At 43.1% G+C, this 72,089-nt stretch overlaps 1 protein-coding gene across 1 annotated transcript; it reads left to right on the top strand.

Annotated features, from left to right (window-relative positions):
* Window positions 1–38,287: 38,287 nt before the first annotated feature.
* On the top strand, window positions 38,288–71,311 carry LOC126419442 (UDP-glycosyltransferase UGT5-like). The gene is made up of 4 exons (XM_050086630.1): window positions 38,288–38,431; window positions 49,959–50,181; window positions 58,079–58,298; window positions 71,008–71,311. Exons 1-4 carry the CDS (start codon window positions 38,288–38,290, stop codon window positions 71,309–71,311), a joined length of 891 nt encoding a protein of 296 aa, XP_049942587.1.
* Window positions 71,312–72,089: the final 778 nt, after the last annotated feature.

Raw genomic sequence — 72,089 nt, 5'->3', positions numbered from 1 at the left:
ATTGTAACACTCATCATCTGAAATTATTTCAAAGACATAACGTTAAATATGAAGAACACGCAATTCTAACAAGAGCTCTGTCACTGTTTTGACCAATCAAACATGGCGGCCCACCGGCTTCAAACAGACGTACAGCAGACGGCCATAGTGCGATCTCCCCTCCTTATACCTCCATGCCCACCACTGCTGGCGGCCCACCTCCAAGTGTGCAACGCTACGCGCTGTTCACATCCAACTGCCCAAAACTAAAATAGCAAATTTTCCAGTAATTCAGATCAGCCACAGACTGCACACAGCACAGTCAGTTATTTTCATACAGAGCGCTACATGGCGTTACCAACATAAAAACCTAAACAGCCTACTTACAAGTTCATTTTTATGTTTCATTATTACTTTCTGCAAGCACATGAATAACCTAAAATTCCATTACTATAATTATATATTATACTAATAAGATACAATGTATTACGTATTACAATGCGAAATTTGTTCTGCAGTCGGCATCACATTGCAAGGCACAACAAGCTGCTGTTGACACCTCCGTAGCCGAGTTCGGTTAACAGACGGGGTACGGTGAGCCTCCAATCGGTGCCAGAGGTCACACGTGTAGTGAAGTTCTCCGCCTTCAGACCGGTGTAACAGTCGTAATATTTTGAACATCTCTCAGAAAATCAGCAGTGTTTACACTTACGTACAAAATAAAATCATACGCAAAATAGGAATTATAATCGAAACATTCCAGCTTCATTGCTTTTTTCTGAGTGTCGTCCTTCACTTTGTCTAACGCAATGCAGCAACACTTTTGAGCCACTCTGTAAAAATACTGGAAACGTTCGGGACACAGGTTCAGTTCTTTCAATACATCGAATGTGCTGTATTTATTCATTTTTCTTCAGCCTCACGGAAGTACCCAACATCTTCGCCGCTGCTCGATATTTGCAAGTTACGAAAGTTCCAGGGCATCAACACCTTCGTCTGATGATGACGACATATTCTGACCCACTCCTAGCACGACCGTCCCGCGTCTTTCTCACACGGCCACTTCGGAGTGAATTGTTCACGTCCTGTCCGGGCCACGTCGCTGACGCACCGCAGTCGGACGTCTGCACCGCTCCGTTTTTGCGTCAATGGGGCCCTAAGGAAGTGAGCAGCGGCGCAGATTTACTGTGAGTAAGCAGTCGAGAAATGAATTTGCTCGTTAGGCACAATACACATTTGGAAAAGAGAATCTCGATCTGACAGGTTTCGAACGTAGTAGCACTGAGAGGATCGGACACTGCCCATTTACAGCATCAGTTTGTTTCAAATTCCGTATATGCAAAATTGTGTAACGCTTTGAAATGTTTACGAATGTTAGAGAAATTTCCGGACAGGATAAACTACTTAACAAATAGCGGAGAGATCACAAAAATAAAAAAAAAATAAAAAAAAATCGTTTAAGTTCAGCTGCAGTTATTTGAATTTAAGCAATATTTATGGGAACTTGACTTAGATATAATATTGTTGCAGGAGGTCCTCACAGAAACCACTGACAACATACACGAATCTGTAACTATAATGAATACAGGAAGCGAAGCGTGTATAGCTGTTCTTTTCTTTTTTTAATGCACAAAATTAATGGCGAAAGCCATTTTACCTTCAGAAAGTGGTATTGCGATAGATTTCAGAGACGTTCCAAAAATTAATTTTTATGCACTCTTCTGAATCAATAGTAAATGTGCTAGGAGGAACTATTTCCTAAGTAAGATCACAGTTTTTTTCGACAACTATCACTTCCTGAAAGTACTAAGTCGACATTTCAACTGTGATTTGGATAATAACGAACAGGTTTCCAATTAAGGTTACTGCGATGAAGTGAACACATTGGTGTGACGTCTCCAGTTTACGGGCACTTGGCGTAAAATAATCCATCAGTTGGAAGCATTTTACTATGTTTCAGGACACAGGATGTAACTTACGTACAAGCGAAGGCATTATACACAGTAGTACACCCAGAATTTCAGCCTCCGTCCTTTTCTCACCTCGCAGCATATATACCAGTAAGCTATCGAACACGTCAATGCATTTGCTGAATACGTATGGGAATTGCATACATATCCTAAATGCTTCGCCCCCCCCCCCTCTTCTCATCCTCCCTCTCTCTCCGTACATCTCCTCCTCCTTCCCCCTCTCTAAGTCCATTTCCGTCTGAATGTTCAGGAGAGTATCGTCTAAAAATTAGAATTAAATCCGGCGAGATCTACACGAGATTTTTGGTAACAAAGTTTGGCGTTTATATATTAGATATATATTTATGTATCTAATATATTTCAAAAATATATAGCCATTGTTCGTCCGAATATTAGAGTATCGTGCAAAACGGTGAAGAACTTTTCGACATTTTTGGTAGCTACGCCTCCCCTTATATATCCTATGAATGTCAAGACGTTCATTAGAGTGTCGTGTAAAAATCTATAGTAAATCAGTGTAACGGTAACGACTTTGATTATTAATCAAAACACCCTTGGTCTCGGGTTGGAGCCCCGCCACTGCTCAAATTTCGAATATAAGAATATCAGTAATGGCGGCCGCAGACTTCCGGCATAATAAGAAAGCCCATTTCACCAATGTCCATGTCAAACAGGGCGAAGGAGTGGATAGAGGTTCTAGGCACTCTCCTGCCATTGGGCAGGGAAACTAACCATAAATGCGGAAGAATCAGCCATGATCAACGGTATAAGGATGGAGAAGGCAGTGGAAACCACTGCATTAGAGACACATAATATGTATCCACAGGACACATGACCTGTAACTTCACAAAATGTCTTGATGATCCTCTACATTGGCAAAAGATTCCCGACTAGACTCCCATTCTGGTCTCTGGGAGGGTACTGCCAAGTGAAAATGACCATGAGAAAAATACTGAATAACTAATGAAAGAGTAACAATCTTCGAGTCGAGACGTGGAATCTCAGAAGTTTGAACGTGTTATGGAAGCTAGAAAATCAGAAAAGGGCAATGTAAAGGCTCAGTCTAAATATAGTGAGAGTCAGTGAAGCGCAATAGAAAGGAGACAAGTAAATTTGTAAATTTGGGGTAAGATCTTAAGGGACCAAACTGCTTAGATCATCGGTCCCTAAGCTTATAAACTACTTAATCTAACTTAAACAAACTTACGCTATGGACAATACACACACCCATGCCAGAAGGAGGACTCACCTCCGACGGGGGGAACTGCGTGGACCGTGCAAGACCCCTTAGACCGCGCAGCTTTCAATATCAGCAAAATATGGTATAACAGGAATAGGATTCGTCATGAATAGGAAGTATGTTACTGCGAACAGTTCAGAGATAGGATTGTTTTCATCAGAATCGACATCAAACCAACACCGATAATGATGCCTAAATATACATCCCGACGTCACAAGCCGAAGATTAAGAGATAAAAAGAGGATATTGAATGAATAATGAATTCGTAAAGGGAGATGGAAGTCCAATCGTCATGGCGGACTGGAAAGCAGTTCGAACAGATATAGACTTAGACCACAAATTAGTAGTGATGAAGAATTTGTGTGAATTCCTGATGGACCAAACTGCTGAGGTCATCGGTCCCTAGACTTACACATCACTTAAACTAACTTATGCTAAGAGCAACACACACACACACACACACACACACACACACACACACACACACACACACACACACACACGCCCGATGGAGGACTCTAACCTCCGGCGGGAGGGGCCGAGCAATCCGTGACATGGCGCCCTAAGCCGCGCGGCCACCCCGCGCGGCAGTAGTGATGAAGAGCAGGTTGAAGTATAAGCGATTAGTCAGGAAGAATCAGAATACAAATAAGTGGGATACTGAAGTGCTAAAGGAGGAAGTCCTCTAAGGCTATAGATACTGCTTTAAGGAATAACTCAGAATGCAGTTCAGCTGAAGAGGAAAGGACATCTCTAAAAAGGGCAGTCTCAGCAATTGGAAAGAAAAACATGCGTACAAAGAAAGTAACTGCGTAGAAACCATGGGTAACAGAATAAATACTTCCGTTCATCAATGAAGGAAGGAAGAACAAATACTTCCAGGGAAATTCAGGAATACAGAAATACAAGTCGCTTAGGAATGAAATAAATAGGAAGTGCGGGGGAGCTAAGGCGAAATAGCTGCATGAAAAATGTGAAGAAATGGAAAAAGAAATGAATGTAGGAAGGATTGGCTCAGCATATAGGAAAATGAAAACAACCTTCGGTGAAATTAAAAGCAAGCGTGGTAAATTTAAGTTCCTTTGTTACATTCAGCGGAGAGAGCGGATAGGTGGCAAGAGTACATTGAAGGTCTGTATGAGGGGGAAGACTTGACTGTGGTGAAAGAATAAGAAACATAAGTCGATGTAGAACAGATAGGGGCCAGAGTAGAATCAGAATTTAAAAGAGCTTTGGAAGCCTTAAGATCATATAAGTGAGAATGGATAGATAACATTCAATGATGATATTCAAAATCATTGGGAGAAGTGGCAACAAAACGACCATTCACGTTTGTGAGTAGAATGTATGAATCTGACGAAATACCAGCTGACTTTCGGAAAAATATCATCCACACAATTCTGAAGAGTGCAAGAGCTTAACAGCCGAAGCATGTAAACTGCTGACATGAATAATATACAGAAGAATGGAAAAGGAAATTGAGACTGTGACAGATGACGATCAGTTTGCACCAGAGAGGCAATTCTGATGTTGCGGCTGGTAATGAAAGCATCACTATAGAAAAATCAAGATATGTTCATGGGATCTGTCGACCTGGAAACTGGAGCAAGACGTTCGAAATTCTGAGAAAAATAGGATTAAGCCAGAGTGTGAAAAGGGTACAATAGCGAAGAGGGAATAATAAGAGTGTAAGACCAAGAACGAAGTGCTCGGCATCGGAGGTTCGAGTCCTCCCTCGGGCATGGGTGTTTGTGTTGTCCTTAGCGTAAGTTAGTTTAAGTTAGATTAAGTAGTACGTAAGCTTAGGGGCCGATGACCTCAGCAGTTTAGTCCCATAAGACCTTACCACAAATTTCCAGAAAATTTCCAGAAGTGCTCGGATTAAAAAAGAGGATGTAGTCTTTCGCTCCCGTTGTTCAATCTATACATCGAAGAGGCAATGATGGAAATAAATGAAAGGTTTAAGAGTGGAATTAAAATTTAAGGTGCAAGGATATCAGTAATACGATTCGCTGACGACATTGCTATTCTCAGTGAAAGTGAAGACGATTTACTGGATCTTCTGAGCAGAATGAACAGTGTAATGAGTACATAATATTGATTGAGAGCAAATCGAAGGAGGACGGAAGTGATGAGAAGTAGTAAAAACGAGAACAGCGAGAAACTTAACATCAGGACTGATGGTAGCGAAGTAGATGAAGTAAAGGAATTCTCCTATCTAAGCAGCAAAATAATCCATGACGGCTGGAGAAAGGAGGACATAAAAAGCAGACTAGCACTGGCAAAAACAGCATTCCTGGCCAAGGTCTTAATTTGTGGAAGAAATTTCTGAGAATGTACTTTTGGAGTACGGCACTGTGTGGTGCTGAAACATTGACTGGGAGAAAACCATAACGGAAGGGAATGAAAGCATTTGAGATGTGCTGCTACAAACAAATGTTGCAAATTAGTTCGACTGATAAGGTAAGGAATGAGGAGGTTCTGCGCCGAATCGGAGAGGAAGGGAGTGTATGGAAAACACTGACAACAAGATGGAACAGTACGATAGGTACGATAGGGCATCTGTTAAGACAGCAGGGAATAACTTTCATGGTACTGAAGGGAGCTGTAGAAACTCTAGACGCTGACAGAGACTGGAATACTCGTAGATCCAGCAAATAACTGAAGACGTAGGTTGCAAGTGCTACTTTGAGATGAAGACACGGGTGTTAAGGCATCAGGGAATAACTTCCCTGGTACTTGAGGGAACTCTTAAGATTGAAAACTGTTGGGAAAGACAGAGATTTGAATACGTCCAAAAAATAATTAAAGACGTAAGGTGAAAGTGGTCTTTGAGGTGAAGAGTTTGACACAGGAAAGGAATTTGCGGCGGGTGGCGTCAAACCAGTCAGAAAACAGATAAAATATAAAAAAGAGAAGAGTTTATGGTGACAACTTGGCGAAAACTGATAAATCAAAAGTGCATCCACTCTCTGGAAATATGGTGTGGGGCTAGCACTTTTCTTTGACACTCTGGTAGTTACGGTTTCCCTACTATCAACTCTACCTCACATGCCTGTACATTAGTCTGTATCGCTCTGGCTAGACAAATCGTGCTGCTTTCTGTTATACAGTCTTGCAGTTCTGCTAAAGACCTGATAGCATAAGCTTCTCTTTGTTCTGCCTGTCATAATACTGTTTGAGTTTGTATTTGGACCCAATTTTTTACAATTTGCGATTTTATCGGATATGGTTGAATGGTTCAACATTACTATTATGCATTCATGCTCACTGTCGGTAATTGAATGGATACATGTAGTTTTGCTCTATCTGAACAAGCTATAAGATTGCCATGTGATAGAATAAGGCTATGTTTCCTTCGATCAGAGTTACTACGTGGTGTAGTTCTGCGGGAAATTCTTTTTGTGATTGGCGTAAACCTGCTAGGTATTGAGGTCGACATAAAAGTGAGGAATTTATATGTGCGTACATGGCATGGTGAACTGCTTCTTGCAGCGTTTCTTCTTGTAACCTCGCCTCATTCAAACTATTTGCTGATCATGCAGCAGTCGCCTATGCTGCCGGCCGCTGTGGCCGAGCGGTTCTAAGCGCTTCAGTCTGGAATCGCACTGCTGTTACGGTCGCAGGTTCGAATCCTGCCTAGGGCATCGATGTGTGTGATGTTCTTAGGTTAGTTAGGTTTAAGTAGTTCTAAGTCTAGAGGACTGATGACATCAGATGTTAAGTCCCATAGTGCTTAGAGCCATTTCGGCTATGCTCATTCTCCCGTCTACTGCACTGAATCGGGCCTGAATTCTGTCCATATTGTTGTTGATCGTCTGCGCTATGCGTTTCATCAGTTCTCTTCTCACTATTAACTATTAGGCACATTCTGTTCCATGTTTGTCAACTGCGTAGTATGACATTCTGTTATTCTTCTAGCGGTATCCGCTGTTTCCCGCGTTTGTTCCAGTGCGTTATTTAATTTCTTATACCTTAACTGTCTTCGTGCTGAACACGGTTTTCAGATACTTCCCTCCTGTATCCAACCATCCTCTTTTCTTCCTGACTAAGTTTGTCGGTACTGTTTATGTCAAGTGGTTTATCTGTGCTTTCATTTTCTCCCCTCCCCCGGGCACGTTGCTATATTTGCTGTAATTTAGCCTGTTGCTTACTAAAGTAATAAAACTAAGATAAGCTCTACTGTTGTACGAAACATGTTCAACAATAATGTTTATCTATACACGTAACAAATGAAAATGGGTAAAAACATTATAAGTAATATATGTAGTATGTCCTACACATGAAAAAAGAAGTGCAGTAATAAAAAGCAGAAAAAATACACAAGAGAAACATAAAGGAGACAGATTTTTTTAATTGTTAGATGGTAATGTTCTGGTACAAACTACTGGATCACGTGCTAATCCGAACAAATCACTGGAATCTTTTAGTTAATAATTTTTTCCTCCATGACATTTACATAATATTTTTGTAATACCTTTCTTAGTTTGACGTTGCACGAAGCTAAACAACCGATATATACTAACCATCAACTTCAACAATACTATATACGGGCAAATGATCAATTTACTACGATATGTCAGTGGTACCATGACAAATAATATTTCCTTTTTAATTTTACATTCATAATTTTCCATTTGTTACGGTAAACTTTCTTCCACTAAATAATTACGGTTAACTTTTAATCGGACTGCGTTTGTGTTTATTAACTTAAAAATCTTTAAGAGTTATACGATTATTATTTTCTTTTTCTTTTGATCTAATTAAAGTAATATTATTCTAATTTTTTTCTTGGAAATATGATTTGAATTTTAACTACTAGAACATAGTTACTTTACAGATAAGTCTAACTACTGAATAAGTAGATCAGAATGTTACGTTTAAAGCTCTAGGGCACATTGATTTTTTTACTGTCGCTTCAAGTTAGCACATTCAGAAATAGTCTCGTTTTGCAAATAATGTTGGAATAAGTTTTAATAGACGCTGCAGATCCGGAAGATCTTAAATTTCCCTCAGTGGTTAATTAAGATCAAAATGAAGGTACCCTGACACTGTATTGTATTAACAGTAAGAATTCAACAGCTAACGTTGAACGTGGCTGTTTATTGCACACCTTATTACATACATGATTTATTATGATCCAGGAAATGTGTTGTCGTGGTATTAAGTCCAAAGACTGGTTTCATGCAGCTCTCCATACCACTCTACCCTGTGCAAGTCTCTTCATCTCCACATAACTACTGCAATCTCAGCCTTCAGAATCTGGTCAGCGTATTAATCTCTTGGTCTCCCTCTACGATTTTTACCCTCCACGCTTCCCTTCAGTACTAAATTAGTGATCCCTTGATACCTTAGAAAATGTCCTTCCAACCGATTCCTTCTTCTAGTCAAGTGCCACAAATTCCTCTTCTCCCCAATTCTATTGAGTACCTCCACATTATTAAATTGATCTACCCATCTAAACTTCAGCATTCGTCCGTAGCACCACATTTCAAAAACATTTTTCTCGTCATGTCTAAACTGTTTATCGTCCACGTTTCACTTCCATATATGGCTACTCTCCAGACAAATACTTTCAGAGGAACTTCATGAGCCTTAAATGTATACTCGATGTTAACAAATTTCTCTTCTTCTAATATGCTTTCCTTGCCATTGCCAGTTTATGTATTATGTCCACTCTACTTCGACCACAATCAGCTATTTTCCTCCCCCATAGCAAAACTCACCTACTACTTAAAGTTTCTCATTTCCTAATCTAATTACATTAGCCTCACCTAGGTTAAAGGGACTGCATTCCGTTACCCTCATTTTGCTTTTGTTGATGTTCATCTCATATCCTCCTATGAAGACACTGTTCATTCCGCTCAGCTGTTCTTCCAAGTCATTGGCTGTCGCTGAAGAATTACTGTGTCATCGGCGAACCTCAAGGTTTTTGTTTCTTCTCGCTGGATTTTAATTCCTACTCCAAATTTTTCTTTTGTTTCCTTTACTGCTTGTTCGCAATACAGCTTGAATAACATCGGGTATAGGCTACAATCCTGTCTCACTCCATTCTCAAGCATTGCGTCTCTTTCGTGCCTCTCGACTCTTATAACTGACATCTGGTTTCTGTACAAATTGTAAATAGCCTTTCGCTCCTTGTATTTTACTCCTGCCACCTTCAGAATATGAAAGAGAGTATTCCAGTCAACAATATCAAAACTCTGAACTCTGAAACTCCCAATAGCCTCCGATTCTCTCAGTTTATCTAGGTCCCATCTCCCTAAATTCCTGAATTTTAGCAGTTTTTCAGTTTAAATCTCCAGTTATAACCAATAAATTGTGGTCATGGTCCACCTCTAACCCCGGAAATGTCTTACAATTTAAGACCTTGCTCCTAAATCTCTGTCTAACTGTTATATAATCAGTCTAAAACCTGCCGGTGTCTCCAAGTCTCTTCCAGTATACAACCTTCTGTCATGGTTCTTAAACCAGGTGTTAGGGTGGATTAAGTTATGCACTGTGCAAAATTCTACCAGGCGGCTCCCTCTTTCATTCCTTATCCCCAGTCCATATTCACCCACTACTTTTCCTTCTCTTCCTTTTCCTTCTATCGAATTCCAGTCCCCCACGAGTATTAAATTTTCGTCTCCCTTAACTATCTGAATAATTTCTTTTATTTCATCATAAATACCACGCATTTCAACTTAAAAAATGCCCAAACAGTTAGGTAATTCGCGGCCGAGAAGCAACAATAACATCAGGTAAAATCACACAAAGGAACATGGGAGGATGCTCCAACCGACGTCTTGCCTCGCAAATTAACGAAACGTTATATATACTGAAATACATTAAACACTTCAAGGAAAGTAATTTATGAAAGAAACGAGAAAGGTGATATTAAAACTGACTAAATGCTGAGGGATACGTAGGCTTCGAAGAAGCACCACTCAGAAGATTTTAACCGTCACTTTCTTGATTTAGTCAAGGAATTGGTTCCACAAATTATACTGAGAGGATATAAGAAATGATCAAAGTGAAGAAATTAATTTTCATTCGTCCCAAGTCTCCTACAGCGGCGGCGGTGGTGGCTGTGAGTTCAGTCAGACGTATTGTCCACGACGTAAGTGTGCCCACGAGTGTCTCCATGAGACTATGCCGGCGGTGCTTTCGTTCACAGGTTTGCGCGAACTCCTTTACCTGAGCCCAGTGATCTCTGTTCAGTCTGGTCGTAGAACTCCAGCTGTCTGGAGGTGCCCGCCAAAGGTGCTAGCATTTCGTTTATTGCATAAATACAACATGGCTGCCACGAAATGTTCGAGAAAGTAAAGTAAAAATACTCTTCGATTCCACTCCCACATCAGACTGTTCACCGTGTATTACGTAAAAGTTCAATGCCAAAAATATGTAAAAAATTCTTTATCATGTGCAACTGTTGGAATTTTTTGTCAGATTAGAACATGGTGGATTACGCAGAGGGCAAAATCTGCAGGCACGTCTGAGTTGTAGATTCTGAGACTAGACACTACAGTAAGGTTCGAAAGTCCTTCCACTCCCTCTTTTTTTTTTCATGATGCACTTTTACATTCCATACGTCTTTTCTGTCTTTTCAGATGACGGACCCAAGTACCTACAGTGTGGAAGAACGTGTTCTGGCTAGTGCACGGGCTCATGAAAGTTCACACTCCGGGAAAACCAGAAGAGATATGTAACGGGATTTTGCAGCACGATTTCATAAAGAAGCTCCACCAAAGCGAATGATACTACGATGGCAACAGAAACTCTTCAGAAATGGATCCATTTTGGATGGAAAGAGGACAGGTCGACCAACAACACGACAACAAACATGTGTAGCAGTGGCGTATTCTGTTACAAGATCTCCCATAAAATCGCTGCGGAAAAGCTTTACTGAACTTGGAATTCCAAAACCGACTATGCTGATACACGTGAAAAAGATCTGTAACTTAAATATTTTACACCAAATTCGTAAACGAGTTGAGTGAAGCGGACTTACGGCGAGGACATGAAGCTTGCTCAACATTACTCGATGTGTTTGTTGTGCTGTCGCAGCGGGGTAAAATTTCCTTTTCAGACGAATGTGCGTTTATCGATGTTATCGGAGTAGGGGCATTTTCTCTGGAGCAAGCAACGGCCACTATGTACCTCATAGGGCCATATTTCTTTGGTGGTGCTGTGAATCAACATTCTTACTTGCAAAGCTTGCGTCAATGATTTATTCCAGAGCTTCGGAGTCAGCGAATTCTTTGAGGCAGTTGGCTTCAACAATATGGAGCTCTTGCCCACTATGCTCTCCATCTTCGACAATTCTTGGATGAAGTTTTACCCCAGAAGTGGATAGGGAGAGGATCAGTGCATCTGCCAGCCCTCATCGAGTGGCCTCCGAGGAGTCCTAATCTGACATCATGCGATAACCCCCTGTGTGAAGTAATTAAGCATCATGTCGCGAAACAACGATACCAGACGATTGACGAATTGAAGCAAGCTATTAGGGAGACATTCAAGGAAATCACACTGCCCACGCTTCGTAAAATTTCACACAGGACCTACTGCTGCATCTGTTTGTCCCGTGACAGTGATGGTGCATATACTGATGTTCTGGATCACTAAACAAGATGGATTGTAAGGTACCTACATTTGACATATGTTATGAAATGTTCGAAATAAAGAAATATGTAAATAACTAAATACACAACTTGACCAAAAAAGAGGGACTGACAGGACTTTCGAACCACACTATACATCCAAGTAATATCCTGAGCCTAAGATATCCCATTTGACCAGCAGTCACTGTAAACGTCACATTGTAGGGACCTTTCGAACTCACCCACATTGTACTGCAGTATGGGAGCCATTGTAAAGTTTTTTCTCCCTTCCCTCCAAGGTGGGGTGATTGCAGCGTTGGGAGAGGGGAGGGACAATTGAGGAATTCGGTTCCCACAGGTGAACACATGGTCGTCGTCTGGCCCGCCATACATGGTTTTGCATGGTGTAACAGTTTTGACCACATATATAAGTCCTTTGGATGTTGGTCTTTTGCTGGATTGAGGCCTCTCTCTTTCTGCCTACTGTGAGGGCGCTGCTCCTACTATTGTTTCCCTTGTATGTTTTGGATGACTTGATTTCCTGCAGCTTTTCCTTCTCTCTAGATACTTTCCATTATCTGCTCTACATTGTTGTTCTGAGCAATGGTTGGAGCCGGACAACAAATGTTTCCTTCATGGAGAGCCAAACCCCTGATCTTTCCGCTCCACGGTGGTGTACCTGTAACAACTGAGGTGCATCAGATGCCTCAGACGTTGCCCGCTAACGATTGTTTCGCTTTAACAGGACTCTCTCACATCAGGAAGTAGAGCACCTTGAATCTGAAATATATTTGTACAAGTTTGTACACATCACGTGATACAGGCAGCTAAGCCAAAAACTCCGATCACAGTGACATACAACATTCCACTGCCGCACCACGCTGTGATCGCTGAATCATACATAGAGGTTACAGTTACGAAAGACTGAAGGCGGTCGTCGGTCCCCAGCAACAGAAGAAGTAAGATCGCTGGCCAAAAGCTCTAAAGAAAAAAAGAAATGACTACCGTCGACGTCTTAGAAAACGGAATATATCTTGTCACACGGATCCAGGGGTGAAAAGATGGTTCTTGAAATGAAGACTCAAACACAGGAGCCGGTACGCACCTTTACAACTCTTGCAACGTTTCTATTACTGCTCATAGTTGAATGTAACTGAGCTGACAGCGCTTACGGCAGTCGCTGAATGTGCAAGCTGGTGTATAATTTGTCCAGGATCGCTGTATGATATGCCAAAATATTGATTGAGATTGGTGGCTTGGATAGGCAAGGTAGCAGAGACCAACAACACGTACTATTCAGTAATGTCTGGAATCCTGACCACCATGCGGTGATAGTTGCTGTTCAGATATAACTTACTTCAAACATCTCCCCTGCATGATAATTCTTATCTTCTGCGTGACAATACTCATCTTTTCCAAAACATAGGCGTCGTCTACATGTACATTTGCATGACCACTCTGCAAGAGGTTGGCAGAGGGTTTACAGAACCACTTTCAGACTGTTCTTTTACTATTCTGTTATAGAATAGCACAAGCTAAAATGAACTCCCATATCTTTCCGTGGGAGCTCTTATTTCTCTTATTTTATTACGACTGTCATTTATCTCTATGTAGCTGGAAATAATCAAAGTAATTTCGCTTTCATGGGAAAGAGTTGGTGGTTTTAATGAAAAAATATCGCTGCATCGAAAGCCGCTTTTGTTTTAATGATTGTCACTGCAAATCGTCTATCATTTTCGTGACATTCTCTCCTACTTCCCATGATATAAAACGAGTTGATCTTCTTTGATGTTTTTCGAAGCCCTTAGTAAATCCTGTCTGATACGGATCCCATGGCGCAGTGGTTAGACACTGGACTCGCATTCGGGAGGACGACGGTTCAATCCCGCGTCCGGCCATCCTGATTTAGGTTTTCCGTGATTTCCCTAAATCGCTCCAGACAAATGCCGTGATGGTTCCTTTCAAAGGGCACGGTCGACTTCCTTCCCCGTCCTTCCCTAATCCGATAAGACCGATGACCTCGCTGTCTGGTCTCCTCCCCCAAACCAACCAACCAACGGATCCCATACCGCACATCAGTAGTGCGTAGTATAGACAGTCTCTTTAGCAGATCTGTTACATCTTCGAAGTGTTCTGCCAATAAAACGTGGGTTTTGCTTTACTTTCTGTTCTCTATGTTATGTTTCCCATGTAAGTAGTTCGTAATTGAGCCACCAGATATTTAGTTGAATCTATAGCGTTAAGTTTGCGTGCTTTAACGTGTAACCTAAATTTAATGGATTTTTTTTTTTTAATTCAGCGTCAATTGGCACTTTTCGCCCCACAAAGATATCTTATCTGGTCATTTTACAATTTGTTTTTACTTTTTGGTGATCCTACTAGACGGTAAGCAGCAACATAATACGTATAATATATAAGACGGGTGCTCAAATTGTCTCCTAAATCGTTTATATTGATTAGGAACAGCAGAGGGCCTGTAATAGTTCCTTGGGAAATCCAAGATACCACTTCTGTTTCACTGGATGACTTTCCATCGGTTAACCTTTCTGACAGGAAATCACGAATCCAGTCGTACAACTGAGACGATTCTCCATGGGCACGCAATTTGATTAGAAGCTAGTTGTGAATGACTCAGAATTAAAGATTTGTTTGGACAACGGTATTCAATCACTCTCGCATAGATGCGACACTGAATTTTCCTTTAAGTTAAACTTTCGGTGCATACATTATACTACAGGTAAATAAATGATTTATCCAGGAGAGCTGTATAATAGTGATTGAAAGCACACACTGTCAAATTATTTGTCATACCATTTAGGACTATGAATGACGCAAACGTTTGATAGTTTGATGTGTCAAGGCACCATGTCACGTATTCTGCAGTAACCTCAGGAAAACTGTTCACAAGTTGAACGCAGTTACCCAGCCGATGCTACACACGAACACAAATTACCTGCCAAAGTGGAGTGTTAGTATCTGAATGTGAGGGTTGGATTATTCAAGCGCTCTGCCTGCTTCGCTGGAACTAAAACATCGTTTATCACAGCGATGAGTGTCGCAGGTCGACGAAGCAGCTGAGATATTTTAGGATGAAAAGATATACGAATGACAAGTGAAGTACGTCTGTGGGTAGAGAGAGCTCCTCTGGCTACCACGTACACTCAAAAAAGGCGCCATCGTCTTACGAAATACATACAGGGTGTCCAAAAACTTCCACTGCCATTTCAAAAAATCGTAACTTCGAAACTATTAGAGACAGAGCGTCGTGGTTTGTTGTAAATTATTTAGCAGCACTGTAAGTTCTCTTCTGCTGTTCCAGAATTTTAGTGTACGTCCACTCGTTGCTCGTGGAACACCACGACGATATTATAGTTCTGTCCATGATTTGCGCTCGAAGAGTAGCAGTGTCATTTATTGGTGTTGTGTACAGGCGATACTTGACATAAATCCACAAAAAGAAATCTAATGGCCTGACATCGGGAGAGACGCATCTCCCAGTATATATGGCCCGCACGTTCAAACTCCAAAGTGGAGGCGCAGAATTATGCTGGAAGATGAACGGACAGCTGCAGCTCTTCGATCTGTGGTAGCGGCAACAGCTCGAGAATGTCAGGTTAACATTTCCCGTTATTGATAATTTTTATTTTGGCTGGAGTCAATGTCAGAGAAAATTTTTTGAATGATGCTGCCGCTGTTTGACTGTAATAACTTTTATTTTATTGTTATACGATCCAGATGCCGGTCTTGCGCCATTTTTAAGTAGAAAAATTTATTTATATGTCAAAATACATCAAACTGGTATGAAATACAACACCTTGTCGAAAAGACATATCTGGTCATTTCTTCGACAAGGGTTGTATATCATACCAGTCTGATGTCTTTTGACATATAAATTAATATACTTGAAAATGGCCTAAGGTCGAAATCTGGATTGTATAACAATGAAATAAAAGTTATTACAGTCAAATAGCGGCAGCATCATTCACAAAATTTCCCATTACGGTCTTCTCTAAGAAAAAATGTGGGCCTATCACCCGACCGTTCATTAGGTTACGCAAAACATTAAGCGTAGAGCTATTACGGATGTGTTCGCATGTGTTGTGTGGCGCTTCGATGCCTCAGATCCTAATGTTGAGTCGGTTCACATGTACAGATATGTGGAACGTTGCTTCATCCGAAAATAGGTACTTTTTCATGTAGTTATTGTCAGTATATATGGAGGTTAGCATGGGACACGCGACTGTATACGGAAGAGGACAATAGTTTTGCTGCAATGCTAGGACCATTTGCACTTTTTACGCAAGAGGTCGAACTGCTTATGTCGCACTTTATGATCAGTTGATCTAGCTTCCCGAAATTCGAGGGAAGCACGACAGATTGGCTTTGGGGACTGCGTTGAACGTTGAAACAAAGCTTGCGCTCTATCAAGTGACTGAGACACAGGGGGACATCCACTTCGAGGAAGATCTTTAACACTGACCCTCTATTTGAAGTTTTTGAAACACCTCATTATTCTTGCTCTTGTCGAATCGTCCTGCCGGCTACAGTTGCTCAGTACTGTTGTCACAGATTTGTATTCTGTATACCAGATGACACATCGCGACTACTCCTGGCTTGTCATCATGTTGATGCACTCCGAGTCAAATTTACAACTGAGTACAAAGGAAAAATCCCTGAGAGCTGCAAAATTTTTTATAACAAAACACGATTTTCTGGCTCTTTTAGCTTTCAAGTATTGAGTTTTTGAAATGAAGGTGGGACTTTAAGGGCACCCTGCATATCGCTTAGCTGTGTTTGACTTGATTCATAAGATAGCAATTTAAGATTTCCGAATTCTGAGCAAACGCTACTGACAGCTGTAGATATATTGGAAAATACGCTGGAAGAACAACGAGGCACGTCATCTTGTGCTGCCAGATAAGCAGCCTTACTTTCATGATGAGACAGCGAAATATAACGATCTGCAGGACGCTGCCAGATAAGTAGTCTTTTCATGATGAGACAACACCGTAGCCCACGCCACTTTCCGGCTGCTGATATAAATACTCAGGCCGACCATGTCGAAGCAATAGTCTTCCTACTGAACTCTCTGTGGGCCGCGGTATCATTCATCTACAAGGTGAGCTTCCGTTGCTATATATTATCAGACGTAGTGCACACCCTATCGGATAAAGGCCTCCCTCGACATTTCCTTACACCCATCAACGTAGATTCAGCACATTTTCGAGTGTCAGCTACCTACGTCATCTTTGCTGTCGGTTTGTTTCTCCTGGAATCCAGTTAAATACCGGGTAGTTATAGTTAAAGTGCAGCTATTCACTGAGGTCCACTGTGGGCTGTAATTATCGTATGGCAGTGAAACTCGGTAGATATTCTGACGCTGAAAAAAATCAGTTCTAATTTTGGCCACCAGGTATAAATCTGGCTCTGACAATGCAAGAATGACATATAGAAATCTTTCCGTAAGTAATGGATTAGGAACGGGACGTGTGCCGAAAAGGCCAAACAAGTGAGAAAGGTATAAGGTTGATTTTATTTGTAATGGCCCCTTACACAGTTTATTGAATATGACTACTGGAGACGCGGGCGAGATGCTGTACGTCGCCAGATTTACACCTGGTGGTCAAAATTTGAACTTCTAGCGTAAATCGGTTCCATATTAACGCATTAGTAGCATATCCACCAAGTTTCGCTTCCGTACGATAATTACAACTCACACTGGACACCTGTGAGTAGCTGCACTGTAATTATAACTACCCAGTACTTCCCTATTAAGTGCACCATTGACTCCTATGGCTGCATATCCCTCACTGTATTACCATTACAATCCAAATTACATCTTGCACCTGTTCGAACGTATGCTTGCGAGAGTGGAAGCTGTCATCAAGGCTAATGGTGGGTCAACACCAGATTGAATTCCAGCATTACCGATGGAGTGCGCTATGAACTTTTAAGTCATTTTCAGCCAGGTGTGCAGATAATTTTTATCACATAGTGTATTTCAGACGACTTTAATAATTATTCCTGGCTGCTTGTTTAAATGTATGCAAGTTATCTATAGCACACGACAAAATTAAGACCTTTAATGGCTACCTTTTCAATTAAATATTGATTTCGTGAGACGCTGTACGGAGACGAGCGAAGTGTAGCGCACAAGCTGACTAGTGTGACATCGCAATTTAGTTGCAGGACCCGTATATATCGTTGGCCCCATGGTACATGCAGTTGTGAGTTGTCGTGGTTGGTTGATTGGTTTGATGGTTGGTTGATTGATTGATTGGGGGAGGGGACCAAACAGTGAGGACTTGGGTCCCATCGAGTCAGGGAAAGATGGGAAAGGAAGTTGGTCGTGCCCTTTCCAAGCAGCCATCGTGAAATTTACCTGAAGCGATTTAGAGAAATCATGGAAAATCTAAATGAGGATATCTGGACGTGGTTGGAACCGTTGTCCTCCAGAATACATGTTCATTGTGCTAACCACTGCGCCACCTCGCTCTGTAGTTGCAGTGGTGCGTGTGAGGACGTGTTTCAGTGGTTCTGCAGGCTGTGAAACGGGTAACGTGAAGGAGCAACGAATTTGCATCAAATTCTGTTTCAAGTAGAAGAATACTACAGTTGAAACCCATCCCATATTCACGATGTTTGTAACAGGTTTGGGCTGTCGTACCATACATTTCAACGGATTCTAGTCCATTAACTGAACACGAAACGAATTGCAGCGAACTTTTTCCCTAGCCTTCCCAGCATTCACCAACGAAACTTCAGGATTCAGAAGTGTACTGAGTTGTAACAAAGAGTTTGAGAGTGTTCAAAATTTTTATCCAGAGGCATAACGGGTGATGAATCTTGAGTCTACGGTTACGACCCTGAAATGAAGCAGCAAGCATCACGATGGAGTATGCTATCTTCACTAAGGCTGAAAAAAGCTCCACAAGTTTGTAGCAACATGAAGTCAATGCTCATCAAATTGTTTCGGGGAATAGTGCTTAACGAGTTAGTTCCACCACGTCAGACTGTCAATGGGTAATTCTACTGTGAAGTTTTGAGGCGACCGAGGGAAAATGACCGGTGCAAACGGCCAGAATTGTGGAAAAAGAAAGCCTGGCTGTTGCACCAAGACAACAGCGCTCACCTTGCTCGTTGTGAAGAAATTCCTGGACAAAAACCACTTGGCAACTGTCCCCCACCCTGCCTGCTCGCCAGACCTAGCCCGGTGCGACTTCTACCTGCTCCTGAACTTAAAATTTGCGTTGAAAGGGTGACGTTTTCACTCGACTGAAGACTTGAACCACAACGGGTCCTGAACACCCTTCTTCCAGCGGACTTCCAGGAGTGCTTCCAAAAATAATGAAAACGCTGATAGCGCTGCGTACATTCCCAAGGTGACTACTTTGAAGGTGACGGAGAACATTAGGACGAAAGTACGGCTTTCTGATTTTTACAACGAAATTCTCGGATATTTTGGCTAGCATCTCGTATTCTCTTACATTATTTAAAACAGTCTGACAGTACTCAGGCAGTTTGCCAATTCCATACGTGTAATAACCAACTAGTTCAGATTTAAAAGCAAAATCTGAAGTGGATTTTCTCTCGGAATGGTGTTTTGTTATGGTTATAAGCGATTTGTTAACGGACTTGTCACTGAGAAAGGCTAACATTTGGGGGTACAAGATCAGAGGAATAAATGTGATGACGTCTTTGCAAACAAAATCCTGAATAGCTTCAATTATAACCAGTAACAGGAGTGCTAGTGATGCAAGACTCGCAGAAGAGCTTCTGTTAAGTTTGGAAGGTAGGAGACGAGGTACTGGCAGAAGTAAAGCTGTGAGGACGGGGCGTGAGTCGTGCTTCGGTAGCTCAGATGGTAGAGCACTTGCCCACGAAAGGCAAAGGTCCCGAGTTCGAGTCTCGGTCCGGCACACAGTTTTAATCTGCCAGGAAGTTTCATATCAGCGCACACTCCGCTGCAGAGTGAAAATCTCATTCTGGAAACATCCCTCAGGCTGTGGCTAAGCCATGTTTCCGCTATATCCTTTCTTTCAGGAGTGCTAGTTCTGCAAGGTTCGCAGAAGAGCTTCTGTTAAGTTTGGAAGGTAGGAGACGAGGTACTGGCAGAAGTAAAGCTGTGAGGACGGGCCGTGAGTCGTGCTTGGGTAGCTCAGTTGGTAGAGCACTTGCCCGCGTAAGGCAAATGTCCCGAGTTCGAGTCTCGGTCCGGCACACAGTTTTAATCTGCCGGGAAGTTTCAGTAACCCTCTCATCCCCGATCCTTTACAGAAACGAACTCTCGTGTTTAAGACAGGTACAGACGACTGGTGGCTTTACAAACGAGTGAATGTGTTAGATATTTGACGTTAAGCATGTAAAACCTTTATGGTTGAAAACGCAACAACAAATGCTTGGTAAGTGTTACACTGCTTTCCTTTCATTACTGTGTGTAGCTGTAGGGAGAAAAAGACTAGAAAAGGATTGAAATAATATTTAAAGTTCACTGGATCGCGCTAAAAGCTCTCACTAAAAAACACTGTATGAGCATAGTCTGGGCAGTATTTCTGCTCAGATTTCAGAAAACCTTGTTTTTCACTCATCTCAATCTTTATGACGTCGTATCTCCTGAAATACTGTCGCACAGTGATATAATTTTGCAGGAACAGGCGGTAGTTTATGTTGATACAGTCAGCAAAGTCTGCTGAGAATGGAGTTGGTTATAAGGAAATAATAAATTAAAACGTAATGCCTAATACGTTAGTTTTACTGCATGAACAGCCGAAACGGTAAGAAATATACTTTTCCTTTCATTATCTTATGGGGCCGTCAGTGAGAAAAAGTTTCGAAAAGGTTTGAAATTACATGTAAAGTTTGCCGAATTCGCTAAGTTTTTTTCTCAGACTAAATATAGTCTTGGTAATTTGTAGGCCGTGAGTCACACTGCCTCGAGGCACATACACAGTTTCAAACTCCTATTTTTTATTTATTGTGTTGCGTCTGTATTATAAGATTAATGAGTTGATTATGACAGCATTTTAAATTTTTCAATGCGACCAATATGAAATACTGAAAATACAGTTTTTGTTGCCCCCGAGAAACAGGCAACCTGCAACAAGTATATGGTGGTAGTTCAGGAATATCGATATCAGCAGCGTGCTGAAGGACGTCGACACAGAGTGTTTCGTGCTTTTTCTTACAATACTGCCTAAAGATAGCCAATGCGTGTCTGCAACGAACCACCGCTGAGGAGCAGTTCGAAGTATACAATACGCTGTGTCAAATTTAAGTTATTATCATCTATGGAGGTACACTGTTCTTGACTTGAGATGTGTTCTGTTAGTGCTGAAGGACGTCGACGCAGAGTGTTTCGTGCTTTTTCTTACAATACAGCCTAAAGGCAGCCAATGCGTGTCTGCAACGAACCACCGCTGAGGAACAGTTCGAAGTATACAATACGCTGTGTCAAATTTAAGTTATTATCTGTTCTTGACTTGAGATGTGTTCTGTTAGGGTTCAACAATCAATATCTTTTTATGAAATTAACGAAAGGCACCATATCTCTTCATGAATAATGACGTTGGATAAGAATTTTCAAACTGATAACCACACAAAAATGTATGTCTGGCCACTCCCTTGACTTCTTTTCTCAAATGCTATGAATGGGATGCGAAGTAGTAATATATCTTGTTCTGTAGCGTTGTTCATGCCTTACAAATGGTCTGTTGTGCTATATCTGCTTCTAAAGCCAGGTCGCTCCTTTGCCTGACTAATATTTGAGATTTTTATGTTTTTCCTATGTCACTGGTAATAGATTTAGAGAATATCCTACATTACAGAGAGGAGACAGACGGGCATATACTTTTTGAGTGGATAAGTAGGTGTACGCAGTGTTCCCTTCACATTACCTATGCGGTTATTCAGTGTAAAGTCTCAGGAGTTTTGGTGGATCGTAAGGTGACCATCTCAGAATTTACTCATATCTGGTACATGGATACCGAGTGTCTTAATAGTAATAATTCCAAATGTCACTGTCCTAACTCAAACCATTTTTGATAAATTTAGGTTTCAACGCTCAAGGGTACGTACCCAGTCATTAGTCAGGCACTAATTTCTGTGCTTTCAGAAACCTGCTACTGAGTAATGAGTTGGCCTACAGAGATCGGATTTTCATGTATCTAGTATTTAGGCTACGAAGTTGGTATAATGTATAAAAACTAGGACACATCGTTCAGATTTTTAGTGAAAAATGTTGAAAATTATACTTATTCCACGCCGTGCTTTAAATTTGTGATTCTTTTTTAAAATAATGACTCTGCACAGGGAAATACTACGGGCCTCAGCTTGTACACTGTAACTCTTTAGTTCTGCTATTAAGTAGAAATAATAATGTAAATAATTTGGCATTGCAGTTACTATTTCTTACATTCACATAAAGGTGACCTTTTTACAGTTCTGATTTACAGGTCAAACACAAACATTTTAGGAACAGTTTTTCAAGGAATATACATGGTTTCTATTAACCAGTTTCCTGTGGTGGTCATTATGGATGGTATATATAAGTGGCATTTTATAATTATTCTTTGACAGTGAATAAAGTGAGTTAGTATATTCTTTTCTGACCTGAGATTGCTACCAGATTTGTAAACATATCAGAAAAAGATCAAGTTGAGCTGCATCTGTCTTCGTACCCCTCCAGAACTTTGACGTTCGTCAAATTTGACGTTTTTTGGCGATGGAGTCGCCTTTAAGTGGAAGTAATAAAAACTAATTGCATTGGCAAACGCTTTTCATTATTTATACTTAGTAGTACGACTAAAGAACTACAATGCACAAACTAAAGTGTATACCGTTTACTAGCGCAAAGTTACGATTTCTCAAAAATCATGATATATTTAAAGCACAGCATGGAAAAGTGTGTTTTTCACGTTTCCTTAAAAAAAATTTGAATTATGTATCCTACTCTTTCTACATTGTATCAACTTAGTGGCCTACGTACCTGATGCACAAAAAATTTAGGTCTGTAGGTCAACTCATTACTGAGTAGTAGGTCTCTGAAAATGGGGAAACTTGTGTCTGACTAATGATCAGATACATACTGTTTAATAGTTTTACTATTAAGACATGTATATATCCATGTACCAATTATGAATAATTCTGAGATGGTCACCTTGCCAACCCCTGTGAGATTGCACAGAATGACCCTAAATGTGTTAAATTTGTAATTTCTTTTTTCTCAATGAAGGAAATTAGTGATGAAGTTCAATTATTCCTTCATCAGTTCATATCTGCATGGATGACCAGTATTATAATTTTTGAAATTTTTTTAATCAACTGTATTGTATGAGGTATGTACCTCTCCTGCAAAATTCTGTGAATTGTGTTTGTTGAGTTTTGTTAAAACGGTCCTCAATTTAATGAGGAACCATCGAAAAGTGAGATATGTGCAACCTTTTGGAATAATGCTAAGAAAGAACGGAGCTCTGTTGAGTGCATTACCTCCAAGCGCTTCACACTTACGATATCCCCTTCCTGTATCACTTTGCTTGCTTCGTCAAATTCAACATGCGCGCCATGCAGACTAATCATATCTGAATATCACAGATTTGCACCGTGACTATAAGTAGTTATGTGCCCAGCGAGAGCGCCAAGCCGGCCGGAGTGGCCGTGCGGTTCTAGGCGCTACAGTCTGGAACCGAGCGACCGCTACGGTCGCAGGTTCGAATCCTGCCTCGGGCATGGATGTGTGTGATGTCCTTAGGTTAGTTTGGTTTAAGTAGTTGTAAGTTCTAGGCGACTGATGGCCTCAGAAGTTAAGTCGCATAGTGCTCAGAGCCATTTGAACCAATAGCGCCAAAAAACAATAACATAGCATTTTTAGGGATGACACGCTATCCTAGTTTTCTCGTTTTCTCTTCCGTTGCGTCCAGTGCGAACGCTTTTTCACGAATACCAGCGAATGTTACTGCACACTAGCGAACTGCCTTGCGAGTGATCGTTGTATTTGCATCCATTTGCTCCGGCGTAAGGAAGATCTTAAAGACAAAGCACAAGCTAAAGCTAAAGGACGACGGTGAATGAAACCATTTCTGGCTCATACATGCAAATCTTTCTGATAAGGGAAACTACGGAAAAGTCAAACCATGAAAGCCTAACTGTGTTATTTGGTCCACTTCTGCAGAATATGATTTCCTTTTGTGAATACAAAAAAGTTTTAAGTCATGTGTCTTCTGACTCGTTTGATGCGGCCTCCCACGAATTCCTCTCCTACGTCAACCTCTTCACCTCAAAGTAGAACTTTCACCCAACGTCCTTAATCATTTGTTGGATGTATTCCTGTCTCTATCTTCCCCCACAGTTTTTACTCTCTGAGTTCCCTCGGATATCAGGGACGTGTTCGTAACACATGTCCAATCACCCCGTACATTTTCCTTGTCAGTATTTTCCATAATTTCCTTTCTTCACTGATTCTGCAGAGAACGTCCTCATTCCTTATGTTATTAATCAACCTTATTTTCAGCATTCTTCTGTAACGTTACCAGTCGATATAAGAAAAGAAAAACAGTATTATTTCAACTGGATTCTTATTGAAAGAGATTCCGCAGTGGTTAGCACAGTGGACTCACTTTTGGAAAGACGACAGTTCAAATCCGAGTGCGGCCATCCACATTTGGGTTTTCCGTCGCTCCAGGAAAATGGTGGGATGAATCCTTTGACAGCGCATGACCATTTCCTTCCACATCTTTGAAACATTCCGAGCTTGTGCTCCATCTCTAATGACTCTGATGGTGACGGGATATTAAACTCTAATCTTCCTTCCTTCTTCCTTAAAATATATCCGAACATATTGCGAGGAATTTGCATTTCGTTACTCATAACCTGCTCTCGGATACTGGTTAGATAACAATAATTTTAAAAGATATCAAACCTCGTGGAATGATTCCACGAGGACTGTAGATTGTCGTCTAACAGGTACGCTTGTTTGAAAACCTCCGTTCTCCTTCTACCTCTTGATACGACATTCTTTGACAAGTAGAAGAAACTTCTAGTTGTTACTTTTGTTTTATATTGAGGACGAAGCTCAATTCCTATGACCTGTCAATAGTTGACCCTATTCCGTGTTAGATTTGCTGATCATCTGCTAACGAAAGGTTAGATTCAAAATACTGCTGCTCAATTTACATTAAGTAGATGTTTATCTCTGAGGTTGTGAAATTTACGTATATTGTTGCAGATGAAAGGCAACTGGCTACTTGCTTTGGTGGTGCCCACGGCGTGTGTCCTGTTTGCTAGCCATGTGGACACAGCGAACGTGTTGGCTCTTTTCCCCCTGCCAGCAAGAAGCCACTGGTTTTCCCTCAAACCACTCCTCACTGGGCTGTCCCAAAGAGGTCACAACATCACACTGCTGATAACCGAGTTGGAGGAAGATATACCTGAAAACTGGGACGTTTTCAGAATTCCGGCGATACTTCCAACGAACTGTAAGTAAACGCACTTGTTGTTCTCGTTATATGGTCGTGAGCAGTACAGTATCTAAATTTTGTTGCAATGGGGCGATGTAAAAAGAATAGCCAGTATTTCAGATGGAGTTACCCATTCCCTCTACATGTTGCTTATTAGGTAGTGTCTCAGAAGGACATGCTGATATCCTTTTCGACAGTGACAGATCCTGAAAATCTGATTCTATTAGTTTTCACATGGAACAAATTGGAAACTCTGTTGTTGGAAATTTTAGTTGATTTGTTATGAACGTCTGCAGGAATAATAAAAAAAGTTTCTCTCCATGTAGCCCTGAAAACGTGAGATTTGTGGAAGGTAATCGAAAACCTTGTTTAGTATCCGGAAGCGCTATCTCCACAGACTCTCCCTGCGGTGTCGGGGGTTGTCATAGAACCGCGGCCCTTCCTTTCCTGTCGTAAAAGGCGTGTAATAGTCTTTGTTATTGTTCTTGTAACTGTTCCTCGGAATTTTGGAGGTTTCTGCTCTTTTCACTTTTTTAAACGCATATTCCCTCAAATTTTTTTGGTTTTTCAAATTCTAGTCCTCTTTTGGGTTTGACCTCCACTTTCCAAATTTTACCGAAGTGTGGGCCGTTTGGGGAACGACGCCTTGCTGTGGTGAATTACGTCTAAGCTGTGCGTTGTTATCTTTTATACTTACCAATCAAGTGGATCTACCACTGCACCCCAAATCCAGCACGGAAGTCAGTCCGTCTTGGTGGGGTTGTTATGTACCTTCTCGATGATAGCCCCCTGGCAAAGCAGGGATCGCACTGCCGATGTCTGCGCTGTCACCTCCCCGTGTCAGCGAAGCAGTAGGTGCCTGTTTACTTCGGGGTACCGGGACTCTGGGCACGTCTACTGGCTACTGTTTCCCGTGGCCTTTGCCCTTGCTGTGGAGAGAGACTCAAATCGAAGTGGGTGGCATCGGGGCGGATGATCCGCAATGAAACGGATTAAACGGTGGCCGTGCCAACACGGCCATCTCATCAGTCAGGAACAGTGATTTTAATTCAGAGGTTTAGAATCCTACTGCATTTCTGTAACTGACCATACCTAAAGACCAGAGCCAGGCAAGGAGAAATGGAAGTGGACAGTTTGTCGAGTTCTTGGTTTGTTCCCGCACTGACGGCGGCTGTTTCGCTTCAACGAAGCCAATGTTTTTCATTAAAAATGTTGAGGATCTGTTTAGGGAGGTTGTGGCAATAGAGAAGGTGAGAAAAGGATCTTTGCTGATCAAGACGTCGCACGCCAACCAATCATGGGCAGTTCAGGCCTGCTTCAGTGTAGGAGATATACCAGTCACCGTTTCTCCTCATAACAAGCTCAATGGAATTCAAGGTGTTATCTTCCATCGGGACCTAACGCTTCAAACTGATGAAGAGTTGTTTGTTAATCTGGCGTGGCATAGAGTTCGCCGCATCCAGAAGGGACCCAAAAGTAATTAAGTGGACACTGGAGCATTTACCCTAGCCTTCGACGGAAATATTTTAAGTGAGAAGGCTAAGGTGATGGTTTATAGGTCTGATGTCAGGCCTTATTTCCCTCCTCCAATGAGATATAAGTGCCAAAGTTTCGGACACATGTCCTCCCTCTGTTCAGATGAGGCTATCTGTAGGGCACGTGGACAGGCATCCCGTGATGTCAGCCGTTGTGACCAACAATGTGTCAACTGTATGGAACTTTGCAGAGACACGACCTCTGGTCCCAATAAAACCCACAACCAAAGGCTTCATCACCTTCGTGTTGGCAGCATGAAACATATCCTCAGATTCTTAAATCATATTTGCATGGAGGGAGTATTTCTCTCTCAGTGGCGGGAAAATTTTATTATTTCTGTCCTGAAACTGGGAAAGGACCCACATATTTTAAGTAACTCTAGGCCAATCTCTCTGACGAACGGGCTGTGTAAGCTATTCGAACAAATGGTCAACCACCGTCTTTGTTGATGGCTTGATGCTACTAGAGGGCATATATCACGGTTCCAAAGCGTCCACCACAGATCATCGGTTCGTTTGAAACCCGCAGCGCACAATGCTTTTGCGCATCGCCAACTGATTAATGTGTTCTTTGACCTACAGAAGTCATATGATACCACCTGGCGACACCACATTCCATCTACACTGCATGAGTGGGATTTCTGAGGCAGTTTGCCCATTTTTATCCAGAATTTCCTATCTTATCGATGTTTTCGGCTCCAGATAGGTTCGGCTCTAAGCAACTGGAGTCCCTCAGGGATCAGTTCTGAGCGTAACGCTGTTTGCTATCGCATCAGTGGCACCGTAAACGCATTGGGCCCCACAGTCCCTCCATCACTGTACACAGATGAGCTTTGCCTGTACTGTGCCTCTACATCACTGTGCACCGCTGAGCGTGGGAGTATGCGTGCGGAACGATTTGAAGTGGAATGATCATATAAAATTAATTGTTGGTAAGGCGGGTACCAGGTTGAGATTCATTGGGAGAGTGCTTAGAAAATGTAGTCCATCAACAAAGGAGGTGGCTTACAAAACACTCGTTCGACCTATACTTGAGTATTGATCATCAGTGTGGGATCCGTACCACATCGGTTTGACGGAGGAGATAGAGAAGATCCAAAGAAGAGCGACGCGTTTCGTCACAGGGTTATTTGGTAACCGTGATAGCGTTACGGAGATGTTTAATAAACTCAAGTGGCAGACTCTGCAAGAGAGGCGCTCTGCATCGCGGTGTAGATTGCTCGCCAGGTTTCGAGAGGGTGCGTTTCTGGATGAGGTATCGAATATATTGCTTCCCCCTACTTATACCTCCCGAGGAGATCACGAATGTAAAATTAGAGAGATTAGAGCGCGCACGGAGGCTTTCAGACAGTCGTTCTTCCCGCGAACCATACGCGACTGGAACAGGAAAGGGAGGTAATGACAGTGGCATGTAAAGTACCCTCCGCCACACACCGTTGGGTGGCTTGCAGAGTATAAATGTAGATGTAGATGTAGAGCGCCAGCTATCAATTTCCTCCTGCAAAATCACGAGTTATGCACTTTTATCGACCCCAGTCTGTGCACCCGCATCCAGAAATTTATCTTGTTGATCATTTACTTAAAGTCAGCTATTATTAGGTATTTTATTTGACCACAAGCTAACTTGGCTGCTGCATGTCCGCCGAATTGCATGGAGAAGCTGAATGTTCTCCATTTTCGTAGTCACGCCGCGTGGAGCGAGGACCACACCCTTCTTCTGAGATTTTACAAAGCGCTGATTTTATCTCGCTTGGACTACGGATGTGTTGCCTATGAGCTTGATGGACCCTATTCACCACAATGTCGTGCAGTTGATAATGGGTACCTGCTGTACGAGCTCTGTTGACAGCTACCTGGCGGAAGCCAGTGCCCCACTGCTGTGGGTTAGACGACAGCAGCTTCTCGCAAGCTACGAAGTCATAATCTGTCAGATGCCTACTCACCCACGTCTCTTAACTCTGTCCCATAACCAGCAGTTCAGACTGTTTGCGCATCGCCAAAAACAGGGGAGACCATCTGGGATCCGACTCGATATTCTACTGAAGGACCTCCAGCAGCCTCTGTTACACTCTGTTCCTACAGGTCCTCCTCGACACCTCTCATGGGCTGTACCCTGCCCTGTGATATGGATGGACCTCTTCTGTAGCCCAAGAAGGATGCTGATTCTACCTTTCTCCAACACATGTTTCCTTCAGTCCTCCATGAGTATTCTAAACCGGTATGCATCTACGCAGATGGATCGAAAGTAAACGACAGGGTCGGTTACACTTTTGCACACGCAAGGGGACACGAGAAGCACAATTAACCGAGTCGGTTGCCATATCCCAGGCTTTGCGGTACGTCAAATCCCAGACCACGACGATCTTTCTGATCTGCAGCGATTCCATGGGTTGCTTAAAAGGCATAACACTGTGCTGTCCCAAAAATCTTTTGGTCGCCCACAACCTTCATATGGACACCGAGTCACACAGGCATTCCAGGAAATGAACTCGCTGGTCGTATAGCTAAAGACGAAGCTACAGGTGATACCGGACACAGACTTAAGATTACAACTTCGACGCAGTATTTTGAGGCTCTAAGAACTGAAATGATTGGAGACTGCGACCCAAAACAAGTTGAGAGCCATTAAAGGGCCCACTAAGGTGCGACATACATCTTCCCAGGCCTCTCGAAAACATGCTATTGTGATGTGCCTACTAAGGATCGGCCACACGAAACTCACCCACGAGTTCGTTCTTTACCAGGAGGATCCTCCTCACTGCAGCTGAGGTAGTCTACTGACGATAGCGCATGTTCTTGTTCAGTGCGCCCTGCTGGCCGATCTACGGCATGCTCTCAGCTTGTCTACCTCACTACCTCAGATGCTTGAGGCTGACGTGACAGCCTTTACCAGATTGTTGCATTTCCTGAGGGAGAACGGATTTTACTCTAACCCATGTAATACTCTTCCACTTCCAGTGTTTGGGATGGTTGTGAAGACGAGATCCTCTTCCTATAGCGGGTCCCCACCAAGCGACTGCAGGTTACTTTCTTCTCCTCTCACCTTGCTGTGCCTTTAGATCCCATTTTGTAAGATGCTTCCTGGGTTATCTATGTTTTCTTTTACCAATCGTGTTACAACTATTGTCAAGCCCTTTTAAACTCTTTGATTTGCTTATGTAGTTTGAGTCCTCGTTTTTTCCGCTTTTGCGTTTTTACGTGTTTCTCTCACCATAAGGAGGGACTGATGACCCTGTAGTTTCGCCCCTTTTAACACATAATTATCAGATCCTCTAGAGATAGCTACACAGCTAGGAGCGGAGGCGTTTGAGAGCCACTGAATTCATTATGAAATATTGCCCTAGTTACGGCATATGTAATTTAATTCTAATCAGTCTTAGACTTTGTCCATGGCCTGCCTTCAAAAGAAAAATTGCTTCACACCTTACGTACTGTATTATTCACTGTAAACTCTTATCTGTTAAAGGTGGTGGTCCACGAGTCGTTCTCGTATTCGGACGCAATATGGCATTGAGTTTCGAATTCTTTCCAGCACCAAGGACCATCTCGTAAATGTCGAAATGACTAAAATGCTCTTCTCCCGGTTTCGAACCATATCAAAGGGAGTGCTGTACACTTCAATTTGAGATAACCCAGACAGAAAAATCACGGGGAGGATTGAGGTCGGGTGTTCTTCAAGGCACAGACCATGCGGGGGATCTTCAACGCACAGACCCTGCGCAATCTGTTCATCTTGGACCATATTGGCGCGTTAAATGTCCTCTTACAGCAGCAGAAATATGTGCACCAAGATGCACCTACCGCATTCCCCAACCATGGGCCATGGGTGAAATTTCGGTCCATTGAAATAAGGAGTTAATCGAAAAGATTACGTTTGAAAAACGTTTGTTCTAACAGGGCAAATATTTCATACTGTAGTAAGTGGTGGCTCGTAAGAACAGCCAATCCCAGTTATCTAACAAAGTATAATTTTCTTTTTTGCGCCTCAACCCAATTTCCAATTGATCGATTTCGGCATTTATGTTGATTTCAATCACATGGCGTCCTCTTGGGTAAAATATTCCGGAGGTAAAATAGTCCCCCATTCGGATCTCCGGGCGGGGACTACTCAAGAGGACGTCGTTATCAGGAGAAAGAAAACTGGCGTTCTACGGATCGGAGCGTGGAATGTCAGATCCCTTTATCGGGCAAGTAGGTTAGAAAATTTAAAAAGGGAAATGGATAGGTTAAAGTTAGATATAGTGGGAATTAGTGAAGTTCGGTGGCAGGAGGAACAAGACTTTTGGTCAGGTGATTACAGGGTTATAAATACAAAATCAAATAGGGGTAATGCAGGAGTAGGTTTAATAATGAATAAAAAAATAGGAGTGCAGGTTACTTACTACAAACAGCATAGTGAACGCATTATTGTGGCCAAGATAGACACAAAGCCCATGCCTACTACAGTAGTACAAGTTTATATGCCAACTAGCTCTGCAGATGACTGGCAATGGCAAGGAAATCGTTTTTGAAGAAGAGAAATTTGTTAACATCGAATATAGATTTAAGTGTCAGGAAGTCGTTTCTGAAAGTATTTGTATGGAGTGTAGCCATGTATGGAAGTGAAACATGGACGATAACTAGTTTGGACAAGAAAAGAATAGAAGCTTTCGAAATGTGGTGCTACAGAAGAATGCTGAAGATAAGGTGGGTAGATCACGTAACTAATGAGGAGGTATTGAATAGGATTGGGGAGAAGAGAAGTTTGTGGCACAGTTTGACTAGAAGAAGGGATCGGTTGTTAGGACATGTTTTGAGGCATCAAGGGCTCACAAATTTAGCATTGGAGGGCAGCATGGAGGGTAAAAATCGTAGAGGGAGACCAAGAGATGAATACACTAAGCAGATTCAGAAGGATGTAGGTTGCAGTAGGTACTGGTAGATGAAGAAGCTTGCACAGGATAGAGTAGCATGGAGAGCTGCATCAAACCAGTCTCAGGACTGAAGACCACAACAACAACAACAACATGGATAATCATGATATGATTTATCATTCATTCTAAGTCTAAGAGGTAAAGGACGACACATCACGCGGAAGCTATTCGAATGGGATAGAAAGCTGTATGTGATGTGCTTGTACAGACGAGCAAATTGTTACAATATCAGAAAATGGGATGATTTATTAAAGAGAAAGAGCTTTACAAATTGCCGGCCGGAGTGGCCGAGCGGTTCTAGGCGCTGAAGTCTGGAGCCGCGCGACCTCTACGGTCGCAGGTTCGATTCCTGCCTCGGGCATGGATGTGTTTGATGTCCTTATATTAGTTAGGTTTACGTAGTTCTAAGTTCTAGGGGACTGATGACCTTAGAAGTTAAGTTCCATAGTGCTCAGAACCATTTGAACCATTTGAAGCTTTACAAATTAAGCAAGTTGAAGATGCGTTGATCCACCTCTGACCCTTATGCAAGCAGTTATTCGGATTAGCATTGGTTGACAGAGTTATCGGATGTCCTCTAGAGGATATCTTTCTAATTCCTGTCCAACTAGTGCGTTAGATCTTCAAAATCCGGAGCTGCTTGGAAGCTCCCGCCCATAATGCTCCAAACCTTCTCAGTTGGGCAGAAATCCGGTGCCCTTGCTGGCCAAGAAGGGGTTTGACAAGCTTGAAAACCGGCAGTAAAAATTTTCACCGTGTGTCAACGGGCGTTATCTTGCTAAAATGTGAACCCATAATGTGTTACCATAAAAGAGAAACAAACAGTGCGTAGAATATCGTCGACGTATCGCTGTCCTGTAAGGGTGTCGGTGATGACACCAAAGGTGCCTCGATTCGAAAATAAATGGCGCTCCAGACCATTATTTTTTTTATTTTTGTTTAAATCTTATGGGACTTAACTGCTAAGGTCATCAGTCCCTAAGCTTACACACACACCCATGCCCGAGGGAGGACTCGATCCTCCGCCGGGTCCAGCCGCACAGTCTATGACTGCAGCGCGAAGACCGCTCAGCTAATACCGCGCGGCTCCAGACCATTATTTCTGGTTGTCGGACTGTATGCCGGGCGGCAGTCAGATTTGTATTCCACTGCCGGCCGGAGCATCTCTAGACATTCCGGCACGGAATCTCATTGACTGGAGAAGAATACCGCTTCGAAATGAGTCCTGATGACAAGGGAAAACGTATCTAGAGACGCCCAGATAGCAATGAGATAACTGTCGCCCATCATACTGGCCCGACAACGGGGAGTGATGGTCTGTGGTCTTCATAGAAGGATCCGTTTGATTGACATCAGCGCCACCTTGACAGCACAGCGGTACGTCGACGTTATTCTACACCCTGTTTTGTTGCCCTTGATGGCAAGTCATCCTGGGCTTACATTTCAGCAATATAAAAACCTCCTGGACACGTCTAAAGTTTCTACAGCTTCTCTTCATACTTGCCAAGCCCTACCTTGGCCAGGAAGGTCGCTGGACCTCCACAAACTGAGGACGTTTGGGGCATTATCGGCAGTTCCCTGGAACCAGTTCGGGATTTTGATTATCTAACGCACGAATTGAATAGAATTTGGCATGATACCCCGAGGAAGACATTCAGCAACTTTATTTTTCAGTGCCAGCCGAAAAACTGCTTGTATATGGCCCAGAGGTGGACCATCACTGACTCGCTCAGCTTGTGAAACTCTTTCTCTTCAATAAATCATACATTTTTTCTGAAATTATAATCATTTGTTTGTCTGTACACGTACATCACCTCTACCGATTTCCGTTGCGTGATGCGACGTCTTTGTTCTCTTACAGTGTACTTAATGTGGTATATAAAACAATTACTATTCCTTCATATGTGGAATACTAATTACAATTATATTGTTATGGCACAGATAGTAAGGGGATGAGAATTATAAAATGTCATTAAAACTCATTCACCTTGCTACAAGCAAAGTGCGGTCATGCCAGAGACGGAAAGAGAACCAGGAAATTAGCGATGTGTCGCATGTGTTTCACGCCTCAGCACGTTAGAACACCGCGCCGAGAGAGAGAGACGATGAGGTCGGCAGAAAATAGCATGGGATAGAAAACCAGCAGAAACGTGTACTGGAATGGCTTTAGTTCTATTGAGTTGGTGCATAAACTCGTAGCGTTTTTCCATAAGTTGAATAAGTGCAATAGATACCCATAACAGAGAGTTTAGGCGTCAATAATATACAGGGTGATTCAAAAAGAATACCACAACTTTAAAAATGTGTATTTAATGAAAGAAACATAATATAACCTTCTGTTATACATCATTACAAAGAGTATTTAAAAAGGTTTTTTTTCACTCAAAAACAAGTTCAGAGATGTTCAATATGGCCTCCTCCAGACACTCGAGCAATATCAACCCGATACTCCAACTCGTTCCACACTCTCTGTAGCATATCAGGCGTAACAGTTTGGATAGCTGTTGTTATTTCTCGTTTCAAATCATCAATGGTGGCTGGGAGGGATGGCCGAAACACCATATCCTTAATATACCCCCATAAGAAAACATCGCAGGGGGTAAGATCAGGGCTTCTTGGAGGCCAGTGATGAAGTGCTCTGTCACGGGCTGCCTGGCGGCCGATCCATCGCCTCGGGTAGTTGACGTTCAGGTAGTTACGGACAGATAAGTGCCAATGTGGTGGCGCTCCATCCTGCTGAAATATGAATTGTTGTGCTTCTTGTTCGAGCTGAGGGAACAGCCAATTCTCTAACATCTCCAGATACTGTAGTCCAGTCACAGTAGCACCTTCGAAGAAAAAGGGACCAAAAACTATATTGGCTGAAATGGCACAGAAAACGTTCACCTTAGGCGAGTCACGTTCATACTGAGTTGTTTCCCGCGGATTCTCAGTGCCCCATGGGCTGCGAACAAATGCTTGCTGGATGCGTGCTACATTTTCATCACTCGTTCTCGGCCGTCGAGAACTTTTCCCTTTGCACAAACACCCATTCTCTGTAAACTGTTTATACCAACGTTTAATACACCACCTATCAGGAGGTTTAACACCATACTTCGTTCGAAATGCACGCTGAACAACTGTCGTCGATTCACTTCTGCCGTACTCAATAACACAAAAAGTTTTCTGTTGAGCGGTCGCCATCTTAGCATCAACTGACGCTGACGCCTAGTCAACAGCGCCTCAAGCGAACAAATGTACAACTAAATGAAACTTTATAGCTCCCTTAATTCGCCGACAGATAGTGCTTAGCTCTGCCTTTTGTCGTTGCAGAGTTTTAAATTCCTAAAGTTGTGGTATTCTTTTTGAATCACCCTGTATTCTCCTTCACTATTTACGACGGTCTGCCAACGTTGCGTTAACTTTTCGATTCCGAGTCTGTAGAAATCACATGGTTTTGTGGTGAAGAACTTGTCCAGCGGTGATCGGAGCACATTTTTATTCGGAAAGGAAGTTTGTTAAAGGTTGTTCGATAAAGAGCGGGAAAGGAGAAAGCCAGAAGACGTCATATTAGCTGAATATGGCGGGTGCGGTATGACACCCAATCCATCTCCTGTATAACATTTTTTTCTAATCTAGCAGAACGCGAACGGACGTTATTGTGGAGTACGACCACTTCATGCAGTCTTCTTGGCCGTTGTTCTTGGATCGCGTCTGCAAGACGTCGCATATGTTCACGATAAATGTCAGTAATGATGGTTACACCTCAGGGAAGCAATTCGTAGTGCATCACACGATCGCTGCCCTCCCAGACGCATAACATCATCTTTTGCGGATGTCTGCAGGTCTTTGTACAAGGAGCTGCTGCTTAGTTTGGGCTCAACCATTCCCTTCTTTTCCTTGTGTCAGTATGAAGACTACGAGGTGCGGCTAGAAAAAAAACCGGACTAATGCTGGAAAAAACATTTATTTACAATTATTTACAATTTCATGTCATCTCCTTCAATGTACTCTCCTCCTCGGTCTCTACACCGCTCCATACGAATTTTCCACTGTTCATAGCAATGCTGCAGATCATTTTCGGTAAGTCTATACATTATTTCCGTCGCTTTTTCTTTTACTGCTTCAACAGTCTCAAATCTAGTTCCTTTCAAAGCTGACTTGACTTTAGGGAAAAGAAAAAAGTCACAGGGGGCCAAATCAGGTGAGTAGGGTGGATGATCTAAGATGGGAATGTTGTGTTTTGCCAAAAACGTCTTCACTGACAACGCACTGTGAGCTGGGGCATTGTCTTGGTGAAGGATCCATGACTTTTTTCTCCACAAATCATTCCGTTTTCTCCGTACTCGCTCACGTAGGATAGCCAGGACGCTAATGTAGTAATGCTGATTCACTGTTTGTCCCTCTGGTACCCAATCATTGTGCACAATCCCTTTGATGTCAAAAAAAACAATCATCATTGCCTTGAATTTCGATTTTGACATTCGTGTTTTTTTTTTGTCGTGGAGAACCAGGAGTTTTCCAATGCATCGATTGGCGTTTAGTTTCGGGATCTTAAGTAAAAAACCACGATTCATCGCAAGTAATAACATTTTGTAAGAAGGTGGAATCACTTTCAATGTTTTCCAGGATGTCAGAACAAATCATTCTTCGGCGTTCCTTCTGTTCAATTGTGAGACACTTTGGAACCATTTTTGAACACACTTTATTCATGTTGAAACTTTCATGAAGAATCTGCCTAACACTTTCCTTGTCAACTCCTGTTAACTCAGACACTGCTCTGATTGTTAAACGGCGATCTTGTCGAACAAGTTTACCGATTTTTTCAATGTTTGCATCAGTTTTTGCTGACAATGGTCTGCCAGTGCGAGTGTCATCACTGGTGTCTTCGCGGCCATCTTTAAATCGTTTAAACCACTCAAACACTTGTGTTCGCGATAAACAATCATCGCCATACACTTGTTGTAACATTACAAACGTTTCACTTGCAGATTTTCCTAGTTTGAAACAAAATTTGATGTTAACACGCTGTTCTTTCTGTACACTCAACATTTTCCGACGCACAGACAAAACGTCAACTACTTAAAACAGACGCCACGGGCAGACTGAGTGCAGGAGGCAGGTGAAACTCGAGCAGTAGGCGGAGCGAGAGTCACGTGACAGGCCACGCGACTTTCAGCCTTATTGCATTCGTTTTATTGTTGCACCAGTACCAGTCCGGTTTTTTTCTAGCCACACCTCGAACATTTCTCGTCACCACTAACAACAAAGGGTAGAAATGGAAGGGGATTTTTCACGAGCCAACTGATGACGAGCAAGCAGAGATGCTCAAAGGCCACCCACTGACGATTGTGATTTTGGCTTAGGTCATGCGGTACCTTCACATTCGATTTTTGAACCTTCCCCACAGCATGTCAATGTCGCACTATGGTATAATGATAACATCTTATTTACCAGTTCTCGAGTACAAGGACGTGGATCATAGTGGATTAATGCGTTTGAACGATCTTTATCAAATGCCTAAGGTCTTTCTAACGTGGAGAGCCACTAATGTCAAAACGGCCCTCCTTAAAACGAGAAAACCACTTATCTTCCTTGCTCTGTCCAATAGCATAATCCCCATACACGGCGCTGATGTTTCAACTGTCACCCCTCTACTGAACACAAACAGAAGAGTATGTCGTAAAAGTTACGATTTTTGCACTTGGCATCCCATTTTCCAGCGTCCACACCTCCACTCAGTATGCCCAAATGAAATAAATGACGATACGAAAACTCAAATAGCAACAGTGATCTGCAAATAAAAAATGTCAACAGGTAAATAAACCCATAGCAACCGGAATACCAACATGCAAAACCAAAACACTACTAACTTATGCACCAAACTAATATTACCCCATGTATTCACCCGAGCTATTTTTTGCTATCAATTATCATACAGTTTGAATGTTATGAAATCAAATTTGTTCAGTCTTTCCAGCCTAAGTTGATAAGTTTGATACTTTCTTACGGAGAAGGTGATACTGTTGCAGGGCTTGTTCGCTTCATCTTGTTGGACATGTTACAGGTATCACAAAGTTACATATATCACACGAAGTTGTGTGTGCATTCATGTTACTAAAAAGTATTCTCTGTTTTACAGCATGAAGGTGCATGAAATCTATGGTATTATCAGAGTCTTTTCTTTTACAGTAATAACCCAAAATACGATGATGCTGAGATCGATGAGAGGCAAAAAGCTATATGACATATTGCTGGACATGGGCATCGAAATGTGTGAAAAACTTTTAAGGCAGGAAGCTGTTCAAAAACTGATGAATATTAAAGAGAAAAAGTTCGACCTGCTTGTCATGGAATACTTCTTCATGAACGAATGCTTCTTAGGATTCTCACACAAATTCAATGTGCCCGTTGTCGCCTTGTCCTCTGTTGGAGGGTTTCACTGGGTAACAGATGCAGTTGGCGACCTAAGCACGCCATCATACATTCCTGAAATTTTTAGCGACTATACAGACCACATGACTTTCTGGCAGCGTTTAGAAAACACCGTGGCTGTGACGTACGCAAGGTACGTTTATAATTATCAATTCTTACCGAAAATTGATGAAATAGTCAAAGAGAATTTCAAAGATCCTGCGATGCCACCTCTGTCAGATCTCAGAGCCAACACGTCGCTGATGATCGTTCAGAGCCACGTGAGCTTCAGTTATCCCCGACCTCACTTACCCAATGTGATTGAGACCGGCGGAATGCACATCCAGCAACCAAAGGCACTACCACAGGTAAGATGGCGCTTTCTACAATGTTCTACAGTTATTAATAAAATACACTGAGTACCTTAAATGATTTCTCTCCCTTACTCTCCTTCTGACATCCACACAGGTATTCATTCTCCCCATCCCCCTTCCTCTGTCTCTCTCTCTGTCTCTGTCTCTCTCTCTCCCAGACACACACACACACACACACACACACACACACACACACACACACGCACGCGGGCTCAATTGGTCCAGTCCTTATGTTCCTGACACTATTGCAAGCGGTGCTACCTATGTGCGAGTGTCAACGGAACGTGGAACGTAATGTACAGATCGTCGGGCAAAGGGACTACCCGCATACAGTCACTGTGCTGCTTTGAAACGTGAGATTGCGTGTCTTGCAGTCCTGTTAAATAGGGTTGGAATTGGAGCCGCTGTTTGACCTGGGTCTCTTCTTGCCTGTTGCACAATGTAGCGGCCATCTGCTGCTGTAGTTAACCACTGTCGACCGTCTTCTCTCCTTCGGCAAGCAGTGTCTGTGCTTCGGAACGCTCCCCACGCACGTCAAACAACGATGTCTGCGCTACTAAAGTCCAGGGCTACACTCGTCACACTTCGTCCCCCTTCCATCTTTCCGCAGATCTTCACAGTGTGAAATAGTTGAAATGCTATCTCCGGGCCATGTTGTAATGAAGAACACCATCACAGTGGACTGTAACTGTTCCCTCATAGGGACACTATCTTTTCCCACTCCTTCAACTGCACCGTGGTGCGGGCCAGGCCCATTTGGCGCTATAGGCAGGCCGACCTCACGCCATGTGACGTCCAACTTTCTATGCATGACTGCAAGACCTCTAGCAACATACTATTGCAGTATCGTTCATGTGTTACATTACTTTATACAGGGTGAGTCACCTAACATTACCGCTGGATATATTTCGTAAACCACATCAAATACTGACGAATCGATTCCACAGACCGAACGTGAGGAGAGGAGTTAGTATAATTGGTTAATACAAACCATAAAAAAATGCACAGAAGTATGTTTACTAACACAAACCTACGTTTTTTTAAATGGAACCCAGTTAGTTTTGTTAGCACATCTGAACATATAAACAAATACGTAATCAGTGCCGTTTGTTGCATTGTAAAATGTTAATTACATCCGGAGATATTGTAACCTAAAGTCGAGGCTTGAGTACCACTCCTCCGCTGTTCGATCGTGTGTATCGGAGAGCACCGAATTACACAGGGATCCAAAGGGATCGGTGATGGACCTTAGGCACAGAAGAGACTGGAACAGCACATTACGTCCACATGCTACCACCTTTTTATTGGTCTTTTTCACTGACGCACATGTACATTACTATGAGGGGTGAGGTACACGTTCGACGGACGTTTCATAGGACGTGGAGGACGCATAAATTGGCCAGCCCGTTCTCCTGATCTTACACCTCTGGACTTCTTTCTGTGGGTTACGTTAAAGGAGGATGTGTACCGAGATGTGCCTACAACCCCAGAGGATATGAAACAACGTATTGTGGCAGCCTGCGGCGACATTACACCAGATGTACTGCGGCGTGTACGACATTCATTACGCCAGACATTGCAATTGTGTGCAGCAAATGATGGCCACCACATTGAACATCTATTGGCCTCCGTAATTGAAAACGGAAACCACTTGTGTACGTGTACCTCACCCCTCATGGTAATGTACATGTGCGTCAGTGAAAAAGACCAAAAAAAGGTGTTAGCATGTGGACGTAATGTGCTGTTCCAGTCTCTTCTGTGCCTAAGGTCCATCGCCGTTCCCTTTGGATCCCTAAGTAATTCGATGCTCTCCGATACACACGATCGAACATCGGAGGAGTCGTACTCAAGCCTCAACTTTAGGTTACAATATCTCCGGATGTAATTAACATTTTACAATGCAACAAACGGCACTGATTACGTATTTGTTCATATGTTCAGAAGTGCTAACTAAACTAATGGGGTTCTATTTAAAAAAACGTAGGTTTGTGTTAAAAAACATACTTCCGTGCATTTTTTTATGGTTTGTATTAACCAATTACACTAGCCCCTCTCCTCACGCTCGGTCTGTGGAATCGATTCGTCAGTATTTGATGTGGTTTACGAAACATATCCAGCGGTAACGTTAGGTGACTCACCCTGTATATCCTCTCCTGAAATTTTGAAGAGCAGTGTAGCTCGAAAATTTAACTCTACTGAAGTGAGGGACACGCCGAACAGAAACACTTGTATCACTGAAAGAAGGGCCAACTGGTGTCCAAGCGAAGAACCCTAAGGCGATGGTGCCGAATTACCCGCAGGTGACATCCTAGACGCCGCATCTACCAATGGTAGCGCCCAAATTACCGCAAGTTATCCTGTGGTTCCCAAGGACCCAATTCACCATACTATGGACGAAAAATCGGTATTCTCTGTTTTGGAATAATTAAACATGTAAACTATGAAGCCAGCAGATCTACATTCATGATCTAAGACATTATGCCCACTGCCCACCATGAAACTGAACGACTCCTTATGGTGTTGCGGGCACTGACGATGTAAGGAAAGTATTCAAGCGGAGCAGAGACATATGGGGAAACATTCTAGCGACGATACGAGCCGCAAATGGGGAAACCCACCGACATGAGCGACTTCGATTAATAGCAGGTTGTTATACCCGGCGCATCGGAACGAACATATCGGTAACGCCTACGCTGGCCTCGTGCTAACGTGCTACCACTGTGAATATATCAGGGAAGTGGTTGAAGGACAGTGAAACCACGAGAGCGCGAAATTATGTTGGACATCCTTGCCTCATCACAGACCGATGTGTAAAGCAGGACAGGTGGAGAGTGCAACAATGCTGGTACATCTACAAGCGTTTAAAGGCACACCATTCAGCGCCCGTTGTTGGACACAGATCTCCATAGAAGACGACCCCTATGTGACCCACGGTATCACAACGTCGTCGTCAATAATTGACGACTGCACTGAGGACGTGAAAATCGAGATTTGACTGTGGATCAATAGAAATCAAGTTGATGCTTGTGTCTGGGTATATCGACATCCACTCAACCGAGTCCTTAAGACATGCACTGGGCCGCGGACGCTGCCCAGTGGGGGCAGCATTATTCCGTGTGGGGCATTCAGTCCAGGGGATCTGCGATACTACACTGCTGACCATTAAAATTGCTACACCGGGAAGAAATGCAGATGATAAACTGGTATTCATTGGACAAGTATATTATACTACAACTGAATAGTGATTACATTTTCATGCAATTTGGGTGGATAGATCCTGAGAAATCAGTACGCAGACCAACCACCTCTGGTCATAATAACGGCCTTGATACACCTGGGCATTGAGTCAAACAGAGCTTGGATGGCGTGTACAGGAACAGCTGCCCATGCAGCTTCAACACAATACCACTGTTCATCAAGAATAAGTGACTGGCGTATTGTGACGAGCCAGTTGCTCGGCCACCATTCACCAGACGTTTTGAATTGGTGAGACATCTGGCCCGTACAGGACCTGCAGCATGCGGTCGTGCATTAACCTGGTGAAATGTGGGGTTTCGCAGGAATCGAATGAAGGGTAGAGCCACGTGTCGAAACACATCTGAAATGTAACGTCCACTGTTCAAAGTGCCGTCAATGCGAACAAGAGGTGACCGAGACGTGTAGCCAATGCCACCCCATGCCATCACACCGGGTGATACGCCAGTATGGCGATCACGAATACGCGCTTCCAATGTGCGTTCATCGCGATGTCGCCAAACACGGAAGCGAACATCATGATGCTCTAAACAGAACCTGGATTCATCCAAAATAATGACGTTTCGCCATTCGTGCACCCAGGTTCGTCGTTGAGTACACCATCGCAGGCGCTCCTGTCTGTGATGCAGCGTCAAGGGTAACCGCAGCCACGCTCTCCGAGCTGGTAGTCCATGTTGCTGCAAACGTCGTCGAACTGTTCGTGCAGATAGTTGTTATCTTGCAAACGTCCCCATCTGTTGACTCAGGGATCGAGACGTGGCTGCACGATCCGTTACAGCCATGTGGATAAGATGCCTTTCATCTCAACTGCTAGTGATACGAGGCCGTTGGGATCCAGCACGGCGTTCCGTATTACCCTCCTCAACCCACCGATTCCATATCCTGCTAACAGTCATTGGATCTCGACCAACGCGAGCAGCAATGTCGCTATACGATAAACCGCAATCGCGATAGGCTACAATCCGACCTTTATCAAAGGCGGAAACGTGATGGTACGCATTTCTCCTCCTTACACGAGGCATCACAACAACGTTTCACCAGGCAACGCCGGTCAATTGCTGTTTGTGTATGAGAAATCGGTTGGAGACTTTCCTCATGTCAGCACCTTGTGTGAATGCTCTGAAAAGCTAATCATTTGCATATCACAGTATATTCTTCCTGTCAGTTAACTTTCGCATATGTAGCACGTCATCTTCGTGATGTAGCTATTTTAATGGCCAGTAGTGTAATCGAAGGCTCCATGATAGCTGTGGATTATGTAAACATTATGGCTGGGCATTTGTATTGCTTCATGCTTGGCGTCTTCCATCAGAATAACTGTCCGTATCATAACGCCAGCATAGAGCTACAATTATGTGAGGAACATGATAATGAATGAATATGCTGGCCACTAAGTTCGCCCGGACTGAACCCTATGGAACACGCTAGCTCTGCTCCACAAAGCACCACACGCTGTTGGACGCTTTCTCCGGTCTCACAAAACACCATCCAGTTATTTACGGAAAAAGCATAACCTGTGCGTGAACATCGGTGTCTGGTACCATATACCTCTGGAAATCTATCGCGGACTTGTTAGATCCCTGACACGCACAATCGCTGCTGTATTGCATTCAAAAGTGGACTCACACGCCATTAAGTAGGTGAGCGTAATGCTCTGATTCAGCAGCAGCAGCATGCTTTGCATAGTGACCTGTGAGTCTCCTTCTCAACTTGTGCAGCATCTCTTAACTTCAGGAGTTTCCTCGCCACTTATGAACACTTCTTCATTAGTCTTGTACCGACCTTCATCCTCATGGGACTTGATGTATCCCCATAATGAGTTGTCCTATGGGGTCAAGTCAGAGTTTTGTGAGGCTTGAGATTTTGCAGAACTACCTATATGCCCTATAGAGTAACCACAAAACTGTTAATCAAGGAATTCACAGGCCTGAAAAGCAACATGTGCTGGAGATCTGTCTTTGTGTAGCCATGTGTAGCCTATATCTGTCTAGTCTTTCATCTGAGCTATTAAGAACGTTTATAATGTCTACTAAAAAGAATTTGTACTCAGCTCCCTTAAAAAACTATGGTCTGAAAAGGGATCGTCATGACATCATACTTGATATCATGAGATTTTTTTTTCCTTTCCAGCTTTGCACATAACGGGTATTTTTCTTATACCAGGAAACTATAATCGTCTTGTATGAACTGTGATTTACCACTCATTGATCAGACAGTTTTTTTGTGTGATGCTCATCCCTTGGAAACTGATTGAGCGACAGTGGCACATGTTTCCTACAGTGTTTTCTTAAGTCCATCAAGCGGTCTTACTTTGACAGTATTTCAAAGAAAAACACTTTTCTCCCAGTCAAATAGGAGTAAACAAAACAATGGAAAATCCAGGATGGAGTGTAATAATATTAGAGAAGGAAAGTTGCTACTCACCATATAGCGGAGATGCTGAGTCACGAAATACACAACAGAAAGATTCGCACAATTATAGCTTTCAGCCATTAAGGACTTTGTCAGCAATAGACACACATACACACACGCACACACACTCACACAAATGCAACTTGCACACATGTCTACACTCTCAGATAACTGAAAACACACTGCGGCAGCAGCACCAGTGCATGATGGGAGTGGCGACTGGGTGGGGGTAAGGAGGAGGCTGGGGCAATGAGGGGGAGGGATAGTATGGTGGGAGTGGCAGACAGTCAAATGCTGAAGTTTAGATGGAGGCCAGCAGAGAAGGTTGGGAGGGGGAGGGGGTAAGTAGTGGAAAGGAGAGAAATAAAAAAAAAAAAAACTGGGTGTGGCGGTGAAATGACAGCTGTGTAGTTTAATAAGTCGCACCTGCAAAAAAATAACATGAATTATTTACAGACGAATGGAAAACCAGGTAGAAGCCAACCTCGGGGAAGATCAGTTTGTATTCCATAGAAATGTTAGAACACACAAGCCAATACTGACCTTACGACTTATAATAGAGAAGACAGATTAAGGAAAGGCAAACCTACGTTTCTAGCATTTGTAGACTTAGAGAACGCTTTTGACATTGTGGACTGGAATACTCTCTTTCAGATTCTGAAGTTGGCAGAGATGAAATACAGCGAGAGAAAAGCTACACTCCTGGAAATGGAAAAAAGAACACATTGACACTGGTGTGTCAGACCCACCATACTTGCTCCGGACAAGGTGCTGATCATTGCTGTACAAGCAATGACCACACGCACGGCACAGCGGACACACCAGGAACCGCGGTGTTGGCCGTCGAATGGCGCTAGCTGTGCAGCATTTGTGCACCGCCGCCGTCAGTGTCAGCCAGTTTGCCGTGGCATACGGAGCTCCATCGCAGTCTTTAACACTGGTAGCAAGCCGCGACAGCGTGGACGTGAACCGTATGTGCAGTTGACGGACTTTGAGCGAGGGTGTATAGTGGGCATGCGGGAGGCCGGGTGGACGTACCGCCGAATTGCTCAACACGTGGGGCGTGAGGTCTCCACAGTACATCGATGTTGTCGCCAGTGGTCGGCGGAAGGTGCACGTGCCCGTCGACCTGGGACCGGACCGCAGCGACGCACGGATGCACGCCAAGACCGTAGGATCCTACGCAGTGCCGTAGGGGACCGCACCGCCACTTCCCAGCAAATTAGGGACACTGTTGCTCCTGGGGTATCGGCGAGGACCATTCGCAACCGTCTCCATGAAGCTGGGCTACGGTCCCGCACACCGTTAGGCCGTCTTCCGCTCACGCCCCAACATCGTGCAGCCCGCCTCCAGTGGTGTCGCGACAGGCGTGAATGGAGGGACGAATGGAGACGTGTCGTCTTCAGCGATGAGAGTCGCTTCTGCCTTGGTGCCAATGATGGTCGTATGCGTGTTTGCCGCCATGCAGGTGAGCGCCACAATCAGGACTGCATACGACCGAGGCACACAGGGCCAACACCCGGCATCATGATGTGGGGAGCGATCTCCTACACTGGCCGTACACCACTGGTGATCGTCGAGGGGACAGTGAATAGTGCACGGTACATCCAAACCGTCATCAAACCCATCGTTCTACCATTCCTAGACCGGCAAGGGAACTTGCTGTTCCAACAGGACAATGCACGTCCGCATGTATCCCGTGCCACCCAACGTGCTCTAGAAGGTGTACGTCAACTACCCTGGCCAGCAAGATCTCCGGATCTGTCCCCCATTGAGCACGTTTGGGACTGGATGGAGCGTCGTCTCACGCGGTCTGCACGTCCAGCACGAACGCTGGTCCAACTGAGGCGCCAGGTGGAAATGGCATGGCAAGCCGTTCCACAGGACTACATCCAGCATCTCTACGATCGTCTCCATGGGAGAATAGCAGCCTGCATTGCTGTGAAAGGTGGATATACACTGTACTAGTGCCGACATTGTGCATGCTCTGTTGCCTGTGTCTATGTGCCTGTGGTTCTGTCAGTGTGATCATGTGATGTATCTGACCCCAGGAATGTGTCAATAAAGTTTCCCCTTCCTGGGACAATGAATTCACGGTGTTCTTATTTCAATTTCCAGGAGTGTATTTACAATTTGTACAGAGACCAGATGGCAGTTATAAGAGTCGAGGGTCATAAAGAGAAGCAGTTGTTGGGAAGGGAGTGAGACAGGGTTGTAGCCTATCCCCGATGTTATTCAATCTGTGAGTAGAGCAAGCAGTAAAAGAAACAAAAGAAAAATTTGGAGTAGGAATTAAAAGCCAAGGAGATGAAATAAAAACTTTGAGGCTTGCCGATGTCATTGTAAATCTGTCAGAGACAGCAAAGGACTTGGAAGAGCAGTTGAACGGAATGGACAGTGTCTTGAAAGGAGGATATAAGATGAACATCAACAAAAGCGAAACGAGGATAATGGAATGTGCTCGAATTAAGTCAGGTGATGCTGTGGGAATTATATTAGGAAATGAGATACTTAAAGTAGTAGACGAGTTTTGCTATATGGGAAGCAAAATAACTGATGGTGGTCGAAGTAGAGAGGATATAAAATGTAGACTGGCAATGACAAGGAAAACGTTTCTGAAGAAGATAAATTTGTTAACGTCGAGTGTAGATTTAAGTGTCAGGAAGTCTTATCTGAAAGTATTTTTATGGAGAGTAGCCCTGTATGGAAGTGAAACGTGGACGATAAATAGTTCAGACAAGAAGAGAATAGAAGCTTTCGAAATGTGGTGCTACAGAAGAATGCTGAAGATTAGATGGGTAGATCAGTAACTAATGAGGAGGTACCGAATAGAATTGGGGAGAAGAGAACTTTGTGGCACAACTACATAGAAGAAGGGATCGGTTGATATGACATGTTCTGAGGCATAAAGGGATTAGAGAGCAGTGTGGATGGTAAAAATCGTAGAGGGAGACCAAAAGATGAATACACTAAGCAGATTCAGAAGGATGTAGTTTGCACTAGGTACGTGAAGAAGCTTACACAGGATAGAGTAGCATGGAGAGCTGCATCAAACCAGTCTCTGGACTGAAAACCACGACAACATCAGCTGCCAGTGGACTTTGATTTAAATTAATTGTGCAAGTTAAAAGTTTTTGCTGGACCAGGGTTCGAACTCGGACTCCAACTTACCCGGCACACACGCTGACCACTTCGCCATCCAGACGCAGTGGTGAGTACAGCGACATGGACTACCGTAGCACACCTGCCACGAGACACACATTCTCAACTTACTTGTGTAGCACAGACTGCTGATGTAGTGTACTTGTCTAAAAGACTAGACACTACATATATAATTTAGGCGATGACAGCCAACAATCACTTAAGTGAAGATGACGCCAAACTATTACGGAAATCAGCGAAATGCTGCAAGTAATGGGGCTAATGAGCAGGGCCTCTACATCAGTAGCATGTGATGTAAGTTGAGAATTTGAGTCTCACGAGAGATGTGCTATGGAAGTCTGTGCAGTTGTGGTGACCACGGTGCCCGGAAGGGGTTGTGGTCAGCGCATTTGCCTAATACGCAAGGGAGCCAGGTTCGAATCCCAGTCCTGCACAAATTCTTCAACTTGCCCCATGGATACAAATTGATGCCCACGAGCAGCTAACATCATTCCTTTGTTTCTTAATTCATAGTTCCTGCAGGATCAAAATTGTGTCTGTTATTTTGGACAAATCCGAAAGAAAAAACACAACATACAGGAATATAAGATCTAAACATAATAAACATGGTCACAAGACTATATATACACTTAGTATACCTATAAATGGCGTGTAATGTAAAGTATATACTGAGAAATGACAATATATGCCTATTAAAGTGCTGCTGTAGCTGTACAGTGGAAACCTTTTCCTCCCCAGAATCGAAAGTACAGACGCACCGACCCATAAGGGTGCAAGAAGTATAGAAAAACCAAAACAGCTCAATAGAGCCAGTGGAACGGCTCACATCGAGAGGCAGAGATAGTGCGATCTCTCAGGCTTGATTTATTGATGATGTACTTTCGTGTGTCCTGCTGAATTGTTCTTTCGTTTCCAACGTAATTATGGCCGCACTACGGGATTTAACAGGCTTTGAACGTGCAACGGCACTTGGAGCTAGAAACGCGAGTTATTCCATTTCGTAAATCGTTAGGGAATTCAATATTTCGAGGTGTGCCAAGAATATCAAATTTCTGGTGTTACCTTTTACCACGGACAACGTAGTGGCCGACGGCCATCACCTAACGAGCGACAGCAGCGTTTGCGTAGAATTTTCGCTTCTAACAGACAAGCAACACAGAGTGGAATAATCGCAGAAGTTAATGAGAGACGTACGACGAACATATTCGCTAGGAACGTATTCGTTAAAACAGTGCGCCGAAGTTTGGCGTTAATGCGCTACGGCAGTAGAGGACCGACGCGAGTGTCTTTGGTAGCATTCCGACAACGCCTGCAGTGCATCTTCTGGGCTCGGTACCATGTCGGTTGGGCCTTAGACACTGGAAAAACGTGACCTGGCCAGATGAGTCCTTATTTGATCAGAGATGATGGTAGAGATCGAGTGGGGCGCAGACCCCACGAATCCATGGACACAGTTGTCAACAAGGCTCTGTGCAAGTCGGTGGTGGCTCCATAATGCTGTGGGCTGTGTTTACACAGAATGGACTCGCTCCTCTGATCCAACTGAAGCGATCATTGACTGCAAATAGTTTAGTTTCGCTACTTGGAGATGACTTGCTGCTATTTATGGCTTTCATGTCCCCACACATGTCACCGGGCCACAACAGTTCGCGATTGGTTTCGAGAACATTCTGGACAAGTTGAGCGAATGATTTGGCCACCCATATCGGCCGGCATGAATCTCATTGGACATTTATGGGACGTAATGTAGAGGTCATTTCATGCAGAAAATCCTCCACCGGCAACACTTCCGTAATTATAGGCAGCTACAGAGGCGGCATGGCTCAGTATTTCTGCATGGAACTTCCAACGACTTGTTGAGTCCATGCCACGTCGAAGTGCTGCACTGTGCCGGGCCGGCCGCTGTGACCGAATGGTTCTAGGCGCTTCAGTCTGGAACCGCTATACTGCTACGGCCGCAGGTTCGAATCTTGCCTCGGGATGGATGTGTGTGATGTCATTAATTCTAAATCTAGGGGACTGATGACCTCAGATGTTAAGTCCCATAGTGCTTAGAGCTATTTGAACTATTTGAACCACTGTGCCAGGGAGACAGGGATCTGACACGATATTTGGAGGTGTCCCACGAACTTGAGCACCTCAGTGTACTGCACACATATGTACTGGCTGTCAAAGAACGAGTAAGATTTTGGGGAATTAGAGTATGGTATCCTAATCACATACAACTTCGCTGGTCATGTATTCACAATATCTGTGTTGTGAGCTATGTGTGCATGAAGGTGTAAAGCGTATGTATTGGTTTCTGTGTAAGCAAACAATCACAAGATCCGCGAGTATAGCTAAACTGCGATACGAAATTCACATTATGTGTGTCCAAATACTTCCGCTTTTGATTTTTTATTACGCTGCAAATATGAAAAGCCCATCACACTATCAATCGATACTACAGGACACAGACATTATCATCAAATACGTGTACTGTAGATTCAACAGTACCTGAGATGGGAACAAAGCATGACATGCGCTGTCCTTCGCAAAAATATATGTAATTACTATACCGACTTTCACTGTTACACTTTTCGGAGAAAATCAACCATGAATATTAAATAAACTGTGTGATATGATCTGCCAAGAAACACTGACAATTTGCTTTCCCGTGATGCAACTATAACCGCTTTTTCTTTTGTTGAAGGACTTGAAGAAGCTAATGGACAACGCAAAAGATGGAGTAATATTCTTCAGCATGGGATCTCTCGTAAAGAGTGCGGATTTTCCACAGGAGAGTATTCAAGCTTTCCTCACAGTCTTCTCTAAACTGAAGCAACTGGTCCTGTGGAAATGGGAGAACGACACCATACCTGGAAAGCCAGAAAATGTGCATCTGGGCAAATGGTTTCCACAGTCTGACTTGCTAGGTAAGTTTCACTACTCTCTCTTTCTAAGCGCATTTGTCCTTCACTCATGTTAACATCACTTTAGCCCTGTCTCTTATTATACAGTACTGGAGCACTGCTACGTGACTGTACTACAGCAATTCGTATTGACCATTGTTCTATCTTATGGGGTAACAAACGAAAGATTAAAGATTTCTGAGTAGAGAGGATGTACCTAGCGCTTTATTTAGGTCGGAGTGTCATCAAAAATGGTTCAAATGGCTCTGAGCACTATGGGACTTAACATCTGTGGTCATCAGTCCCCTAGAACTTAGAACTACTTAAACCTAACTAACCTAAAGACATCACACACAACCATGCCCGAGGCAGGATTCGAATCTGCGACCGTAGCAGTCGCGCGGTTCCGGACTGAGCGCCTAGAACCGCTAGACCACCGCGGCCGGCTGGAGTGTCATCGACAGGTATAAAAGTAACATGTGTCTTGCTGCAGGGAAGTGCGTTCAGACCCTTGCTGATGATATTCGTTAATAGCAGGAAGACAATATTAATAATGACATCCCATTTTTTGCAGGTGATTCAGTCATTAGTAATAAAAAAAGCAGCTCAGCTATTCAGTTAGATATTGTTAACATGTAATCTGTTGTAAAGATTGGTGACTTTTTTTTAATGTTTATGAAGAAAGTGCGCTTCACAAAACTAAAAAGGAAGTGGTATGCTAAGAAATCAGTCGATTTATAAAAATACCTGCATGTCACACCTTTGTAGTGCTATAAAACGGAATGACTGGGCTTAACCATAGTTAAAGCCATTGGCACACTGAGTTCATTCGTAGGATATGGGAGGGTGATGAGCCTCGAGGATAGTGTACCTATGAACACGTGATGTTTTCTGGCTGTTGTTTCAATCTTAATGACCGACTTCAGAATCACATGAAGGTATGTGCAATAGAGACCACCAAATGCAGTTTCCAGTATTTTCTACTGTTTCTATTGTTATGATACATGAGGTAGTGTTTCGTGCAGCATTCGTAAAAACATTGAGGTCTACACGTTCAAGTACTGTATAATGAATTAAAGGAATTTCTAAGACATTGTTAGTTCTTCGGGTACAGTATGTTATGCTGAGTGAAATCCTACGTATTTTTAAAACTACTTACATAACGTGTGTATTGTTTAGCCGTACTTCCTTGGTTGTCTACCACGTTGCACCTTGAAACAGAAGGTCTTCTACCATAAACCATGTGATATTTGCAAAACAATTGAGTTCCTTTATTGTCTTAACAGATCTACCTATCATGAAAATGTAAATTTGTGTTAATTTCCAATAGCTTCTATTTCAAAATGTATTTAACTCGTAAATGAATTTTGGTGATACTTCAGTTTAATTTGATTTCACTTATTGACTACTAGCCTTGCGCCAGCTCCTTCGCTCGCGTAGACTTTATGGCCTACAGAATTTTTGTTTTGTTTTGTTTTTACTAAACTGAATGTTGTTCACAAATTGCAACATCTTTTAAGCTCTTCACGATAATCAAGGCCTCGTAAGCATCGTCTTTCCCAAAGGTACTTCTGACCAAATAGCGCTTCTGGTACTGGGGTCCAAAGTTTTTCTTAAACATGCCTTTTGCGTTCTTGTGGAGATATTTCCACAGCAACTTTCATACTTTAACATATATTTCTTTATATCTAAGGAGGAAGTGAAATACCAATTTTCATAAGTTTAGCTTTACAATTTTTTTTAATATAACGAAATATTTTTTCAGAAATTTTCATCCTCTATTGCACTCCCTTAGGGGATGAATTTCCAGAAATATTCAAACACCTATCATTTTGTTTCTAAATGAGAAGTCAAATACTAGCTCTCATAGATAAAGCCTTAAAAATCCTTTAGTAGTTCTTTAGCAGTTATTTATTTTCAAAACACTTTCACCCGTTATTTTACCCTCTTAGTAGCCAAATTTCCAAAAAATGCTGAAACACGTATTTGTTATTTTCTGACTGAGAAACCAGATATCAGTTTTCGTAGCCCCAGCTTCACAACTCCCTTAATAGCGACATACTTTCAAAAAGCCTCTCGTCCCCTATTTCGCCCCCTTAGCAGTGGAATTTCGGACAGTCCCTTCTTAAACGGTGCCCACAATCTAAGATCCACACACTCTCCCAACTTCAAGTTAAGTTTCTGTCCTTAACGAATTTGGCTCGGCGATGATGATGAGTCAGTCAATCAGTCTGATGCTATTTCACCACCTTAGGGGTTGTATTTCAAGATTTTGTTTTAAAAATGCTTTCGAAATGAAAGAGTTTCATAAAACGTTTCATCGCCTATTTCACCCGCTTAGGGGTTGAATTTCCACAAACAGTGAAACACGTATTTTTTTTTATTTCTAACTAAGAAGCCAAATTTAAATTTTCATAAATTTAGCTTTAAAAATTCTTTCATAGTAACATATTTTCATAAGAAATCTCATCCCCAATATCACTCCCTTAGTTGTTCAAATTCCAAAAACAATGAAACACGTAATTTTTTATTTGTAACCGAGAAGTCAGATACCAATGTTCATTGATGTAGCTTTGAAAATACGTCAGTAGTTCTTTAATAAGGATGTATTTTCAAAAAAAGCTTTCAAGCACTTTCCCACTCCCGTAGGGTTAAATTTCTAAAAATGCTGAACCACGGGTTTCTTTGCTTCTGACCGAAAAAGCAGATACCAATTTTCGTAGGTCTAGCTTCAAAATTCCCTAAGTAGCCACATTTCTAAAGAAAACCGTTCATCTCGTGTTTCAGTTCTTTAGGGTTGGAATTTCGAAAAATCCCTTCTTAAACGACGCCAGCAGTATGAATTCCGAATTGCGGTTTGGGCAATGATGAATCAGTCAGTCAGTCAGGACATTGCCTTTCATATACAGAGATTGGTTTGTAGCAGCGTAATAACGTAACAGACAGATTATTGAAGACAACCGCGACGAGACTATTTCGACTGCAACACTTTTAATTTTCGATTGTATATTGGTTCCTAGATACATAACAATGTTATACGTTGGAACATGTTTTTCACATTTGGCAAAACCTTAATTTTCCAGAGTAATTTCTGAAAGTTAAATAAAAAATCTGGAGCGCAACGAAAAGTGACTGCTATCACTTAATAACGGAATAGGGAAGCAAATTAAACATCTCTTACAGTACTGGCTAGAGGTGAAAGTCTGAAGGATGTTAAAAGGTTTAACAGTCTCCCATACTGGGAAAATACAATGTGTCGACAAAACAGGTTGCTTGGAAAGAAATCGATTGCTCTAGTTTCTGGGAGCCATATCAAACAGTACTGAAAGGTACCTTGAACTCACCCCTTTATGGGAGGTCGCTAACGCACGCCTGGTCAGTAGCGGTCGATACGAAAGTATGGGTGATCGAATTGTAGTGATGGGTGCAATTTTCAGTGGCAGTATTTGGCCAGAAACGGGAGCAGTATCTGTGACGTAAAGTTCCCGATCACCAGTCTTTGGCAAAAGTTATGGTTTAAATTCCAGACTTATCCACAGTGTCTCATATAGTCAGAACATCACTCTGTTGATGGTGATCCGTCCGTAGATTGGGGACGCTAAGCTCTTCAGCCCCCATGCTACTATTCAAGAGGAGTAGATTACGTGCCGCCACCGGGTATCGAAAAATGGCTCTGAGCACTATGAGACTTAACTTCTGAGGTCATCAGTCCCCTAGAACTTAGAACTACTTAAACCTAACTAACCTAAGGACATCAAACACACCCATGCCCGAGCAGGATTCGAACCTGCGGCCGTAGCGGTAGCGCGGTTCGAGACTGAAGCACCTAGAACCGCACGGCCACTCCGGCTGGCGCCACCGGGTATCAACCTCTCCCTTCTCTTGTCATCGTTATCATACAATACTAACATACAGGCAAATATTACATATACTCACCGATACCCCACAATATACACACGATTCAACTCTCACATTTTTTTTTTTTTTTTTCTCTTTGAGTCATCAGTCTTCTGACAGGTTTGACGCGGCCCGCCACAATTCCCCTTCTGTGCCAACCTTTTCACCTCAGAGTAATACTTGAAACATACGCCCTCAAATACTTGCTGGATGTATTCCAATCTCTGTTTTCTTTTTTCTTTTTTGCCCTACACGGCTCCCTCTAGTACCATGGAAGCTATTCCACGATGTCTTAACAGGTGGCCTAAAATCCAGTACCTTCTTCTTGTCAGTGTTTTCGATATATTTCTTTCCTCGCCCATTCTGCAGAAAACCTCTTCAGTCCTCATTTTATCAGTCTGTAGCACCACGTCTGAAGTGCTTCGTTCCTCTCCTGTTCCGGTCCAAACGCACTTTCTCAGAAATTTCTTCCACAAATTAAGGCCTATATTTGATACTAGTAGACTTCTCTTGGGCAGGAATGTCCTTTTTACCAGTGCTTGTCAACTTTTTATATACTCCTTGCTCCGTCCGTCATGAGTCACTTTGCTTTCTAGATAGGAATATTCCATGACTTCGGCTACTTCGTGATCCCCAATTCTGATCTGAGGTTTAGCACTGTTCTCACGTATGTTACTTCTCATTACTTTCATCTCTCTTCGATTTACTCTCGATCAGTATTCTGTACCCATTAAACTGTTCATTCCATCCAACAGATTCTGTAATTCTTTAAATGGTTCATATGGCTCTGAGCACTATGGGACTTAACATCTGAGGTCATCAGTCCCCTAGAACTTAGTACTACTTAAACCAATCTAAGAACATCACACACATCCAGGCCCAAGGCAGGATTGGAACCTGCGACCGTAGCAGCAACGTGGTTCCAGACTGAAGCGCCTAGAACCGCTCGGCCACACCAGCTTGCTCTTCATGACCAACTATTCTGCTTATCTTCGTGTTTGCCAAACTCTGCCTTGGCCTACAAGGTCGCCAAATCTGTCTTCAATCGAGAACGTATGGAGTATTATGGGCAGGTCACTCCAACCAACTCGGAATTTTGACGAGTTTTGAACAGAATTATGGACGATACCCAACAATGCTATCAATCAGTGTCAAGTCGAATTACTGCCTGCATAAGGGCGACAGGTGGACCAATGCGTTATTGATTTGCCCAATTTGTGAAGCAATTTCTCTTTAATAAATCATTCAGTTTTCGCGAAATTGTAATCATTTGTTTGTCTGTACATGTACAGCACATCTACCGATGGATTTCCATCCCATTCGGATAATTCTTTCGTGGTGCGTCTTTTTTTGTCTTAGAGTGTACATACCGTATACCGGGGCCGTATAATCCCGTGGGAACATTCAACTATACTTCCATGGGACCTGTGATAGGAATTGAAGCAACCATGGCAACTGCGGAATATATAAACACTGTTGCGGACCACCTGCATATCTGATTACTTGATGTCTTCGCCGACGACGTTCGCATCTAGTGGCGGGACAAGACCAGAATCGTACTACAGGGATTTGTGGAAAATGATAATGAACCACATTTATATCTTGAGCACTTAATTTCTCCCAACCTGAACCCTAAGGGAGATATCTGGGACGCTGTCGGGCGTCCACCCTTCACGCGCAAACCACGGGCTGTGATTCACGGAAAATGTGTGACCTGTCCGAAGACATCTGGTGCCGTATACTTGCGAAAAGCTACTAAGATACACGGTGTGAAACAGTCACGCAAGAGTTATGCTCCCATTATGTGAATCAAAATGGAAAAAAAAGACAGTGCTGATATTCTCGCTGAAGGAGGAATTTGGTTCCTGTCATTCACTGGATGTCAGGCGACTAGTTTATTGACGCGTTTAGTTTGCAATAGTCATCAAAAATCAATACAGGGAGGAGAACTTCATACATACAGTATTATTTCATGTGAATGTGACACATTCCAAAACGTTTGGGCTTGTGTCCCATTCACATGACCCTTACTGTATGTAAGTAATTCTTCTCCCTGCCCCGATTTTTTGATGATGATCGTAACAGAAACGCGTCGGTATACCAGCTGCCTCACATCCAGTGACTGACAAGAACAAAAATCTTCCTTCAGCCAGAATATCAGCACTGTTTCCCCACTTTAAGCTACTAAGGACTTTTATACTCCACGCCACCCATATTCTATACTGCTTTCCGAAGGTGGACAAACACACTATTAAGCAGGTGGTAGTAATGATTTGGCTCATTAGTGTATTTATTTGTATTATTAATTATTGACAATTACGTGGTGTTCCTCGCTCTTTCCATAGTTGTGCTGAAAAGTAAATTCCTTAAAGTAACTAATCTGTTAGCCATTAAAATTACAACATCACGAAGGATCGAAAATAACGACATTTTATGTGTCCTACGCATACAGTCTAGGAGGAAGAGTAGACGATTAATTTGCAGGTGATTTGAGATTACACAGAGTGCGGAATTTAGTACACCGAGCTGTAACGCAGACGAGCATCTAGTTTAACTCAGCTCAGATGACAGATAAGGTTACGTCATTCCTTGCTGCTACGACTCTGTCCAAGGCTTTGTCATTCGCAGTAGTTGGTGAGCGATGGTGCGTCAATCTGTCGGCAGTTCATGATCAGGTATTTTTAATGGGTGAGAGATCTGCAGAACGCTCTGACCGTGATAGAGTCTAACGACCTCTGTATCGAACTAATTCAAGACCTAACGTACAAAGAAGGGTCTTGCATTATCTTGTTGAAACATAGTGGTACAGAAACCTAGAAGATAGGACAAAGTTCGCTGCCTTTACAGGTCATAAATGCAACAACTGATAGCCAAATTACCAGCTGTATTAACAAAAGGTGAACTGTAATCCCCGGAGCCTCCACATCCGATCACACTCATCATGTACGTGTGAGAACCTGGACTTTTCTGAAAGAAGGACGTGGTGCTTCCCCTGTCTCAAGTGTTTTCTTTTGGCACATCGCTTTTGACACGCCTCACCCTGTTGCCGCACCCAGCTAAGAGCCAACTATGGTCGCCATAGCAACAGTCCATAGCGCACCAGACGCGGTGGCGCTGCATGGTGGATATTTTCTGCAAACACTACCAGATCCAGGCTCCAGGTATCAGATGTCACTGTACGATGCTACACCACTGAGCGAACATAATGTTTGTCCTATCGGGCGCTAGTCATGTGGGACCATTCTGATCCAGTATGGCTATCAGTATGGCTCTCCTGATCCAATCGATTACGTATTGGCATTATACTTTGAGAGACCTACCAACGCGAGCAGCAATCTCGTTGAACGATAGAATCAGTCTTAACAGATCACGAGCCTTTTGTCGTCAAATTCTTACAGTAGGTTTAATACGGCCCTGAAACAAACTACAACGTTCAAATGTGATTACTCAATGAGAAGTCAACTGCATAAGCCGTCTTTATATTCGGAATTTAGATAACGTTTCTCCTACCTACGCCAACAGTCTTGTCACAGTGGTAACATCGGTTCCCGTCAGATCACCGAAGTTAAGCGCTGTCGGGCTTGGCTTGAACTTGGATGGGTGGCCGTCCAGTCTGTCGAACGCTGTTGCCAAACGGAGTGCACTCGACCCTTGTGAGGCAAATTGAGGAGTTACTTAGTTGAGAATTAGCGGCTCCGGTCACAAGAACGGGAGATCGGTGTGCTGACCTCACATTCTTCCACCTCCGCATCCAGTGACACCTGTGGGGTGAAGACGACACGGCGGTCGGTCAGTACCGTTGGGTCTTCGGAGACCTGTCGTGACGGATTTTAGTTTAAATGTTTCTAGTTTACTTTTCTACTACCTACTGTGTGAGATTTGTGCTGAAAAGACTATCGTTTACCTACCCATGCACATTAGTGCCAACTGCCTCCGTGATGTTGCAGTTTTAATGGCCAGCAGTGTATTTCACATGTTTTGCAGCTAACCTATGTGTTTGACAGTGATGATGGTTGTGTTTCAGCTCACAAAAACGTACAGCTCTTCATCTCCCACGGAGGACTGCAGAGCAGTTTGGAAGCGACCGCCCGGGGTGTCCCCGTTATCGGAATACCAGTTGGACCTGAACAGAGCTATAATGCCCGCAGAATCGCCAACTTCGGATACGGCATCGTACTAGATCTGCAAAACTTGACTGCCCAGTCCGTGGAGTGGGCTATTTATGAAGTTTTGAACAACCCAGTGTGAGTTACTCTGCTTATTTTATGTGTTATGTAAACCTTATTTCATATTTTGTGGGTAACAATCGGCAGCCTTCGCCTTAGTTGCTGCCGTGAGCAACAGTTCGTTCTGGGCTGGCTTCTTCGTATCCTCATAGCAAGAGGGAGAGAATAAAAGCCTTCCTCATTTACGTAGGAAAGGTGAGGAGAATGGGGAGGGCTATTATCAGACTAGGAAGTGGTCTGAATTTCAAACAGGTAATGCTTAAGTAGTTCAATGGTTTATTTTCCATGTATATGAGGGGCAGTCGCATGAAAGCGAAACACCCTACACAACGAGGCCATGGAATGGATCCATCCAGAAGTCATCACCACACGCGTTAAGACATTTATCGCACTGGAAGAGGTGACGATCAATTTCAGTTTCGTAGAAAGCGGTCGGCTGATGAGGGACTCACAACCACGCCCACTCTTGCACTCTCTCATCCGACTAAATCCGGTGTCCACGGGTGTCTTTCTTCAGGTCGTCAAAGATGCGAGAATCACACGGTGAAAGATCCCCCCTGTACTGAGAATGTTTCAGCGATTCCCAATTAAATAGCTGAGATGTAGGCTTATTCCGATTGTGATTCAACGCTCGAGGAACTTGATTACATGTATAGTTGCGTTCGACAGTTTTGGTACACTAAATAAATGATGTTGTAAATCGTAGGATTACCTGTAGTGTAAGCAGCATTGGTAGGGAAAGAAACATAAATGAGAGACTAGGAGCCGATGATCTCTTTTTGTTTGCACATAATTTGAACTGCACATCGCTCAGTGTTAAACCATTGTGTTTTTTACATCCTTACAAAATATAAATTGCATTCTATAGGTAATAAAAGTTAGCTGATCGCGCATCTTCAGTGCTTTTATGCGTCCAAAGTAGTTACTTCTGATGCATGTAAAGTTTATACAAGGTATGGAACTTAAATAGTGGCAACTATTTATTCACAACCGATACAAAAGAGTTACATGTTTGCACCTGTTACTGCCCTTCAAAGCAATCGCCAGCGTTGTGTAGAACCCGTTGCCACAGATGTGGAAGGCGTAGTAGACCGTTAGCAGAGCTTGTTCTGTTGATGGTGGGAATGGAGCGGTCTACTGCCTGTCGAATCTCTGGAACAGTTCTGAAGCGAATGCCACGAAGTGGTTCCTTCATCTTCGGATACAAATCAAAGTCACAAGGGCTTAAGTCCGGGGAGTATGGTGGACGGTACAGTACTTCCCAGTCCCATCGACCGAACAGAGCAGCCACAGCATGCGCTGTATGCGCCCGGCAATTGTCGTGCAAGGCACTGGGTGGGTTGCGTTCCTCCACGGCAGACCGTCAATGCACGGTATTACTGTTCGTTTTTGGAGCATCACCTGCGATCAGCTTTGCGGAAGAAGCGGCGACACCTTCTGCGCAACCCACCCATAATTTTGCACGACAATTGCCGGGCGCATACAGCGCATACTGTGGCTGCTCTGTTCGGTCGATGGGACTGGGAAGTACTGTACCATCCACCATACTCAGCGGACTTGAGTCCTTGTGACTTTGATTTGATTCGGAAGATGAAGGAACCGTTTCGTGGCATTCACTTCAGAACTGTTCCAGAGATTCGACAGGCAGTAGACCGCTCCAATCCCACCATCAACACAACAGGCTCTGCTAACGGTATACTATGCCTTCTACATTGCTGGTAACGGGTTCTACAAAACGCTGGTGACTTCTTTGAAGGACAGTAACAGGTGCTAACGTGTAACTCTTTTGTATCGGTTGTGAATAAATAGTTCCCACTATTTAAGTTCCAACCCTGGTATACACAAATATAAGAAAATTTATATAATTATTGTTGTTATTTTGTACTGAATAGAGCGTTCTTCACCATGACCAATGGCCGGCCAGAGTGGCCGAGCGGTTCTAGGCGCTACAGTCTGGAACCGCGCGGCAGCTGCGGTCGCAGGTTCGAATCCTGCCTCGGGCATGGATGTTTGTGATGTCCTTAGGTTAGTTAGGTTTAAGTAGTTCTAAGTTCTAGGGGACTGATGACCTCAGAAGTTAAGTCCCTTAGTGCTCAGAGCCATTTTTGAACCATGACCAATGGCAAGAGTTTCCTGTTATTGATTATTGCAAAAGTTGTTTACGAATATCGGAAACGTGTTTTGTACAAACTCGACAAACTATTGAAGCGATATGTTGTCAGAAAAAAAATGGTTCAAATGGCTCTGAGCACTATGGGACCTAACAGCAGAGGTCATCAGTCCCCTAGAACTTAGAACTACTTAAACCTAGTTAACCTAAGGACATCACACACATCCATGCCCGATGTGTGATTCGAACCTGCGACCGCAGCGGTCGCTCGGTTACAGACTGAAGCATCTAGAACCGCTCGGTCACCCCAGCCGGGTATGTTGTCAGAGGAAGTCACATTTTCCAGCGCTTCAAGGTAATAATATATTGCTTTTTGCTTTTACAACAACATCCCTCTGCTTGACGTTATAACTCAACGACTTTCGAATAAAATCTCAATGAATCATTGATAATTTCGTTTTTGCTATACCACTGATTATTTTTAAGTAACGGACAGGAGGAAACTGAGTAGAAAAAATATGTTCAATATATATATATATATATATATATATATATATATATATATATATATATATATATATATAGGGTGTTGCAAAAAGGTACGGCCAAACGATTACTTTCCATGTTAGAGTTCATTTTAATACTTCTCTTCAAATCACATTAATCATGGAATGGAAACACACAGCAACATAACGTACCAGCGTGACTTCAAACACTTTGTTACAGGAAATTTTCAAAATGTCCTCCGTTAGCGAGGATACATGCATCCATCCTCCGTCGCATGGAATCCCTGGTGCGCTGATGCAGCCCTGGAGAATGGCGTATTGTATCACAGCCATCCACAATACGAGCACGAAGAGTCTCTATATTTGGTACGGGGGTTGCGTAGACAAGAGCTTTCAAATGCCCCCATAAATGAAAGTCAAGAGAGCTGAGGACAGGAGAGCGTGGAGGCCATGGAATTGGTCCGCCTCTACCAATCCATCGGTCACCGAATCTGTTGTTGAGAAGCGTACGAACACTTCGACTGAAATGTGCAGAAGCTCCATCGTGCATGAACCACATGTAGTGTCGTACTTGTCAAGGCACATGTTCTAGCAGCACAGGTAGAGTATCCCGTGTGAAATCATGATAACGTGCTCCATTGAGCGTAGGTGGAAGAACATACGGACGTAACTAAAATGAGCTCTAACATGGAAATTAAGCGTTTCCGCACACATGTCCACATAACATATTTTCTTTATTTGTGTGTGAGGAATGTTTCCTGAAAGTTTGGTCGTACCTTTTTGTAACACCCTGTATATACAGTTTCTATATGGCTCACAACTTTCGGTTTTCAAGGGAATCTAGTGAGACATATCTAGTAAGACACTGATCGCTTACGCAAACAAAGCAACAGAAGTGAGGTAACGGCCGCCGGCCGGCCGTTGTGGCCGAGCGGTTCTAGGTGCTTCAGTCTGGAACCGCGCTGCTGCTGCGGTCGAGGTTCGAATCCTGCCTCGGGCATGGATGTGTGTGCTGCCCTTAGGTTAGTTAGGTTTAAGTAGTTCTAAGTCTAGGGGACTGATGACCTCAGATAGTAAGTCCCTTAGTGCTCAGAGCCATTTGAGGTAACGCCCGATGTGCTGCGACACACCTAACGCGCAGGTAACGCGATTACGATTGTAACTGACCAAGACGACTAGGAAAACTACCCTATTCTACGCTCACTTATGAAGTCTACGTTAGCCTACGTTAGTTTTACAGCTCTGTTTACCATGTAATCTCTGAAGGCTGTGTGACAGGCGGACGAGGAATGCAGGCCTCGTCTGCTGCACAGGTGTCTGAAGGCTAGCCGAATCGTAGGAGCTGGCCAAATAATACTATAACAACTGGACGGTCAACAACCAAGGTCATAACCCAACAACTGCGTGCAACTATGATGTATTACTATGCCTTTCACCACAACTGTGAGAATACCGAAACAATGCAACAGTGAGGCAACTGTCTCACCGGCTGTGTGTTATGGCGAGTGTTTGATTTCCGTTTGACTGCCCCTCATACCTTACTGGGAGAGGCGCCCTAAAACGGCTTTTTCTTTGCGGCCCGCTTGCCTAAGTCCTTCAAGAGACAGTTACGTTACAGTCAACAGTTCTGATTACTTTAACAACATTGATTCCTTGCTCCAGAGATGAGTGCTGCCCCATAACTCGTTCTGCTTATTTGCCGATAGGAAATACACGTATCTCTCTCTGTTATTTTAATTACTCTGTTTCGTCAGAAGCACCTATATTAGCTCGCTAGTAGAGACAAGTGTGGACTGCTCTTGTTCTTCTACTATCTGACACAAGTACAAAGACGTCCAGTTCTTCCGGTACTCTATTACCTAAGTGTTGATCGCCGGAATGGAATAGAGACTTCTTTGCGTAATGTTTAATTCTTCCTGGCTCTCGGCTCTGGGACATCCAGGCAGCACCACTGTCTTCAGGCGTCTTGGTTCACCTCCCTCCTTCGACGTTAATGTGGTGTTTTCCCATGACTAACTGTGATTATGACTGTCTAAGACCACTAATTCGCTATTGATTACTAGTTCCGTATTTGGGTGCTAGTCACTTATTTTCGACATTCCCCTATTGATTTTCCTATTTGCTGGAACCTACCACCATCGGTTGGAGAGATCCTCAGATCCGAGTGGCCTGCTACTACTTTTGTGATTCAGCGTCTGCTGTGCCATTGTGACATATATATGGTCGCACTGCCGGGATAGGATCCGCAAGCGTACCTTCATTTTCTCCTCGGTGTGTTTTCAATAGTGGCTCTGCTTCCGCATTTACTCATCTCGAGCTTTCGCTCAAACTAATAAAACTGGAGAACTGTGACACTTAATCGAAAAATTGTTGCCCATGCCAGTTGTGGGACGTCGAAATATCGTCATACACGCAAGTATGGTGCACGATAAGATGCCCTCGCTATCTGCCTGGTACTAAAACAAGCTTAATATTCAAAAATGAATAGAACCAAAAGTGTAGATATTATACGGTATTAATTTATTTACTTTAGTATTTTTCGCCTCGCAAAGTCCTCGTCAAACTATGTCGTCAACGAGGACACTGTGAAATGGCGCAAAACCTTAAAAAACGATATAGCACCTGGAGAGTGAAATGCAGAACCTGACCAGATGCCATCTTTGACAGTGCAATTGTAACATAAATGAGATACTTACTCTAAAGGGTAAGTAAATATGAAAGGAACAAATATTATATATCCAAGTATATATGGCAAGAGCAAAACATTAATTCTTATTTTCCAACGGGCAGCAGGTCAGTGCTGAAGTGTGATGCGTGGACTCCAAACGGTTGCCTTCCGACGGATGTAGTCCACTTAGAGATGCAGTTAGGATCTCGCAGAAAATATCAGGTCGTAAATATTGTGGGAAGACTGTTCGTCTCACAGAAAAAGCAACTGAAACACAGATGTGTACATACTAAGAAGCCACGTATAAAAGATCTCTACCCTTATACTCCTTAAATCCACTCTTAACCTAAATGTGTAACAGTTATAAGTAATACATAAACAGCAAGAAGATATACGCTGATCAGCCAGAACACTATGACCACTGACTTACTATCGATATAAATCTGTTCAGGCGACAGCAGTGTCACCTGGCGAGAAATGACTGCTCGTCAAACACACACATACAAATACCACACACCCACACCCACCCACCCACCCACCCACCCAACCACACACACACACACACACACACACACACACACACACACACACACACACACACACACACACACACAGTGAGCATGTTGTCCGTCTGTAGAATGAGAAAGGCGTGTGATCTATCTGAGTTCGACCAAGAGGAGGATGTGATGGCCCGGAGACTCGGCACGACCGTTTTGGAACATGCACGACTTAGCAGTGCTGTGGTAAGTGTCGTAAACGCGTGTTGAAACCAAGTCAAAACATCGCGAGGTTGGACGACCACCCGTCATGCCAGATTTCGGACGTCGTAGGCTGGGCAGTCTCTTAAATTAGGACGGGCGGCGAGCTGTGTGGGAACTAACATCAGACTTTAATGCTGGGTAGAGTACAAGTGTGTCTCAACACACACTACACCAAACACTCGCAACGTTGGGCCTCAGCACCCGACAACCCATGCATGTGCCAATGTTAACACCACGACATAGGAAACTACGACTGTAATGGGCAAGTGACCATCAGCACTGAACGTTGGCGCAGTGGCAGAGCGTTACATAGTCTGATGGAACCGATATCTTCTTCGTCATTCCTGTGGGAGGGTGCGAATCCGCCATCTTCCAGGGGAACAACTCCTTGACACCTGTACTGCAGGACGTCGATAAGCTGGCGGCGCTTCATTATGCTCTGAGGAACATTCACGTGGGCATCCAACGGACCAGTGGAGTTCGTGCAACAACCGTAACGACCAAGGAGTATGACACACTGTTTGCAGACCACGTACACCCCTTTATGACGATCATGTTTCCCGACGGCAGTGGCATTTTTCAACAAGATATGCGCCATGTCACAAGGCCAGGAGTGTGATGGAGTGGTTCGAGGAACACAGCAGCGAGTTCCAGTTGATGTGCAGGCCCCCAACTCGTCAGATCTGAGCCCGATAGAATACATCTTGGATATGATTCAACGTAGTGTCAGAGCTCAACACTCTCTCCCCGAAATTTAAGGGACGTCGATGACTTGTGTGCGCAGATGTGGTACCAACTCCCTCCAGCGACCTGTCAAGGCCTCGTTGCTTCCATGCCACGACGCGTCGCCGCTGTTATCTGTGCCAAAACGGACATACCGTCTATGGGTGGCCATAATGTTCTAGTTGATCAGCGTATATTTTAAAGTATAAATGGATACGCCAAGCAGAAGAGACGTCCATGTGATGGAACAACAGAATAGCGTGTTTATCAATTGGAGTCAAAGTGACAATTACAATAAAATAAACACAAGGTGAGAGTATTTGAGAATAACGAGAAAAATATTTACATATGGAAGATGCTGCGGAAAATAGTGAAAGATATGACTGACAAAATAATAAAGTTGGTAATGTGTAAACTAACAGCCGGCCGGGGAGGCCGAGCTGTTCTAATCGCTGCAGTCTGGAAAGGCGCGACCGCTACGGTCGCAGGTTCGAATCCTGCCTCAGCCATGGATGTGTGTGATGTCCTTAGCTTAGTTAGGTTTAAGGGGCTCCGGAAAGGCTCAAAATCATGAAAAGTTCAATTTTTACTTTTTTGCGTTTTCTGAATCTGCAGACTATTACCTTTTAATAGATATATAATTTATTCAATTCCGAAGACTACAACTATTTTTAAATTTTTTTTGAAATGTGTTCTACATGAGCGTGACCCACTGTGGCGCTGTTAAACTGCTGTCAAATGGTATTATTAACGTCCGTGTTCATCAGGTACATTTTAGTGATGTGATATAAAGTATGTGTTGTGGCTAACTTGTGATGGTTCAATATATATCGCTGGTGTGATTGTCGATTGTTTCATGTTTATTTACTCTGTCGTTATCTCGAAAATATTCGTAATTAATTCTGTTTCTTGAGTCTCTGTTTTGTTGAAGTATAATAATGAGTAAAAGTAAAGTTATTAGAAATCCTCTGAAGGCTTTTAAGAAAGGGAGTAATGTTGGAAAGCCAAAGGTATGTGTTATTACTGTAAACAATAAAGACAATAACCAAGTGAGTGGACCTAACCTCTCAAGTACACCTGCCCATAGCAGTCAAAGTGGGAAAGAAAATACTTCACAGAAGAAGCTTGGTTCAATGAGTGAAAACTATGAATGTTTTATGGGCGAATCGGATGTGAATGAAATATTTGATATGTCGGTTCTCAAAGGAATTTTTTCAAACTGTGTAAGATGTATTCATTGTAGTGAAGTTGGTCTGGAACTCTCCATAATAAAGCACGTAGGACTTGCTAGTGAAATACAACTGAAATGTGATAAGTGTTCATACATGACCACCTTTTGGAACAGTGTTGCAGTAACTGCAACTGAAGAAAATGGTAGCAAAATCTACGAACACAACAACGAGCGATGCTTGCTTTAGACAAGGAACGCCTTCGTGCTGCAGACAGGGCTGTAAAGAGTCTAGAAATACAAGCAAGAGCAAACAGGAGGAGGAACAAGAGGAAGCTGGAGGAGGAGTTTGCAGAGGATGAAGATAATCCATCCTATGGACCTGGAATGCACTAAAAAGTTAATCCAATCTTTGTCGCTCGATTCCCGAAACTTATATTTTCTCATACTAATTACATGTTTTCTAAGGATCTTCCAAACATATTTGTTTCAAACTTTCAGTGAATATTACACAGTACCTTCTGCATAATTTAACACAGCCTTTTTCCAAAAAGCTGTATATTTTTAAATATATAAATAAAAAATTGCAAAAAAATGTTGTGAATTTTCATTACAATTGAAAAAAAAATCATCTTTAATAACTGAACTAAAATTTTGTAAAATCCCTGTGTTAAGTTGTAGCCCATATTCCAATAAATAATCTGTAAAAAGTTCAACTTCCTACCTCAAATACTTTGTGAGGAAAGATGTAATTTATAAACGTTATTTTAACATTGCAAGTATAGGGCGTTCCGGAGCCCCTTAAGTAGTTCTAAGTTCTAGGGGACTGATGACCTCAGAAGTTCAGTCCCATAGTGCTCAGAGCCATTTGAACTATTTTTTGTAAACTAACATCTGGTCTATCTGTAAGAGGATGACAGTAACGGATGGAAAGTAGAAATGGAACGGCGAATCGTGACTGCATAGAGAATTTGGTGAAAACTTGTCCTGTAACATACAAGGTTACTGGTTCGAATCCCTGTCTGCGATGTGCAACTTTCACACAACCAAACACTCCACAGTAGAACAATGGGTTTATCCTGGGAATAGGGAACAGTTCAGCGAATGGATCACTAACTTGGTCGCACAACCTAGTATTCTACAGTGGCTCTTTGGAATGATCGCGGGAATCCTCCATCTGTAGACCCTTTCCGCCTCTGTGACCAACTTTTCCACAGGTATTCAATTCTAATCTAATGGAATCGATAGATAAGGTCGAGAGCATCATACATTAACTTGAACACTCTTTTGTTGCTTGAAGCATTGGTGTTGCTTGTATAGCCCCAAAATGACATGTCTTTACCTGTGTTTCATTTTTTTTCTTTATTGTGATTTCATTCCCCTGCCCATACGGGGCAGGGGAGGGTCATCAGTGGCACAATCTGCCACTCTTCAGCCGAGTGACATGACAACTGATACAAGAAGAAAATGGTACATATAAAGGCGATAAGAAAGGGGACATAAAAGGGGAGATAATGGAGGTAAAAATACACTGACGTGGAGATGTTCATGGGGGTACAATTTAAATAGTTGACATAAATTAAAAACCACAGTTGGCGATTCGTAGAGCACAAAAAAAGACATTGAAGTCACACACACGGGTTAAAAGTGGGCCACACTCCAGAACAACACACTTTAAACTCACTTGGAGCACACACGATGAAGAATAAAACTGCCAGGTGGGACCTGCCAAGGGAGAGGCCTGTGAGGATGGAAAAGGAGGGGAAAGCAAGGTGCAGCAGGGGAGGAGGCAGGATGAAAGAGTAGGGGCGTCAGCAGGTGTGCGAAGAGGCAGGAGACAGGTGGGGTGGTGTGGAGGGGAGCTGCGTTCAAACGTCTTTGTAAATTGAAGGGGGTCACTGTTGTCAGCTGTAGCGGGATATTAAGCGGAATCAGTGGAGACAATTGAAAATGTGTACCTGACCGGGATTCGAATCCGAGATCTGTTGCTTACTAGGCATGTGCGTTAACCACTGCGCCATCTGGGACACAGCATTATCGCAACTGCGCCGCATATCTCGGCACGCCTCACAATTGATCTTAGTTTCCACTGAACGCCATCTATCCGCAGTCGCTATCCATTGACTCCATTTTCGCAACTTTGAGATTCCCATAGGAGATCGGACGTATTTGTGTCTCCACTCTGAAGAAAGTGGATCCATTGCCCAGCTAGGCGTATCAGTTATATGAATTTACATCTACATTTATACTCCGCAAGGCATCCAACGGTGTGTGGCGAAGGGCACTTTACGTGCCATTGTCGTTACGTCCCTTTCCTGTTCCAGTCGCGTATGGTTTGCGGGAAGTACGACTGCCGGAAAGCCTCCGTGCACACTCGAATCTCTCTAATTTTACATTCGTGATCTCCTAGGGAGGTATAAGTAGGGAGAAGCAATAAATTCGATACCTCGTCCAAAAACGCACCCTTTCGAAACCTGGACAGCAAGCTACACTGCGATGCAGAGCGCCTCTCTTGCTGCCATTTGAGTTCACTAAACATCTCCGTAACGCTATCACGCTTACCAAATAACCCTGTGACGAAACGCGCCACTCTTCTTTGGATCTTCTCTATCTCGTCTGTCAACCCGACCTGGTACGGATCCCACACTGATGAGCAATACTCAAGTATAGGTCGAACGAGTGTTTTGTAAACCACCTCCTTTGTTGATAGACTACATTTCCTAAGGACTCTCCCAATGAATCTCAACCTGGCACCTGCCTTACCAACAATTAATTTTATATGATCATTCCACTTCAAATCGTCCGGCACGCATTCTCCCGGATATTTTACAGAAGTAACGGCTACCAGTGTTGGTTCCGCTATCATATGATCATACAATATCCTTCTTTCTATGTATTCGCAATACATTACATTGGTCTATGTCAGGGCTGGCCAGAAATTCTGCACGCGTGCGGTGCTCCTGCACCTGTGCAACTTCCGGGTCACAGCGTGCACACCGCAGCCGTCAGGGTTCATGTAGTGCATATTTCTACGCACAGATGTCGCTTTATCCACTTGCTGGGATACTCTGTACCGGCGCATTCTAGTGCTCTTTCCACAGCTTGCAAGCCAACCATGGGAAGGTATTTCGCGTATTAAACATTTAAAATACTGTCACAGTCTACTCATTGAGACGTAACCCAGTAAGACAAGTAATACAGTTAACAACCGTGGGTTTTTATTAAGGCAGCTTGACTGACGGCACGTAAATACGCATAATGTTTTTGATCTAGTATTTAACAAAGAGAGCACTTAGCGACTTCCAACGAACCTTTTTCATGATTTCAAATAACATTAAACTAATGCAAGGTTTCCTATAACTAATTCTCGGTGCACTCAGTTACACCCACATAATTTCTGTCTCACTGACCTCTGAACAGAATGATAAGCGCAGACCTCTCGATGATCACCTGTTATTTCAATACCATTATTGCTACGTCTTTCATCAGCTCCGTCTGAAATCTGCATAATAAACGACAATTAGATGAATGTTACGTTTTATCAACTTCAGCTGAGCGTAGCCCATCACACATTAAAAAAAACACTAAACGTAAGTATACATTGGAACAATCGGTTTAATGACCAACTTTCCTGATAATAATGTAACATGGAGCAGAATTAGGTAATAATGCACAGTTAGTAAACAATAATTTTTAATTATGAAAGGAATAAATCGAAACACGTTTATCACTGGTCATGAAAAATGATAATCGAGTTGATGTGTCTCATCCATTTTCTTAAGGACATTTAATCTTGCTTGCCATTCTTCACTCTTGAGTACACTACACTCGTCTTTGTGATACGTATTGTAGTGCCTTTCAATTGAAAACTTACCCTGGCCGCCTATTATTCGGAGGCATAGCAAACAATGTGAGTTTTCACAAACGGCTACAAAAAAGAATTGCATTTTTAAACGACTGAGAACATAGATCTCCCGTCCTTTGCTTTTTCACTGTACCTGCCATTTCTCAGTACTTCTCTGTTAAGGTTACGGTTACCAGGGGCAAACGAGACTGGGTACGTTGCTCTCTTGCTTGTACCACATAAACAAGGAAGTGGAGCCGCCGCCGTTCATTTAGGACACATGTCTAATAACAGATGTCGCTGTCGCTCGCTGTCGCACACGTGCGCACATGTGCAGCACTTCCGCACGTCTGCACACTGTGCAGCGTTTGGCCGGCCCTGGTCTATGTTAAGGGTCAGTTGTCACTCACTGCACTAAGTACCTATCCGCTGCAGATCTTCCTGCATTTCGTTGCAATTTTGTAATGCTGCAACTTCTCTGTATACTACAGCATCATTCGCGAAAAGCCGCATGGAACTCCCGACACTATCTACTAGGTCATTTATATATATTGTGAAAAGCAATGGTCCCATAACAGTCCTCTGTGGCACGCCAGAGGTTACTTTAACGTCTGTAGACGTCTCTCCATTGAGAACAACATTCTGCGTTCTGTTTGCTAAAAACTCTTCGATCCAGCCACACAGCTGGTCTGATATTCCGTACGCTCTTACTTTGTTTATCAGGCGTCTTGACTATCGTGGTGTCTGTAACTTTACATTTCCGAAAGTACAGACACCACTGATTCGTGTAATGAAATGTGTTTGTTTGGATCTATATTTTTGTGTCCTGTTTTTGCCGTATTATCTTTTCCTGCTTTGTGCAATCTTTCTTCTATTCAATTAATTTTAACTTCTGTTATGAAACCGAGTGAATTTTTATACCAGACGTCGGATGGTTTTGTTTGCAGATACCGCGAGAACGCGAAGCTGCGCTCCCGCCTTTTCTGGGACCGTCCGGAGAGCCCTGTGGAGACGGCCGTCTACTGGACGGAGTACGTGCTGAGGCACCGGGGCGCCCCCCACCTGCGCAGCGCGGCCCTCGACCTCAGCTGGTACCAGTACCTCCTGCTGGACGTCGCTGCCCTGCTGCTGTCTGGAGCGCTCCTAGTGCTTATAGTCGCTGTCGTGGCAGTCAGGACACTCTACAGGCTAATCACCGCAAGAACTTCTGCCCCACACGAGCAGAAGAAAAAGAAAACGAAGAAGGAATGAAGAAGAATTCTGATCCTACTGGTGCCACGCCACTAAAAACTCTCAGCTCCCAACGCAAACAGAATCAGCACTTGACGATACATTGCGTCCATGCTTTGGAGGCTACTCGCAACAGCCTACTACTGTAAACATATCAAACTCTTTTTTTCCCCTTAGATGTCTCTTTATTTATTGTTTTAGATTATTTTGCTGAACATTCGGTATCTCGACATTCTAGTCACTCATACGATTGATGGTAGGAACGCATACACGAGTGCATGTCGCCAACCAATGTAGCACAGAGAATCTGGAAAGTTCCATAACAATTTAATATGGGGTACCATGCTATTTTACTGCACTTTATTCGTTTATCAACTACCCGTTCTCAATATCTGCAGTGCAGAGAGTGCACCAGACAGATGTGAAACGACAAACATATTAAATGTGAACTATTTCATTTAAGCACTCAATTATCAACACTTAGCTGAAGTCTTGTGCAGTTCACACACGATTATGGAAATATTATAGTAAATATATTAGTTTCACTTTAACATTAATATGCACTTTGTATGTTTTCACGAGAAGCCGCGAAATAGCACTTCTAGATATATGTGTAATCTATGATGAGGTACCCACTTTGGGTTTGGAATAAATCTAGTCTTGAACACTTCTGGCATGTATCATTTCTTGTTTTGTAGATACAAAATACTCGTCATAAATTTCGTTTCTCAATAGTTTTTTGTTAAATTCCTTTTCCTCTTACATTTCCTTCAAACCCATAAAGCTTCTTACCTTAACA

The sequence above is a fragment of the Schistocerca serialis genome, chromosome 9 (assembly GCF_023864345.2).
Source record: "Schistocerca serialis cubense isolate TAMUIC-IGC-003099 chromosome 9, iqSchSeri2.2, whole genome shotgun sequence".
NCBI classification, from domain to species: Eukaryota; Metazoa; Arthropoda; class Insecta; order Orthoptera; family Acrididae; genus Schistocerca; species Schistocerca serialis.
The sequence above is the reverse complement of the archived record's forward strand: the minus strand, read 5'-3'. Positions and strand labels throughout refer to the sequence as shown.

Coding starts and splice junctions, on each gene's coding strand:
- LOC126419442 (XM_050086630.1), top strand. CDS start 38,288: ATGCCACCTCTGTCAGATCTCAGAGCCAACACGTCGCTGATGATCGTT. Junction 38,432..49,958: donor AACCAAAGGCACTACCACAG/GTAAGATGGCGC, acceptor CTTTTGTTGAAG/GACTTGAAGAAGCTAATGGA. Junction 50,182..58,078: donor TCCACAGTCTGACTTGCTAG/GTAAGTTTCACT, acceptor GTTGTGTTTCAG/CTCACAAAAACGTACAGCTC.